Below are 72,089 nucleotides of genomic sequence, written 5' to 3' on the forward strand. Positions count from 1 at the left end.
ATTCTGCTGTTACATCATGTCTTATCCTCCAGTCACCTCCAGAGCTGCAGTCACTAGCCTGCTGTTACATTGCGGCTTATCCTCCAGTCACCTCCAGAGCTGCAGTCACTATTCTGCTGTTACATCATGTCTTATCCTCCAGTCACCTCCAGAGCTGCAGTCACTAGCCTGCTGTTACATTGCGGCTTATCCTCCAGTCACCTCCAGAGCTGCAGTCACTATTCTGCTGTTACATCAGGTCTTATCCTCTAGTCACCTCCAGAGCTGCAGTTATTATTCTGCTGTTACATCATGTCTTATCCTCCAGTCACCTCCAGAGCTGCAGTCACTATTCTGCTGTTACATCATGTCTTATCCTCCAGTTACCTCCAGAGCTGCAGTCACTATTCTGCTTTTACATCATGTCTTATCCTCCAGTCACCTCCAGAGCTACAGTCACTAGCCTGCTGTTACATTGCGGCTTATCCTCCTGTCACCTCCAGAGCTGCAGTCACTATCCTGCTGTTACATTGCGGCTTATCCTCCAGTCACCTCCAGAGCTGCAGTCACTATTCTGCTGTTACATCATGTCTTATCCTCCAGTCACCTCCAGAGCTGCAGTCACTATTCTGCTGTTACATCATGTCTTATCCTCCAGTCACCTCCAGAGCTGCAGTCACTATTCTGCTGTTACATCATGTCTTATCCTCCAGTTACCTCCAGAGCTGCAGTCACTATTCTGCTGTTACATCATGTCTTATCCTCCAGTCACCTCCAGAGCTGCAGTCACTAGCCTGCTGTTACATTGCGGCTTATCCTCCAGTCACCTCCAGAGCTGCAGTCACTATTCTGCTGTTACATCAGGTCTTATCCTCTAGTCACCTCCAGAGCTGCAGTTATTATTCTGCTGTTACATCATGTCTTATCCTCCAGTCACCTCCAGAGCTGCAGTCACTATTCTGCTGTTACATCATGTCTTATCCTCCAGTTACCTCCAGAGCTGCAGTCACTATTCTGCTGTTACATCATGTCTTATCCTCCAGTCACCTCCAGAGCTGCAGTCACTAGCCTGCTGTTACATTGCGGCTTATCCTCCAGTCACCTCCAGAGCTGCAGTCACTATCCTGCTGTTACATTGCGGCTTATCCTCCAGTCACCTCCAGAGCTGCAGTCACTATTCTGCTGTTACATCATGTCTTATCCTCCAGTCACCTCCAGAGCTGCAGTCACTATTCTGCTGTTACATCATGTCTTATCCTCCAGTTACCTCCAGAGCTGCAGTCACTATTCTGCTGTTACATCATGTCTTATCCTCCAGTCACCTCCAGAGCTGCAGTCACTAGCCTGCTGTTACATTGCGGCTTATCCTCCAGTCACCTCCAGAGCTGCAGTCACTATCCTGCTGTTACATTGCGGCTTATCCTCCAGTCACCTCCAGAGCTGCAGTCACTATTCTGCTGTTACATCATGTTTTATCCTCCAGTCACCTCCAAAGCTGCAGTCACTATACTGCTGTTACATTGCGGCTTATCCTTCAGTCACCTCCAGAGCTGCAGTCACTATTATGCTCTTACATTGCGGCTTATCCTCCAGTCACCTCCAGAGCTGCAGTCACTATTCTGCTGTTACATCATGTCTTATCCTCCAGTCACCTCCAGAGCTGCAGTTATTATTCTGCTGTTACATCATGTCTTATCCTCCAGTCACCTCCAGAGCTGCAGTCACTATTCTGCTGTTACATCATGTCTTATCCTCCAGTTACCTCCAGAGCTGCAGTCACTATTCTGCTGTTACATCATGTCTTATCCTCCAGTCACCTCCAGAGCTGCAGTCACTAGCCTGCTGTTACATTGCGGCTTATCCTCCAGTCACCTCCAGAGCTGCAGTCACTATCCTGCTGTTACATTGCGGCTTATCCTCCAGTCACCTCCAGAGCTGCAGTCACTATTCTGCTGTTACATCATGTTTTATCCTCCAGTCACCTCCAGAGCTGCAGTCACTATTCTGCTGTTACATTGCGGCTTATCCTTCAGTCACCTCCAGAGGTGCAGTCACTATTATGCTCTTACATTGCGGCTTATCCTCCAGTCACCTCCAGAGCTGCAGTCACTATTCTGCTGTTACATCATGTCTTATCCTCCAGTCACCTTCAGAGCTGCAGTCACTATTCTGCTGTTACATCATGTCTTATCCTCCAGTCACCTCCAGAGCTGCAGTCACTATTCTGCTGTTACATCAGGTCTTATCCTCTAGTCACCTCCAGAGCTGCAGTTACTATTCTGCTGTTACATCATGTCTTATACTCCAGTCACCTCCAGAGCTGCAGTCACTATTCTGCTGTTACATCATGTCTTATCCTCCAGTCACTTCCAGAGCTGCAGTCACTATCCTGCTGTTACATCATGTTTTATCCTCCAGTCACCTCCAGAGCTGCAGTCACTATTATGCTCTTACATTGTCTTATCCTCCAGTCACCTCCAGAGCTGCAGTCACTATTCTGCTGTTACATCATGTCTTATCCTCCAGTCACTTCCAGAGCTGCAGTCACTATCCTGCTGTTACATCATGTCTTATCGTCCAGTCACCTCCAGAGCTGCAGTCACTATTCTGCTGTTACATCATGTCTTATCCTCCAGTTACCTCCAGAGCTGCAGTCACTATTCTGCTGTTACATCATGTCTTATCCTCCAGTCACCTCCAGAGCTGCAGTCACTAGCCTGCTGTTACATTGCGGCTTATCCTCCAGTCACCTCCAGAGGTGCAGTCACTATTATGCTCTTACATTGCGGCTTATCCTCCAGTCACCTCCAGAGCTGCAGTCACTATTCTGCTGTTACATCATGTCTTATCCTCCAGTCACCTCCAGAGCTGCAGTCACTATTCTGCTGTTACATCATGTCTTATCCTCCAGTCACCTCCAGAGCTGCAGTCACTATTCTGCTGTTACATCAGGTCTTATCCTCTAGTCACCTCCAGAGCTGCAGTTACTATTCTGCTGTTACATCATGTCTTATACTCCAGTCACCTCCAGAGCTGCAGTCACTATTCTGCTGTTACATCATGTCTTATCCTCCAGTCACTTCCAGAGCTGCAGTCACTATCCTGCTGTTACATCATGTTTTATCCTCCAGTCACCTCCAGAGCTGCAGTCACTAGCCTGCTGTTACATTGCGGCTTATCCTCCAGTCACCTCCAGAGCTGCAGTCACTATCCTGCTGTTACATTGCGGCTTATCCTCCAGTCACCTCCAGAGCTGCAGTCACTATTCTGCTGTTACATCATGTCTTATCCTCCAGTCACCTCCAGAGCTGCAGTCACTATTCTGCTGTTACATCATGTCTTATCCTCCAGTCACCTCCAGAGCTGCAGTCACTATTCTGCTGTTACATCAGGTCTTATCCTCTAGTCACCTCCAGAGCTGCAGTTACTATTCTGCTGTTACATCATGTCTTATACTCCAGTCACCTCCAGAGCTGCAGTCACTATTCTGCTGTTACATCATGTCTTATCCTCCAGTCACTTCCAGAGCTGCAGTCACTATCCTGCTGTTACATCATGTTTTATCCTCCAGTCACCTCCAGAGCTGCAGTCACTATTATGCTCTTACATTGTCTTATCCTCCAGTCACCTCCAGAGCTGCAGTCACTATTCTGCTGTTACATCATGTCTTATCCTCCAGTCACTTCCAGAGCTGCAGTCACTATCCTGCTGTTACATCATGTCTTATCGTCCAGTCACCTCCAGAGCTGCAGTCACTATTCTGCTGTTACATCATGTCTTATCCTCCAGTTACCTCCAGAGCTGCAGTCACTATTCTGCTGTTACATCATGTCTTATCCTCCAGTCACCTCCAGAGCTGCAGTCACTAGCCTGCTGTTACATTGCGGCTTATCCTCCAGTCACCTCCAGAGGTGCAGTCACTATTATGCTCTTACATTGCGGCTTATCCTCCAGTCACCTCCAGAGCTGCAGTCACTATTCTGCTGTTACATCATGTCTTATCCTCCAGTCACCTCCAGAGCTGCAGTCACTATTCTGCTGTTACATCATGTCTTATCCTCCAGTCACCTCCAGAGCTGCAGTCACTATTCTGCTGTTACATCAGGTCTTATCCTCTAGTCACCTCCAGAGCTGCAGTTACTATTCTGCTGTTACATCATGTCTTATACTCCAGTCACCTCCAGAGCTGCAGTCACTATTCTGCTGTTACATCATGTCTTATCCTCCAGTCACTTCCAGAGCTGCAGTCACTATCCTGCTGTTACATCATGTTTTATCCTCCAGTCACCTCCAGAGCTGCAGTCACTAGCCTGCTGTTACATTGCGGCTTATCCTCCAGTCACCTCCAGAGCTGCAGTCACTATCCTGCTGTTACATTGCGGCTTATCCTCCAGTCACCTCCAGAGCTGCAGTCACTATTCTGCTGTTACATCATGTTTTATCCTCCAGTCACCTCCAGAGCTGCAGTCACTATTCTGCTGTTACATTGCGGCTTATCCTTCAGTCACCTCCAGAGCTGCAGTCACTATTATGCTCTTACATTGCGGCTTATCCTCCAGTCACCTCCAGAGCTGCAGTCACTATTCTGCTGTTACATCATGTCTTATCCTCCAGTCACCTCCAGAGCTGCAGTCACTATTCTGCTGTTACATCATGTCTTATCCTCCAGTCACCTCCAGAGCTGCAGTCACTATTCTGCTGTTACATCAGGTCTTATCCTCTAGTCACCTCCAGAGCTGCAGTTACTATTCTGCTGTTACATCATGTCTTATACTCCAGTCACCTCCAGAGCTGCAGTCACTATTCTGCTGTTACATCATGTCTTATCCTCCAGTCACTTCCAGAGCTGCAGTCACTATCCTGCTGTTACATCATGTTTTATCCTCCAGTCACCTCCAGAGCTGCAGTCACTATTATGCTCTTACATTGTCTTATCCTCCAGTCACCTCCAGAGCTGCAGTCACTATTCTGCTGTTACATCATGTCTTATCCTCCAGTCACTTCCAGAGCTGCAGTCACTATCCTGCTGTTACATCATGTCTTATCGTCCAGTCACCTCCAGAGCTGCAGTCACTAGCCTGCTGTTACATTGCGGCTTATCCTCCAGTCACCTCCAGAGCTGCAGTCACTATCCTGCTGTTACATTGCGGCTTATCCTCCAGTCACCTCCAGAGCTGCAGTCACTATTCTGCTGTTACATCATGTCTTATCCTCCAGTCACCTCCAGAGCTGCAGTCACTATTCTGCTGTTACATCATGTCTTATCCTCCAGTTACCTCCAGAGCTGCAGTCACTATTCTGCTGTTACATCATGTCTTATCCTCCAGTCACCTCCAGAGCTGCAGTCACTAGCCTGCTGTTACATTGCGGCTTATCCTCCAGTCACCTCCAGAGCTGCAGTCACTATCCTGCTGTTACATTGCGGCTTATCCTCCAGTCACCTCCAGAGCTGCAGTCACTATTCTGCTGTTACATCATGTTTTATCCTCCAGTCACCTCCAAAGCTGCAGTCACTATTCTGCTGTTACATTGCGGCTTATCCTTCAGTCACCTCCAGAGCTGCAGTCACTATTATGCTCTTACATTGCGGCTTATCCTCCAGTCACCTCCAGAGCTGCAGTCACTATTCTGCTGTTACATCATGTCTTATCCTCCAGTCACCTCCAGAGCTGCAGTTATTATTCTGCTGTTACATCATGTCTTATCCTCCAGTCACCTCCAGAGCTGCAGTCACTATTCTGCTGTTACATCATGTCTTATCCTCCAGTTACCTCCAGAGCTGCAGTCACTATTCTGCTGTTACATCATGTCTTATCCTCCAGTCACCTCCAGAGCTGCAGTCACTAGCCTGCTGTTACATTGCGGCTTATCCTCCAGTCACCTCCAGAGCTGCAGTCACTATCCTGCTGTTACATTGCGGCTTATCCTCCAGTCACCTCCAGAGCTGCAGTCACTATTCTGCTGTTACATCATGTTTTATCCTCCAGTCACCTCCAGAGCTGCAGTCACTATTCTGCTGTTACATTGCGGCTTATCCTTCAGTCACCTCCAGAGGTGCAGTCACTATTATGCTCTTACATTGCGGCTTATCCTCCAGTCACCTCCAGAGCTGCAGTCACTATTCTGCTGTTACATCATGTCTTATCCTCCAGTCACCTCCAGAGCTGCAGTCACTATTCTGCTGTTACATCATGTCTTATCCTCCAGTCACCTCCAGAGCTGCAGTCACTATTCTGCTGTTACATCAGGTCTTATCCTCTAGTCACCTCCAGAGCTGCAGTTACTATTCTGCTGTCACATCATGTCTTATACTCCAGTCACCTCCAGAGCTGCAGTCACTATTCTGCTGTTACATCATGTCTTATCCTCCAGTCACTTCCAGAGCTGCAGTCACTATCCTGCTGTTACATCATGTTTTATCCTCCAGTCACCTCCAGAGCTGCAGTCACTATTATGCTCTTACATTGTCTTATCCTCCAGTCACCTCCAGAGCTGCAGTCACTATTCTGCTGTTACATCATGTCTTATCCTCCAGTCACTTCCAGAGCTGCAGTCACTATCCTGCTGTTACATCATGTCTTATCGTCCAGTCACCTCCAGAGCTGCAGTCACTATTCTGCTGTTACATCATGTCTTATCCTCCAGTCACCTCCAGAGCTGCAGTCACTATTCTGCTGTTACATTGCGGCTTATCCTTCAGTCACCTCCAGAGGTGCAGTCACTATTATGCTCTTACATTGCGGCTTATCCTCCAGTCACCTCCAGAGCTGCAGTCACTATTCTGCTGTTACATCATGTCTTATCCTCCAGTCACCTCCAGAGCTGCAGTCACTATTCTGCTGTTACATCAGGTCTTATCCTCTAGTCACCTCCAGAGCTGCAGTTACTATTCTGCTGTTACATCATGTCTTATACTCCAGTCACCTCCAGAGCTGCAGTCACTATTCTGCTGTTACATCATGTCTTATCCTCCAGTCACTTCCAGAGCTGCAGTCACTATCCTGCTGTTACATCATGTTTTATCCTCCAGTCACCTCCAGAGCTGCAGTCACTATTATGCTCTTACATTGTCTTATCCTCCAGTCACCTCCAGAGCTGCAGTCACTATTCTGCTGTTACATCATGTCTTATCCTCCAGTCACTTCCAGAGCTGCAGTCACTATCCTGCTGTTACATCATGTTTTATCCTCCAGTCACCTCCAGAGCTGCAGTCACTATTATGCTCTTACATTGTCTTATCCTCCAGTCACCTCCAGAGCTGCAGTCACTATTCTGCTGTTACATCATGTCTTATCCTCCAGTCACTTCCAGAGCTGCAGTCACTATCCTGCTGTTACATCATGTCTTATCGTCCAGTCACCTCCAGAGCTGCAGTCACTATTCTGCTGTTACATCATGTCTTATCCTCCAGTCACCTCCAGAGCTGCAGTCACTATTCTGCTGTTACATTGCGGCTTATCCTTCAGTCACCTCCAGAGGTGCAGTCACTATTATGCTCTTACATTGCGGCTTATCCTCCAGTCACCTCCAGAGCTGCAGTCACTATTCTGCTGTTACATCAGGTCTTATCCTCTAGTCACCTTCAGAGCTGCAGTTACTATTCTGCTGTTACATCATGTCTTATACTCCAGTCACCTCCAGAGCTGCAGTCACTATTCTGCTGTTACATCATGTCTTATCCTCCAGTCACTTCCAGAGCTGCAGTCACTATCCTGCTGTTACATCATGTTTGATCCTCCAGTCACCTCCAGAGCTGCAGTCACTATTATGCTCTTACATTGTCTTATCCTCCAGTCACCTCCAGAGCTGCAGTCACTATTCTGCTGTTACATCATGTCTTATCCTCCAGTCACTTCCAGAGCTGCAGTCACTATCCTGCTGTTACATCATGTCTTATCGTCCAGTCACCTCCAGAGCTGCAGTCACTATTCTGCTGTTACATCATGTCTTATCCTCCAGTCACCTCCAGAGCTGCAGTCACTAGCCTGCTGTTACATTGCGGCTTATCCTCCAGTCACCTCCAGAGCTGCAGTCACTATCCTGCTGTTACATTGCGGCTTATCCTCCAGTCACCTCCAGAGCTGCAGTCACTATTCTGCTGTTACATCATGTTTTATCCTCCAGTCACCTCCAGAGCTGCAGTCACTATTCTGCTGTTACATTGCGGCTTATCCTTCAGTCACCTCCAGAGCTGCAGTCACTATTATGCTCTTACATTGCGGCTTATCCTCCAGTCACCTCCAGAGCTGCAGTCACTATTCTGCTGTTACATCATGTCTTATCCTCCAGTCACCTCCAGAGCTGCAGTCACTATTCTGCTGTTACATCATGTCTTATCCTCCAGTCACCTCCAGAGCTGCAGTCACTATTCTGCTGTTACATCAGGTCTTATCCTCTAGTCACCTCCAGAGCTGCAGTTACTATTCTGCTGTTACATCATGTCTTATACTCCAGTCACCTCCAGAGCTGCAGTCACTATTCTGCTGTTACATCATGTCTTATCCTCCAGTCACTTCCAGAGCTGCAGTCACTATCCTGCTGTTACATCATGTTTTATCCTCCAGTCACCTCCAGAGCTGCAGTCACTATTATGCTCTTACATTGTCTTATCCTCCAGTCACCTCCAGAGCTGCAGTCACTATTCTGCTGTTACATCATGTCTTATCCTCCAGTCACTTCCAGAGCTGCAGTCACTATCCTGCTGTTACATCATGTCTTATCGTCCAGTCACCTCCAGAGCTGCAGTCACTATTCTGCTGTTACATCATGTCTTATCCTCCAGTCACTTCCAGAGCTGCAGTCACTATTCTGCTGTTACATCATGTCTTATCCTCCAGTCACCTCCAGAGCTGCAGTCACTATTCTGCTGTTACATCAGGTCTTATCCTCTAGTCACCTCCAGAGCTGCAGTTACTATTCTGCTGTTACATCATGTCTTATACTCCAGTCACCTCCAGAGCTGCAGTCACTATTCTGCTGTTACATCATGTCTTATCCTCCAGTCACTTCCAGAGCTGCAGTCACTATCCTGCTGTTACATCATGTTTTATCCTCCAGTCACCTCCAGAGCTGCAGTCACTATTATGCTCTTACATTGTCTTATCCTCCAGTCACCTCCAGAGCTGCAGTCACTATTCTGCTGTTACATCATGTCTTATCCTCCAGTCACTTCCAGAGCTGCAGTCACTATCCTGCTGTTACATCATGTCTTATCGTCCAGTCACCTCCAGAGCTGCAGTCACTATTCTGCTGTTACATCATGTCTTATCCTCCAGTCACTTCCAGAGCTGCAGTCACTATTCTGCTGTTACATCATGTCTTATACTCCAGTCACCTCCAGAGCTGCAGTCACTATTCTGCTGTTACATCAGGTCTTTTCCCTGTATCTATGAATAAAGGATGTTTATTGCGATTGATTTTGGATTGAGTCTATTCTAGTTTTGGGATTTATTACATGGGAAATGTCCCTATTTTCTCCACAAGTGGCTTTGAATAAATCTGTGACCCCCTTTACGAGTCTGTCCAAGAGCTGTAATATGACCATGTGCATAACGGCTGATATGTAATGATCTGAATGTCACATATGGTGCTACGCTCTGCCCCGGTCCATCGCATGCGTGTGTGTGAGTAAGCGTGGACCCACTGGACCACATGAGCAGCCGGGCTACATGGACTAAGTGCCAACCGGTTATACACCAGAGCCTCTGATGGGAAGGGTGGGCTTGGCTGCCATTCCCAGGTCTGTGTCCGGGGCTTGTGGAGCTGGATGACAGCAGGACAGGAATGGAGCCTCAGACCGGACGGGGGCAGACACAGGAGCACAGACGGGGCTGGAGCAGCTCCACTGGAAGAAGGGAACTTGCCACTCATTTATTTCACAGATAAACAGGCACAAACGTTTCGGTCTTTTGGGCCTTCATCATTGTAGCTGTGCTTTATCTTATCACGCTTTTATGTATAAGAGCCCGCTTTTCCAGCGGTGGATGCCATAGTCTGTAATAATAGCGCTCATTCATCCTGAAGCGTGATAAGATAAAGCACAGCGCTCACTGATGAAGGCCTAAAGGACCAAAATGTTTGTGCCTGATTATCTTTGGATTTTGAAATATATACAGTACAGACCAAAAGTTAGGACACACCTCATTCAAAGAGTTTTCTTTATTTTCATGACTCTGAAAATTGTAGATTCACATTGAAGGCATCAAACCTATGAATTAACACATGTGGAATGAAATACTTAAAAAAAGTGTGAAACAACTGAAAATATGTCTTATATTCTAGGTTCTTCAAAGTAGCCACCTTTTGCTTTGATTACTACTTTGCACACTCTTGGCGTTCTCTTGATGAGCTTCAAGAGGTAGTCACCGGAAATGGTCTACCAACAGTCTTGAAGTTCCCAGAGATGCTTAGCACTTGTTGACCCTTTTGCCTTCACTCTGCAGTCCAGCTCACCCCAAACCATCTCGATTGGGTTCAGGTCTGGTGACTATGGAGACCAGGTCATCTGGCGTACTATCCCATCATTCTCCTTCTTAGGCCTAAAACACACTTCCGCAAAAAAACGTCCGTGTGACACGGTCCGTTTTTCGGGTCCGTGTTCCGTTTTTTTGGGGCGTTTCTCCGGTACGTATGGCATCCGTCTGATGGCGTATGCAAGCCGTGTGTACGTGTAAAATGTCCATGTTTGTGTGTAAAATGCCCGTGTATGTGTACGTGGAATGTCTATTTGTGTGTTGCACAATGTCGTTGATACATGTCGGCTGACAGCAGACAGAGTTGCGCGATGAGAATGAACTCGGGTGAACTTCACCCGACTTCATTGTCATGCCGCGGCTCTGTCTGTGTGCCGCGTACTGATTAGCGGTCACCTGTGAAGGATTCACCAGTGACCGCTAATCCCCCGAGTGACTGAAGTGAGCAGCCCTCTCTCATACTTACCGCTCCCCGATCACCAGCGCGGCGAGGAACAGCTGTGCAGAGAATACGCGGCAACAATTACTTTGAATATGCCGGCCGCTCATTAATCAATCTCGTATTCCCTGCTTTCCCCACCCACAGACGCCTGTGATTGGTTGCAGTCATACACGCCCCCCACGCTGAGTGACAGGTGTCTCACTGCACCCAATCACAGCAGCCGGTGGGCGTGTCTATACTGTGCAGTAAAAAAAATAAATAATAATTGAAAAAAACAACGTGCGGTCCCCCCCAATTTTAATACCAGCCAGATAAAGCCATACGGCTGAAGGCTGGTATTCTCAGGATGGGGAGCCCCACGTTATGGGGAGCCCCCCAGCCTAACAATATCAGTCAGCAGCCGCGACAGTTCTGGGACTGTACCCGGCTCTTCCCGATTTGCCCTGGTGCGTTGACAAATTGGGGTAATAAGGAGTTTTTGGCAGCCCATACCTTCCATGATTAATCTGTAAATTACAGTAAATAAACACACACCCGAACAATCCTTTATTAGAAAAAAAAACACTAACAAATTGCCTTGTTCACCAATTTAATAAGCCCGAAAAAACCCTCCATGTCCGGCGTACTCCAGGATGGTCCAGCGTCGCATCCAGCTCTGCTGCATGAAGGTGACCGGAGCTGCAGAAGACACCGCCGCTCCTGTCACCTCCAGCAACTGAGGTGAGTAGCGCGATCAGCTGAGCTGTCACTGAGGTTACTCGCGGCCAGCGCTGAATACAGCTGATCGCGCCATTCCCTTCATTAGCTGCGTGGAGCTGACAGGAGCGGCAGTGTCTTCTGCTCCGGTCACCTTCATGCAGCAGAGCTGGTAGCGACGCTGGACCATCCTGGAGTATGCCGGACATGGAGGGCTTTTTCGGGCTTATTAAATTGGTGAACAAGGCAATTTGTTAGTGTTTTTTTTTCTAATAAAGGATTGTTCGGGTGTGTGTGTTTATTTACTGTAATTTTCAGATTAATCATGGAAGGTATCTCGTGGAGACGCCTGACATGATTAATGTAGGACTTATTGGCAGCTATGGGCTGCCAAAAACTCCTTATTAGGCTATGTCCGCACGTTGCGTTGGAGTACCTGCAGTTTATTCTGCACGTTTTCCTTCCCTTGGTTTTTGACCAAATGGCTTTTGACCATTTTTTAGCGCTAAAAACGCATGCGTATTTACCGCGTTTTTAGTGCGTTTTCAGCGCTTTTTACCTGCGTTTTCACCTGCGTTTCTGCAGATGCGTTTTGTAGATTAAAACACTGAGAAATAAAGTAATAGTCAAAAAGAATGAAAACAGAGAAAAAAAGGATAAAATTAACTTTTAATAAAACTATATGGAAAATTATCAATTTTAATGAAATAATAGTGGTTATGCACATTTTAACAGAAAAATAGGTAAAGTTTAGTGATGAGCGAGTACTTAAAAGCTCGGGTGCTCGAGGCTCGGGCCGAGCATCCCAAGATACTCGTGTACTCGGCCCGAGCACCGAGCCCAATGTTATCCTATGGGAGACCCGAGCATTTTTCTGAAATGACCCCCGGCAGCATGTAGAAACCCTAAAAATGTCACAAAAGTCTCAGAAGAGTGCTCAAATGACATGGCAACAGCATGGGGAAGACCCCTTGAAGCATTTATCACTCAAAAGTCACAGCTGTGAACAATTTTGTCCGCGTTTTACGCCATTTTTACGGACTCACCAGAAAACCTTCCAAAATCACACCAAAATGAATTTTCATGGCGGAAATGTTAAGGGCACATACCCAATAGTGAGATAGAGCTGGTGTATGTTACTTTTTGAGATTAATACATGAAAGATTTTACGTAAAACATTGTGTGGCACTCCGATGTCCAAAACGCACGTTTTGTGCTTTTTACTAGCGATGTCGGTCATTTTTTTTTTCATTCTATCTCCCGTCGGTCGGTCTCGCTCTGTCTGTCTCTCTCTGTCTTGTCTGTCCCCCTCTCACAGTCTGTCGGTCAGTCTCCCCCCTCTCTCTTACTTACCGTTCCCCGATCACTGCCGCGGCACTGCACAGCTGTTCACTAAACTCCGGCGGCTTTTCTTCTTTTGAAAAAGCCGGCCGCTCATTAAACAATCTCGTATTCCCTGCTTTCCTGCGCCTATGATTGGTTGCAGTGAGACACGCCCCCACGCTGAGTGACAGGTGTCTCACTGCACCCAAACACAGCAGCCGGTGGGTGTGTGTATACTGTGCAGTGAAATAAATAATTAAATAATTAAAAAAAACGGCGTGCGGTCCCCCCAATTTTAATACCAGCCAGATAAAGCCATACGGCTGAAGGCTGGTATTCTCAGGATGGGGAGCTCCACGTTATGGGGAGCTCCCCAGCCTAACAATATCAGCCAGCAGCCGCCCAGAATTGCCGCAAACATTATATGCGACAGTTCTGGGACTGTACCCGGCTCTTCCCCATTTACCCTAGTGCGTTGGCAAATCGGGGTAATAAGGAGTTAATGGCAGCCCATAGCTGCCACTAAATCCTAGATTAATCATGTCAGGCGTCTCCCCGAGATTCCTTCCATGAATAATCTGTAAATTACAGTTAAAAAACACACACACACGAAAAATCCTTTAGGCCCCTTTCACACGTCAGTGATTCTGGTACGTTTGTGCTTTTTTTTAATACGTACCAGAATCACTGACATACGCAGACCCATTATAATGAATGGGTCTGCTCACACGTCAGTGATTTTTCACTGCACGTGTCTCCGTGCGGCGTACCCGCGTGTGCGTGATTGCCGCACGGAGACATGTCCATTTTTTTCTGGCATCACTGATGTTCCACGGACCACGCAGTGGTGTGGTCCATGAAACACGTGCCAGAAAAAAACGTGCATTTAAAATAATAAACATTTTAACTCACCCGGCGTCCAGCGATGTCCTCTGCAGCCCGTGCAGCTTGCTGCTTCTAAGCCGGCTGATTACTGTCGCGCATATTCATTATGCGCGACACAGCCGACCCGGAAGCAGCTGCTGCAGGGGTCACTGCCGGCCGGATGCTGCACCGCGGGAGGATTCAGCACCATGGAGAGCGGGAGCGGGCGCAGGTGAGTTGATTTCTAAGTGCAATCACGGGCCACGGAGAACGGAGCCCGGATTGCACTTAGACAACCCACGTGTGCCGTGATTCACGGCACACGCAGGGACATGTGCGTGTTTTACACGCCAGTGAAAAACGTCACTGTTTTTCACTGACGTGTGAAACGGGCCTTATTAGAAATAAAAAACACTAACAAAGTCCCTCATCACCAATTTTTTAACCCCGACAAACCCTCCATGTCCGGCGTACTCCACAGTCCTCCAGCGTCGCATCCAGCTGTGCTGCATGAAGGTGACAGGAGCTGCAGAATACACCGCCGCTCCTGTCAGCTTCACACAGCAACTGAAGACAGCCGCGCGATCAGCTGAGCTGTCACTGAGGTAACCTGGATCCAGCGGTGGATGCAGCGGTGGCCGCGGGTAACCTCAATGACAGCTCAGCTGATCGCGCTACTCACCGCCGCTCCGGTCAGCTCCACGCAGCAAATGAGGTGAGTATAGCGATCAGCTGAGCTGTCACTGAGGTTAATTCGCGGCCACCGCTGATCCAGCGGTGGCCGTGAGTTACCTGACTGACAGCAGCTGATCGCGCTACTCACCTCAGTTCCTGTGTGAAGCTGACCGGAGCGGCGGTGTATTCTGCAGCTCCTGTCACCTGCATGCAGCAGAGCTGGACGCGACGCTGGAGGTCCGTGGATTACGCCGGACATGGAGGGCTTTGTCGGGGTTAATAAATTGGTGATGAGGGACTTTGTTATTGTTTTTTATTTCTAATAAAGGATTTTTCGGGTGTGTGTGTTTTTTAACTGTAATTTACAGATTAATCATGGAAGGTATCTCGGGGAGACGCCTGAATCTAGGATTTAGTGGCAGCTATGGGCTGCCATTAACTCCTTATTACCCCGATTTGCCAACGCACTAGGGTAAATCGGGAAGAGCCGGGTACAGTCCCAGAACTGTCGCATCTAACGTATGCGGCAATTCTGGGTGGCTGCTGACTGATATTGTTAGGCGGGGGGCTCCCCATAACGTGGGGCTCCCCATCCTGAGAATACCAGCCTTCAGCTGTATGGCTTTATCTGGCTGGTATTAAAATTGGGGGGACCGCACACCGGTTTCTTTAATTACTTATTTATTTATTTTACTGCACAGTATAGACACGCCCACCGGCTGCTGTGATTGGGTGCAGTGAGACACCTGTCACTCAGCGTGGGGGCGTGTCTCACTGCAACCAATCATAGGCGCCTGTGGGCGGGGTAAGAAGGGAATATGAGATGGCTGTGTGCAGAGCACAGCGCGCCCGCCGGTATAAAGGCTCGGTCACGCTGTGCAGGCCGGCCAATCACTGCAATTCCACAACTAACAGGGCTGTGGCATTGCAGTGGTCTGCCACCCAATCCCTGCATGAGGGCTGGCTCTCAAAAGAGCGCCAACATGCAGGGATGAAGACCACGAGTACAGCACGAGTATCGCGAAATTACTCGGTACCCACCGAGTAGCCCGAGTACAGTGATACTCGTGCGAGTACCGAGTAGTAACAAGCATACTCGCTCATCACTAGTAAAGTTTATTATTTTTTAGCATTTAAATTTTCGGTTATTGTGTGTGTGTAAAGGAACATTATAACCCTTTAATTTTATGCCAGAAAAGCATGCGTTTTTGACGCCAAAAACGCAGATGAAAAGCAGGTAAAAAGCATGTAAAACGCAGGAAAGTTGATTTTGGTTGCATTTTGCCATTTCTCATTGACTCCAATGTTAAGGAAACGCTGCAGAAATGGCAAAAACAACTGACATGCTGCTTCTTTTCAGCATGGTTTTTGACCCAAAATATGCAAATGAGACGCTGCAGAAAAAAAGCAAAGTGCAGTTGTCGCGGGCGGAGGAGGGGACGCTGCGCTCTCCCTCTGCTCGGGTCCGGCTGCCGCTGCTGCTGCCTCTGCTGCTCGGTGGCTCGAGCGATGTGCCGGATCCCGGGGACTCGAGCGGCGCTCCTCGCCCGTGAGTGAAAAGGGGGGATTGGGTTTAGGGGATTTATTGTCCGTGACGCCACCCACGGTTGTGGTGATTGTGTCGACACCACCGCTGCTCTGTATGGGGATCCCGGGAGTGATGGTATGGAGCAGCTAGATGTTGGCCCTCCCCTCCGTGGGTAGGGGGGTTGGTGGTCCCGGGGCCCGATGATGGAGAGTTAGGATGGCTGACAGGCGGGTTATGGGGCCTGTTACGGTGCAGGGGCGCAGGGGCAGCGCTGTGCCGCACGGCACGGAGGTACTCACTCAGCCCAAGGATGATGACACAGTTCACGGTAAACAAGCGGCTGGTTGGACGGCTCCCTCGGACGGCTGCGGTGTTGATGTTCCCTGCAAGTTAGCGGTGACTGTCTCTTTCCTGCACCTAAATACGGCTGTTGGTAGCGATGGATTCCCACCGGTAACCCGCTCCCCAGCTTGGATATGAGCCGGAGGAGCCCCTCTTTTGCCCGCAGGCGCTGGCCCTGAGAAACTGGTGCCTTGGCAGTGGCGGTGTCTCTCCAATATGGTTGGACGGTTGCCTTCAATCGGGACTTTGGCTGTTGGGAGACCCAGGAGGTCCCCTTCACTGACGGATTTGGTAAATTCACGGCGACTCCTAGCCTTGCCGGGATCCGAAAGGCCCCTGCCAATGGTGCTGGCTTCTCTTCGTATACCGCTCCGGTACTGCCAGGCCACCACCCGTCCACGGTCCTTTCGGCAACCTCCGATCAGCCTCTCCTGCAAACGGTCACCGCCGTCTGCCAACCTTGCTGTCTCAGTCCGGGGCACACACCCGGACCAACTTTAGGTTCTTAACTGTCACTTTCCCTTCCACCTTAACGCCTCTCTCTTGCTCCTCTACCACTTCACTTCCACTCTCAAACTCATCTGCAACTAATCTGCCTGGTTTTCCCGCCTCCAGGGCTGTGAACTCCTCGATGGGCGGAGCCAACCGCCTGGCCCACCCCCTGGTGTGGACATCAGCCCCTGGAGGAAGGCAACAAGGGTTTTGTGTTCTGACCTTGGTGTTCCTGCAGGGAATGTGGGGTGTGTGGTGGTGTCATGACCTGTGACCCCTGGCTTGCCCAGGGTGTCACATTCACCCATAGCAAAACGCAGACCATCCTCAGGCTGCCCGTCCAACACCGGTTTTATTTTTCTGAAAAAGATAAGAAAACAAGACATACAAGTATAGTAACATCATCCCACAGCGGGAGGCACTTTTTCTTAAACGTTACGGTAACATGTTAAACGGTTGCTGCTGCCGCTCTTTCCCACCCAAGTAACCTGGCCCTGATTCTGCCTCTAAGAAACAGGCAGCACCCCTTGACCCCAGTCCTGATCCAAATTACGCGAACGGGATCTGTCCTTCCCCTCCAGAGGGTAGCCACCGGGTCCGGTGGTGGCTGGGCCCCAGCCTGCTCCACTGCGGGCCCTCCCTTCAACCTGCCTCTCCGGAGGCGGTAACGGTAGCTGCAACAAACATATTTTATTTACATGCCACTAACGTTTGTGGTTGCCCTGCAAGTTCTCGGGCCTGTTTATAGGAGTTCCTATGCATAAAATGTGGATGGTCCCCACGGGGACAACGGTGCCGGCAACGGCCGGTTCAATCACGGTGCTGACAATCAGGTTACTGTTCGGTAATCATTTACTTTCATTTTCAACTTGCAAACTTAAAACTTTCAACACACACTCCCCTTTAAAGAACAGTTTCCCTGTACCTAAGTGGGGGTCTACCTAGGTTGGGACGAGTGGACCTCCGGGGCCCGGCGTCAGTGGTGACAGGCAGCGGGGAAGAGAGAACAATCAGTTCCTCTTCTCTGCTAATGTGTGGGGCAGGCGGAGGCATAGGGGAGTTGGGCACAGGTTCATCCCTGGGCACTGGCACTGGTTCTGGCTCACGGTTGACCACTTCCATCACTTCTTCATCCACGGGTTGTGGGAACAGTATCACTGGAAGAATTACCGCGCCGTTCTGTGTAGGCCAGTCCGCTGGGAAGTCACCCATCACAATATGGATTACCTCTTTTGCCTTCTCTGCTGGTGGAGGAACCGGTACTTCAGCCATTGCCCTCAATGCTGGTGGGCACCTTTTCAGATGGTCCCGGGAAACCGTGGCTAAAGTGCCCCCTTGGTCACGACTGATTTGGTAAGCCTTCCCATCTTCCCATCCTGTGGGCTGTATGATGTATGGGGTTTGCTCCCATTGATCATCCAGCTTGTGGGTTCTTCTCTTCCGTTTCAGCACTACATCTCCAGGCTGGAAAGGGCCAGCAGAAGCCTTCTGATTGAAGCGCCGCTCCTGTTGTTCTCGACTCCGACTTAAGTTCTTCTCCACATATTCTTGAATCTGTCGGTACTGAACCCTCCGCCGGGTGTCCCATTCAGCCGTCGAGGGGAGCGTCTCTGGAGCCTCCAGTCCCATTTCCAGATCCACCGGCAGTCGGCCGGGGCGAGCCCTCATCAGATATGCTGGGGTGCACTTCGTTGAGCTGGATGGGATATTGTTGTACATATCGACCAAGTCGGGCAGCTTCTCTGGCCACAGGTTCCGCTCTTCTAGCGGCAACGTCTTGAGGAGGCCAAGGACCAAATGGTTCATCTTCTCACACATACCGTTGGTTTGGGCATGGTAAGGCGTGGTCCGGATCTTCTTGCAGCCGTACAGCTGACAACTCATGGAACACCTCTGCTTCAAAAGCTGGGCCTTGGTCAGTGATCACCCTCTCAGGGTATCCATGTGGTCGACAGAAGTAAGCTTGGAACGCTCTAGCGGCGGTACGGCTGGTTAGGTCCTTGACCGGGACAATCACTATGAATCTTGAATAATGATCCACTATCGTGAGAGCGTAAGTGTACCCACTTCGGCTGGGGGTGAGCTTCACATGGTCCAGGGCGACCAGCTCCAGCGGTTGATGTGTCACGATCGGGTGCAGGGGTGCCTTCTGGCTGGCCTCGTCCTTCCTTCTCAGCGTACACGGGCCACACTCTCGGCACCAGGCCTCCACAGACTCCCGCATCCCACTCCAATAGAACCGCTCCCTCAGCAGCATTTCCAATTTCTTCCATCCAAAGTGTCCGGCACCATCATGGTACGCTTGTAGAATGGTGGACACATTAGCTTGGGGAATCACCAACTGGCGGATTTTCTCATGAGTCTTTGCGTTAACCAGCTCGCGGTACAACTTCCCTTGGTGTAGATACAGCCGGGTCCGCTCTTTCCACAGGCGTTGGGCTTCAGCTGGGGCGGCAGGGTCTATTCCAGCTGCGCCTTGCTCCACCAGAGTCTTGACTAGGCGGACAGCGGGCGCCTGGTTTTGAGCTTCCTGCCACTCCTGGCTAGGCAGTGGATCCAGGCTCACCCGTTGTTGGTGGACATGTACCTTCCCAGTTGGTGGCTGGTGAAATGCAGGCAACTCGATCTATTCAAGGTCGTCATCCTCGCACCCTTGTTCTGACAAGTGGGGCATCCGAGAAAGTGCATCAGCATTAACGTTGGCACAACCAGCCCTATATTTAATTGTGAAGTCGTAGTTGGCTAGCCTGGCCACCCGCCGCTGTTCCAACGCGCCCAGTTTGGCCGTGTCCAGATGGGTCAACGGATTGTTATCCGTGAAAGCGGTGAATTTTGCTACGGCCAAGTAATGGCGGAACCGCTCGGTGATAGCCCACACCAGCGCCAGGAGCTCCAGCTTGAAAGAGCTGTAATTTTCAGGGTTCCTTTCGGTCGGTCGAAGTTTTCGGCTAGCATAGGTAATCACTTTTTCCTTCCCATCCTGGACCTGGGACAAGATTGCCCCCAAGCCCACATTGCTGGCATCGGTGTAGAGGATGAATGGGTGGCTGTAATCAGGATAAGCCAGGATCTCTTCCCCGGTCAAGGCCGCTTTCAGCTGACGGAAAGATTCCTCATGCCTCTCTTCCCACACCAGTGGGGCCCCGAGGGGTCTACCACCTTTGGTCTGTCCCACAAGGAGGTCTTGCATGGGGGCAGCCATCTTCGTGTATCCCTTGATGAAGCGACGGTAGTACCCCACCAGACCCAGGAACTGCCTTACTTCCCTCACTGTGGTTGGCCTCGACCAGTCTTGGATGGCGGTGACCTTCTCGGGGTCGGTGGTGACACCTTCTGCTCCCACCACATGCCCCAGATACTGCACCCTGGGTTTCAGCAGATGACACTTGGAGGTTTTCAACTTCATCCCGTACTTGGCAAGGGACGCGAACACCTCGGCTAGGTGTTCCAGATGGGCTTCATATGTCTGTGAATACACAATTACATCATCCAGATACAACAGGACGGTTTCATAATTCAAGTGCCCCAAACAGCACTCCATCAGCCGTTGGAAGATACCCGGGGCATTGCACAGCCCAAACGGCATACTGTTGAATTTGAGTCCCATAGGGGTGGTAAAGGCAGTTTTCTCCCGGTCTTCAGGCGCCACGGCCACCTGCCAGTACCCACTGGTGAGGTCAATTGTAGAGAAGTAGTTGGCGGTTCTCAGCGCGGACAAGGACTCCTCAATACGAGGCAGAGGGTAGGCATCCTTATGTGTTATCTGGTTAATCTTCCGGTAATCCACGCACATCCGCATGGTGCCGTCTTTCTTCTTAACCAGTACCAACAGGGCGGCCCAGGGACTACAGCTGTCCCTGATAACCCCTGCCTCCCTCATATTCCTCAACATGTCCTTGGCGCACTGGTAGTGTACAGGGGGAATGGGCCTGTACCTCTCCTTGATAGGGGGGTGTTCACCGGTAGGGATATGATGTTGGACCCCTTTAATCTGACCAAAGTCTAGGGGATGTTTGCTAAAAACTTGCTCATACTCCCGTACCACTCTGTATACCCCTTCTGTGTGATGTGTAGGGGTCTCGTCAGTGCCCACGTGTAGCTGTTGGTGCCACCCATCTAACTCCCCTTGGGGCGGGTGAGTGTTGGCCGTGGGTAGTGAGACTGGAGGAGCTGCGTCATGGATGGTGTGGGGATCTAGGGTGAGCAACTTGGCAAGGGTAGCATACCGGCGAAGCCTGACTTCTTCCTCCCCACAGTTCAGCACCCTCACGGGCACTCTCCCTTTTTTTACATCTACCACCCCTCGGGCGGCCATTACTGTGGGCCAGTGTTCAGAGGGCATGGGCTCTATCATGGCAGGGTAGTCATGCCCCTGCGGCCCTACTGCTGCCCTACACCAAATCATCATCTCACTCCTAGGGGGCACAGTCAACGGGGCGGCATCCATCACCCTCACTCCACCAATCTCTCCTCCTGTTGAGTTTACATGCTGGCGGTACATCAGGGCTCGGATCTCACGCTGCACAGCTCTCTGTCGGCTCCCCGCCGCCGTGGCGGCCAGCTGCTGCAGTAGGGCCAATACATCGCTTATACAGTGCTCCATCACATTGGTTCCCAGCACTATCTTTGGGTTATGATCACTGGGTTCATTCATGATCACAATCATACCCTGGTGTTGCAGTTCAGCTTGCCCCACTATCATGGCCACTTGTTTATACCCCACTTGGGTCAATGGGAGTCCATTAGCAGCAATTAGTGTTATACTAGTATCTGGGGGAGCCAGCTCGTCTGTCCCCCAATACCGTTGATACAATGTGTATGGTATGGTGGTTACCTGTGATCCAGTGTCCAAGAGAGCCATCACCGGTACGCCGTCCACAGCCACGGGGATGATGGGCCGGGCCCCGATATACCGGTCCCGCCAGTCTGGGGGGCCACGGGGTTCTACTCCTGAGGATTGGCCCGTGGCCCCAGGGGTTGCTCGTTTAACGGGAACTGTCGGAAGTAATGGCCAGGCTTGCTGCACCGGTAGCAGGTTGGAGATCTGTTCCGCGAGTTATTAGCACCTCTCCGCTGCATCCAGGGAACATCCTCAGGACTGTCGGCGAGCTGTATCTTGGCTGGAGGCTGGGATCTGGTCAGAGGTTGGAGTGCGGCGAGAATTTTGGCGAGGTCTCCATCCATGCGGCGGACCTGGGCAGCCAATTCTTCCATTGTGCTGCTTGGAGCTGTAGGTACTGGAGAGGCTGGTAGGGCAGGGGCCACCACGACGGGGGCCGTCTCAACTGGCCACGGGGCTGGTTCCAAGACTTCCGAAGCTGGGGGTTGCAGAGCTTTAATGGCCCGTTCTTTTAACACAGCAAAGTCCACGTCAGGGTGTTCTAGGGCCCACAGCCAGAGTTGTTTGCGGTCCTCAGAGGATCTCATCCCCTGCACAAATTGCTCTACTAACATTTTGTTGCTGTCTGCCTCGTTGATGGTGTCCACTCGCTTCAGGGTGCGGAGGGCGGTTTGCAGACGTAAAGCATAGTCCCGAATGCTGTCTACGGGCCGTTGCCGGCATTGGTAAAACTGCATCCTCAGCTCAGCTTCGGTACGGGTCTCAAAGGCAGTCTGTAGTTTCTCAAAGATGGTGGCTACAGAGAACCGGTCCCCCTCGGCCCAGGTCTCCACCTCCTGCTCAGCCGCGCAGGTTAGCTGGCCCAGCACTACCGCTGCACGTTGCTTATCAGTCAGGGGGTACAATTCCAGGAGCGGGTTAAGCTTTTTCCGGAAGACCTGTAACGCATCAGGTTTCCCGTCGTACTGCGGTAGCCAGGTAGCTCCGGGCACATAGGGCAAGGAGAACGGCATTACCTGAGCGAGAGCTGGGGCCACGGCTCCCCCCGCCAGCGCAGCCAGAACCTGGGCAGGCCCATTCCCATCCACGGGTGCCCCTGCGGCTGCGACCGCCGCTCCCCCAGCAGCTCCGTCGGGCGCAGGCATCTTGTTTCCGTCCCCCTTAGCCTTTTTCCGGCCCCTCCTCTATCTGGGCGGGGTTTTGGCCTTCGCGCCTCCACTACTCGAGAAGACGCTCGAGCGGGTACTTTTCGCGCCAAAGATGGCTCTTCTCCACTGGTGTTTTTTTTCTCCAAATTCAATCACTTGAAAAAACGGATTGCAATCTGTGTAATGATTTCCTATGAGGCTGTCTCCTTTTACCGTTTTTTTTATGTCTTTACACGGTTCCACCTTCAAATCGCAGCATGCTGCGATTTGATGCGATTCTCAGCTCTCTCACCCCCATGAAATTCTATGGGAGTGAGACAAAAGTCAGAATCCGGGTGGCATACGCATGTCACACGGATCCTGACACTTGCATATGTGTCGCCCTGGGCAAGCCAGGGGACACAGGTCACAACACCACCACACCCCACACTCCAGGTAGGCACATCTGCTAACCAGAAATCCTTGTTGCCTTCCTCCAGGAGTCTGTGATGCACACCAGGGGGTGGGCCAGGCGGTTGGCTCCGCCCACCAAGGAGCTCACAACTCTGGAGGCAGGAAGTAACCAGGCAGATGAGCTCAGCAGTCAGCTCAGGGAAGAGCTTGAGAGAGGAGTTCTGTCAGGGAGAAGGAGTGAAGTGAAGCCCAGGCAGGGCAAGTGTGAGGAGCTGAAGTGAGAAGTAAACAGAGAAGTGAAAGTGGTGAAAGTAGAGAAGTGTAAAGGAGAGAAGCAAGTAAAGTGACAGAAGGAAAGAAAGCCTGAGAGCCCAGCTTTGTGTAGGGCCAGAACAGCAAGGTCAGCGACGGCGGTGACTGTTTGGAGGGGGACCGTTTGGAAGTTCCTGGAAGGACCCCGTTGGCTGTGTGCCCGGTGGTCTGGAGCAGTGTTCCGAAGGACAGTCAGCACCAGGGCAGGGGCCTCTCGGACCCCGGCAAGGCTAGGAGTCGCCAGATTTGGCTGGCAGCAGCGCCATACTGGGACAGGGAGCCGACAAAGCTGGGCCTGGAGATCGCGGAGAGGGAGAGAAGGAAAGCCGAGCTGGTGGCCCGAGCCATTCGGGAAAAAGAAAACCTGCGGCAAGCGACCTTCCGTGTCCGGGGCCCGTTCTACGAGGGGCAGGTGAGGCGATTTGATATCCGCCGGGGCTACGGATTCATATACGAACCGGGCCTGGAGGCCGAGGTGTTTGTGGCCCGGCGGGACCTGAATGCCCATCTGCCCGAGGAGCATCCTGGCCGCAATCTTATACCGGGGACATGGTGCGTTACACCCGGCACTGCGGAGAGAGGGGGTGGTTTGCCCTGGATGTAAAGCTGAAGGGCAGCCCGGAGAGCAAGGAGAGCTCTGCACCCCCTCCCTCGGATGGAGCAGCAAAAGGACCGGAGTAGGGCAGCGGATGCCCGTTGCACCGTCCCCGTTGGGACCATCACTGAAGTTGTTGTTTGAAAAAGTTGTTGAAAAAATGATAAGGAAAATTATACTGAGTTTTTCACCTGATTTGCTTTGTTGATTTGCAACCGGCTGGAGCCGGCACCGTTGTCCCCGTGGGGACCGTTTAAAGTTTAATTGGCATGGGAACTATCCATGGACAAGCCCGTGAACTTGCAGGGCACCACAAACGTTAAGTGGCTTGTAAATATGTTGGGTACCGTTACCGTTTCCGCAATGCCGCCTCTGGAGAGGCAGGTTGGAGGGAGGGCCCTGAGCAGAGCAGGCTAGGGCCCAGCCACCAAAGGAACCGGTGGCCACCCTCTGGAGGGGAAGGACAGATCCCGCTCGGGTGACTTCTGCTGGACTGTGGGTCAAGGGGTGCTGCCTGGGTTTTAGGGGCAGCATCAGGGCCAGGTTGCTTGGGTGGGAGAGAGCGGAAACCGTGACCGTATACCGTTGTAACGTTAAAGTAAATGTGCCTCCCGTCTTTGGAAGAGTTATTAAAAATGTTATTTATGTTTGCTTAACCCTTGTTATCCCCTTTTACAGAAAAATAAAACCGGTGTAGGACGGCAGCCCGCGGACGGTCTGCATTTTGCTAAGGGGGAATGTGTCGCCCTGGGCAAGCCAGGGGACACAGGTCACAACACCACCACACCCCACACTCCAGGTAGGCACATCTGCTAACCAGAAATCCTCGTTGCCTTCCTCCAGGAGTCTGTGATGCACACCAGGGGGTGGGCCAGGCGGTTGGCTCCGCCCACCAAGGAGCTCACAACTCTGGAGGCAGGAAGTAACCAGGCAGATGAGCTCAGCAGTCAGCTCAGGGAAGAGCTTGAGAGAGGAGTTCTGTCAGGGAGAAGGAGTGAAGTGAAGCCCAGGCAGGGCAAGTGTGAGGAGCTGAAGTGAGAAGTAAACAGAGAAGTGAAAGTGGTGAAAGTAGAGAAGTGTAAAGGAGAGAAGCAAGTAAAGTGACAGAAGGAAAGAAAGCCTGAGAGCCCAGCTTTGTGTAGGGCCAGAACAGCAAGGTCAGCGACGGCGGTGACTGTTTGGAGGGGGACCGTTTGGAAGTTCCTGGAAGGACCCTGTTGGCTGTGTGCCCGGTGGTCTGGAGCAGTGTTCCGAAGGACAGTCAGCACCAGGGCAGGGGCCTCTCGGACCCCGGCAAGGCTAGGAGTCGCCAGATTTGCCAAATCCGTCAGTGACGGGGACGCAGCTCCCCCAGCAACCAAGTCCCGAGTGAAGGCAACAGCCCGACCATTACCGGGGAGACACCGCCTTCGCCAGGGCACCAGTTTCCTCAGGGCCAGCGCCTGCGGGCAAAGTGTAGAGCTCCTCCGGCCCAGATTGCAGCCGGGGAGCGGGTAACCGGAGGGAATCCACCGCTACCATCAGACGACATAGGTGCAAGGAAGAGAAACGTCACCGTCACCTACCGGGAGTGCAGGTGCAGCCGTCTGTGGGACCGTCCTACCAGCCGTTGGTTTACCGTACAAACTGTGTCCGTGTGTCAGGCTGAGTGAGTACCATAGTGCCGCAAGGCACAGCGCTGCCCCCGCGACCCTGCGCCCTCCAGGCCCTACACTTCACATCTCATCACCGGGCCCCGGGATCACCAGCCCCTACCCACGGAGGGGCAATACAACACCTGGCTGCTCCGCATCACCATCCCCGGGACCCCCACACTGAGCAGCGGTGGTGCAATCACCACAACCGTGGGTGGCGTCACGAACTATAACAATCCCCACACCCAACAAACACCCCCTTTCACTCACGGGCGAGGAGTGTCGCTCGAGACATCCCGGGATCCGGCCCACCGCTCGAGCCACCACTGAGCAGCTGCCGGACCCGAGCAGAAGGGGTGAGCGCGGTGTGCTGACACCCTCCTCCCCGCCCGCGACACATACCGCGTCAGACTGGCTACCGGAGAAATCTCCTGTAACACCAGTCCTGGCCGTGGTTACATACACTGCACTCCAGAGCTGTCACCAGAGCTCCAGAGTGCAGCCTGAACAGCGAGCGCCGAGTGATTGATTCCCCGGCGACTGCTGTTCAGGTCAGCACAGCTGCAAACAGATCAGGCAGACGCTGGAGCTCAGGTTACAGCTCTGGAGCTCAGTGCAGGTAACCGCGGCCAGGACTGGTTTTACAGGAGATTTCTCCCGTAGCCAGTCCTACGCTGCTTGCCGAAAAACTCACATAGCACACGCATGACGCTCACATGTCATACGGATGCTATGTGAGGAAAAAAAACACACACCATACGCAGACCACACGCAGGACACACGCAGGATACTCAACTCACATTTTGAGCCGAGTATCGCTGTGATTTTTTACACGCCAGTGGAGAAGAGGCCTTAGGCCTCTTCTCCACTAGCGTTTTTGTCCTGCAAATTCCCTCGCATTGAGAAACGGTTTGCAATCTTGCAAATGGTTTCCTATGATGCTGTCTCCATTTCCCCGTTTTTTAAGGACTCTACACAGGCTCTCCATGAAATCGCAGCATGCTGCGATTTGATGCGATTCTCAGCTCTGTCACCCTCATGCAAGTCAGAATCCGGGTGGCATGCGCATGTCACACGGATCCTGACACTTGCATACCGGGTCAGACTGGCTACCGGAGGAATCTCCAGTAAAACCAGTCCTGGCCGCGGTTACCTGCACTGAACCCCGGAGCTGTCCCCTGAGCTCCAGACTGCAGCCTGAACAGCGAGCGCCGAGTGATGGATTCCCCGGCGACTGCTGGTCAGGTCAGCACAGCTGCAGACAGATCAGGCAGACGCTGGAGCTCAGATTACAGCTCTGGAGCTGAGTGCAGGTAACCGCGGCCAGGACTGGTTTTGCCAGAGGCAGACCATGCTGGACTCAGGCAGGACACCGGACTATGGCCCTGTGCGCACGCTGCGGTTTTTGCCACAGTTTTGCTGCATGAATTGCTGCAGAAAATGTTCATACCTTTCTGCAGTCATTCCCCAGCAAAACCTATGTTAAAAATAAAATGCTGTGAGCACACTGCGGTTTTTTCCCCTTCAGGTTTTGCTGCAGAATTTCTGCAGCAAAAAGAATATGCATGTAATTTCTTTTCCACAGGTACCTGCAGTTTTTGCTATAGATAATGGTAAAAAAACGCTGGCAACAATCTGCGGAAAATTTGCAGCAATACCTCGGCCAAACCATGATAAAAGCACATGCGGTTTTCGGCTACGTTTTACTGCAGTTTTTTACCTCAGGTGCTAGGCGTTGGTTCCGGTTCTGGCTTCAGGGTCCAAGTACCCCCTCTGTGCACAGTTTCGGGGTTGGTTCTTCGTTGCCGGTACCGGCGGGCTCCAACCCTGTCCCGGTCCACTTTGGATCTCTGGCAGCCGTCTTCCCGTCTCCTGACAGACATTGACCACCGTCTGCTACCTAGCCAGCACGCCGGGGCTCCAACCCCGACGCCTTTTCTTTCTGTCTCAGCCTTCACTTTCTCCTCCTCAACTACTCCACTCCACTTGAACTACAACTCTCAACTCCTGCTTATCCCGCCCCAGGTTCTCCAGACCCCTAGGTGGGCATTCTCCATCCGCCTGGTCCCGCCCACTGGTGTGCCTTTCCTACCCTGAGGAGGTGACTAGGGTTTCTGGTCAGCTGTGTGTAACCCTGTGTGGGATGGTGTTATGCGGGGGCCTCTACTATGTGACTACCTGGTTTTGCCAGGACATCACACATGCCTGCTCAGGCCCTGGGACCTAGGGACCACAACAGGAGCCAGTGACTGAAACACATGTTGGCATCCACAGAGTAGAGCCAGGGACCTCACTACACATGGGCAGCAATGCAGGAGAGCCAGGGACCAAGAAGACCCTGCAGCACAAGCACGCCCACAAGGATAAGTGGACGGCCAAGGAGATAACTGCGTCAGTGTCCCTGCAGGATGGGGAGGGGGGAAGAAAGCAAGGTCATCGGAAAGGTGGCATAATCAGGAATAGGGATGTCGGCGTTATATATGGATCAGCAAGACGTCATGTGGCTATTGCAGCCATGAAGTAAACACTATTGGGTAAATTCTTTTTTTACAATTTGGATCTTTATACTTCTGCAAGTTGGAGTTTAAAAGTAATCCATGGTTGTCCCCTCAACTATATATTTAATAAAGAGGATTAGTGTTAACGAATGTGTGGCGCCCTGGACAAGCCAGGACGTCACAGGTACTACAACAACACACCCCACACCCCGGCTAGGCACACCGAGGTCAAACACAAATCCTTGTTGCCTCCCTCCAGGGGCTGATGTCCACACCAGGGGGTGGGCCAGGCGGTTGGCCCCGCCCACCGAGGAGTTCACAGTCCTGGAGGCGGGAAAAGGAGTCAGATGAGTTAGGGAAGTGAAGGAGATAGAGTTTGAAGTTTGAGGAGTGAAGTGGTAGGAGAGGAGACTGAAGGCGTCCGGGTGTGTGGCCCGGACGGAACAGCAAGGTTGGCAGACGGTGGTGACCATCTGCAGGAGAGGCTGATTGGAGTAAACCGTAAGGACCGGGGACGGGCGGTGGCCCGACGGTACCGGATCGAAGAGCAAAGAGAAGCCAGCACCATTCGGCAGGGCTTACGGACCCCGACCAGGCTAGGAGTCGCCGTAAAACTGGTCAAATCCGTTAGCGAAGGGAACCTCCGGGGTTTCCCAGCAGTCAAGACCTGATCGAAGGCAACAGCTCACACCGTAAAGGGAAGCACAGTCACCGCCAAGGCTACAGTTCCCAGGGCCAGAGCCTGCGGGCAAAAGGGGCTCCCTCAGCATCCATCCAAGCTGGGGAGCGGGTTACTGGTGGGAAGCCATTGGAATCATAAACACAACACAGGTGCAGGGAAAGGCAGTCACCATCAACCTACAGGCAGAGCTACCGCAGCCGTCTGTGGGACCCGTCCATCCAGCCGTTTGTTTTACCGGAGACTTTGCATTCATCATTGGCTGAGTGAGTACCACCGTGCCGTGCGGCACAGCGCTGCCCGTGCGACCCTGCACCTCACCAGGCCCCGTAACCCGCCTGCCATCCATCCCTACCCCTCACCGGGCCCCAGGACAACCAACCCCACTACCCACGGAGGGGAGAACCAACATCCAAGCTGCTCCCTGTCACCACTCCCGGGATCCCCGTCCAGAGCAGCGGTGGTGTCACAACCTCACCACAACCGTGGGTGGCGTCACGGACAATATCCCTAAACCCAAACCACCCCCTTTCACTCACGGGCGAGGAACGCCGCTCGAGTCCCCGGGATCCGGCCCACCGCTCGAGCCACCACCGAGCAGCAGCAGCCGGACCCGAGCAGTGGGTGAGCGCAACGTTCCCTCCTCCGCCCGCGACAATTTGGCGTCACGAACAGGATCTTACCGTTCTGCCGTCTGATAGAGGTGCGCCTTGTGACCGCCGGAGGTGTCCGGACGAAAATTTGGAGAAGCCGCCATTTTGGGCGCGAAAAGTCCCCGCTCGAGCGTCTTCCCGAGTAGTGGAGGCGCGAAAGCTGAAACCCCGCCCCTGTAGAGGAGGAGCTGGAAAAAGACTAAGGGAGACGGAAACAAGATGTCTGCGCCCGACGGAGCCGCTGGAGGAGCGGCAGTCGCAGCCGCACTGGCACCCGCGGATGGGAATGGGCCCGCCCAGGTCCCGGCCGCACTGGCGGGAGGTGCCGTGGCCCCAACTCTTGCTCAGGTGATGCCGTTCTCCTTGCCCTATATGCCCGGAGTTACCTGGCTGCCGCAGTACGATGGGAAACCTGATGCGTTGCAGGTCTTCCGGAAGAAGCTTAGCCCGCTACTGGAATTGTACCCCCTAACTGATAAGCAACGTGCAGCGGTAGTGCTGGGGCAGCTAACCGGCGCGGCTGAGCAGGAGGCGGAGACCTGGGCCGAGGGGGACCGGTCCTCTGTAGCCACCATCTTTGAGAAGCTACAGACTGCCTTTGAGACCCGTACCGAAGCCGAGCTGCGGATGCAGTTTTACCAATGCCGGCAACGGCCCACGGATAGCATTCAGGACTACGCCTTGTGTCTGCAAACCGCCCTCCGCACACTGAAGCGGGTAGACACCATCAACGATGCGAACAGCAACAAAATGCTAGTGGAGCAGTTTGTACAGGGGATGAGGTCCTCGGAGGACCACAAGCAACTCCGGCTATGGGCCCTAGAACACCCTGATGTGGGCTTTGCCGTGTTAAAGGAACGGGCCATTAAAGCTCTGCAGCCTCCAGCATCGGAAGTCCCTGAGGCAGCCCCATGGCCAGCTGAGACGGCTCCCGTCATGGTGGCCCCTGTCCTCCCAACACCTCCGGTACCTGCAGCCCCAAGCCGAATGATTGAGGAACTGGCTCCCCAGGTCCGCCGCATGGATGGGGAAATCGCCAAGATCCTCGCCGCACTCCAGCCTCCGACCAGGTCCCAGCCCCCGGGGAAGATGCAGCTCGCCGACAGCCCCGAGGTCGTCCCCTGGATGCAGCGGAGAAGGGCCAATGACTCACGGTATGGACCTCCGATTTGTTACAGGTGCAGCAAGCCCGGCCACTACTCCCGACGGTGTCCGTTAAACGAGCAACCCCTGGGGCCACGGGCCAATCCTCAGGAGTAGAACCTAGTGGCCCCCCCGACTGGCGGGACCGGTACATCGGAGCCCGGCCCATCATCCCCGTGTCAGTGGACGGTATCCCGCTGATGGCTCTCCTGGACACTGGATCGCAGGTAACCACAATACCATACACACTGTACCAGTGGTATTGGGGAAAGGACGAACTAGCCCCCCCAGATGCCAGAATGACACTAATTTCTTGCCACTGATGGACTCCCGTTGACCCAAGTGGGGTACAAACAAGTGGCCATGACTGTGGGATGAGCTGAACTGCAACACCAGGGTTTGATTGTGATAATGAATGAACCCAGTGATCATAACCCGAAGGTGGTGCTGGGGACTAATGTGATGGAGCACTGTATGAGTGACGTGCTGACCCTACTGCAGCAGCTGGCCGCCACAGCAGCGGGGAGCCGACAGAGAGCTGTGCAGCGTGAGATCCGGGCCCTGATGTATCGCCAACATGTGAACTCGACAGGAGGAGAGATTGGTGGAGTGAGAGTGATGGATGCGGCCCCTTTGATTGTGCCCCCCAGGAGCGAGATGATGATTTGGTGCAGGGCAGCGGTAGGGCCCCAAGGGCGAGACTACCCCACTACCCCGCCATGATAGAGCCCATGTCCTCCGAACACTGGCCCACAGTAATTGCCGCCCGAGGGGTGGTAGATGTCAAAAAAGGGAGAGTGCCCGTGCGAGTACTGAACTATGGGGAGGAAGAGGTTAGGCTTCCCCGGTACGCTACCCTTGCCAAATTGCTCACTCTAGATCCCCACACCATCCATGAAGCTGTTCCCCCGATCGCACCACCTAATGCCAGTCCCCACCCATCCCTGGGGGAGTTAGACGAATGGTGTCGAGAGCTACACGTTGGCACTGATGATACCCCCACACACCACAAGGAAGGGGTATACCGGGTGGTACAGGAGTATGAGCGAATTTTTAGCAAGCACCCCCTAGATTTTGGGCAGATTAAAGGGGTCCAACACCACATCCCTACCGGTACCCACCCCCCTATCAAGGAGAGATACAGGCCTATTCCCCCTGCACACTACCAATGCGCCAAAGACATGTTGAGGAACATGAAGGAGGCAGGGGTTATTAGGGACAGTTGTAGTCCCTGGGCCGCCCCGTTGGTGCTGGTTAAGAAGAAGGATGGCACCATGCGGATGTGTGTGGATTACCGGAAGATTAACCAGATAACGCATAAGGATGCTTACCCTCTGCCCCGCATTGAAGAGTCCCTGGCTGCGCTGAGAACCGCTAACTACTTCTCCACCCTTGATCTCACCAGCGGGTACTGGCAGGTGGCCGTGGCACCAGAAGACCGAGAGAAGACTGCCTTCGCCACTCCTATGGGACTCTGCGAGTTTAACAGCATGCCGTTCGGGCTGTGCAATGCCCCTGGAACCTTCCAACGGCTGATGGAATGCTGTCTGGGAAACCTAAATTTCGAGACCGTCTTGCTGTACTTGGATGATGTGATTGTGTACTCACAGACATATGAAGCCCACCTGGAGCACCTAGCCGAGGTGTTCACGTCCCTTGCTAAGTATGGGATGAAGTTGAAGCCCTCCAAGTGTCATCTGCTGAAGCCCAGAGTGCAGTACCTTGGACATGTGGTGGGTGCGGAGGGTGTCACCCCCGACCCCGACAAGATTACCGCCATCCAAGACTGGCCGAGACCAACCACGGTGAGGGAAGTGAGGCAGTTCCTGGGCCTGGTGGGGTATTACCGTCGCTTCATCAAGGGGTACACGAAGATGGCTGCCCCCATGCAAGACCTCCTCGTGGGACAGACCAAGGGTGGTAGACCCCTAGGAGCCCCACTGGTGTGGGAAGAAAAGCATGAGGAATCCTTCCGCCAGCTGAGAGCGGCCCTGACCGGAGAGGAAATCCTAGCGTACCCTGACTACAGCCACCCATTCATCGTCTACACTGATGCCAGCAATGTGGGCTTGGGGGCTGTCCTATCCCAGGTCCAAGACGGAAGGGAGAAGGTGATTGCTTATGCTACCGAAAACTCCGACCGACTGAGAGGAACCCTGAGAACTACAGCTCTTTCAAGCTTGAGCTCCTAGCACTGGTGTGGGCTATCACCGAGCGGTTCCGCCATTACCTGGCAGCAGCCAAATTCACCGCTTTCACGGACAATAACCCGCTGACCCACCTGGACACAGCCAAGCTGAGCGCGTTGGAGCAGCGGTGGGTGGCCAGGCTAGCCAACTACGATTTCACCATCAAGTACCGAGCCGGCCGTGCCAACGTTAATGCCGATGCACTCTCTCGGATGCCCCACCTGTCGGAAGAAGAGCCCGGGGATGACGACCTCAAAGAGATTGAGTTGCCTGCGTTTCACCGGCCATCAACTGAGAAGTTGCATGTCCATCAACAACGGGTGAACCTGGTCCCGCTGCCCAGTCAGGAGTGGCAGGAAGCTCAGGACCAGGCACCTGCTGTCCGCCTGGTCAAGACCCTGGTGGAACAGGGCTCTGCTGGGATAGACCCTGCCGCCCCTGCCGAAGCCCAACGCCTGTGGCGAGAATGGACCCGGCTGTACCTACACCAGGGGAAGTTGTAACTTGAGCTGATAAATCCGAAGACCCACAAGCAGATCCGCCAGCTGGTGATTCCCCAGGCTAACGTGCCCACCGTCCTGCAAGCATACCATGATGGTGCTGGGCACTTCGGGTGGAAGAAGCTGGAGATGTTGTTGAGAGAGCGGTTCTATTGGAGTGGAATGCGGGAATCTGTGGAGGCCTGGTGCCGAGAATGTGGCCCCTGCGCATTGAGAAGGAAGTACGAGGCCAGCCAGAAGGCACCCCTACACCTGATCATTACGCATCAACCGCTGGAGCTGGTTGCCCTTGACCATGTAAAGCTCACCCCCAGCCGAAGTGGGTACACCTACGTTCTAACCATTGTAGACCACTATTCAAGGTTCATGGTGGTTGTCCCAGTTAAAGACCTAACCGGCCGTACCGCCGCTAGAGCGTTCCAGGCTTATTTCTGCCGACCACATGGGTACCCTGAGAAGGTGCTTACCAACCAAGGTCCGGCCTTTGAAGCGGAGGTATTCCAAGAATTCTGCCAGTTGTACGGCTGCAAGAAAATCCGGACCACGCCTTACCATGCCCAAGCCAACGGCATGTGTGAAAGGATGAACCACCTGGTCCTGGGCCTCCTTAAGACGTTGCCGCTAGAAGAGCGGAACCTGTGACCGGAGAAGCTACCTGACCTGGTCGATATGTATAACATTATCCCTTCCAGCTCGACGAAATGCACTCCAGCATACCTGATGAGGGCTCGCCCCGGCCGGCTACCAGTGGATTTAGAAATGGGGTTGGAAGCCCCGGAAGCGCTTCCTTCGACAGCTGAATGGGACACTCGGCGGAGGGTGCAGTACCGACAGGTCCAGGAATATGTTGAAAAGAACTTGTGCCGGAGTCGGGGACAACAGGAGCAGTGCTTCAACAAGAAGGCGTCTGCCGGTCCCTTCCAGCCTGGAGAAGTAGTGCTGAAGCGAAAAAGAAGGACCCACAAGCTGGATGTTCAATGAGAACAAACCCCGTATGTAATACAGCCCACAGGATGGGAGAATGGGAAGGCTTACCAGATCAGCCGTGACCAAGGAGGGACCTTGGCCACGGTTTCCCGAGACCATCTAAAAAGGTACCCACCAGCATTGAGGGTAGCGGATGAAGCTCCAGTTTCCAGACCAGCGGAGAAAGAAAAAGAGGTAATCCACACCATGATGGGTGATTTTCCAGCAGACTGGCCTACACAGAATGGCACGGTGATTCTTCCAGTGATGCTGTTCCCACAACCCGTGGATGAGGAAGTGATGGAAGTGGTCAACCACGAGCCAGTGCCCAGGGATGTACCTGTACCCAGCTCCCCTACGCCTCTGCCTGCCCCACACGATAGCAGGGATGAAGAACTGATTGTTCCCTCTGCCCCACTGCCTGTCACCACTGACACCGGACCCCGGAGGTCCACTCGTCCCAACCTAGGTAGACCCCCACTTAGGTATAGGGAAACTACACTTTAAAAGGGGGGGGCTTTATGTATTGAGTGTACAGTTTGAAAGTTTTTAAATGATAAGTGAATCAACCGAAGAAGTAACCTGATTGAGGTTTTGATTGAACCGGCCGTTGTCGGCAACTGTTGTCCCCGTAGGGACTGTCTTTGATCCTTGCGTAAGGAACTGCTTACGGACAAGCCCGAGAACTTGCAGGGCAACCACAAACTTAGTGGAATGTAAATAAAAATGTTGTTGGCTTGATTCCGTTACCGCCTCCGGAGAGGCTGATTTGGGAGGATGGCCCAGGCCCGCCACTACCGTAACCGGTGGCGATCCTCCGGGGGTTCAGGGGTTCCCCATGGACGTGGGTCCCCTGAAAGAGACAGAACTCGCTCGGGCAGCCTGGTGATGGACTGGAGCAAGGGGTGCTGCCCACTTCTTAGGGGCAGCATCAGGGCCAGGTTGTTTGGGTGGGAGAAGAGTGGAAGCCGTTACCGTTTGCAACGTTTAAGTACCGTACCTCCCGTTATGGGAAGATTGATGAAAATGCTTATGTTCCAATGTTTTATATGTTTTACATGTTTTACCCTTTTCTACAGAAACAAAAATAAAACCGGTGATGGACGGGCAGCCTGCGGACGGTCTGGATTTTACTAAGGGGGAATGTGGCTCCCTGGACAAGCCAGGACGTCACAGGTACTACAACAACACACCCGACACCCCGGCTAGGCACACCGAGGTCAAACACAAATCCTTGTTGCCTCCCTCCAGGGGCTGATGTCCACACCAGGGGGTGGGCCAGGCGGTTGGCGCCGCCCACCAAGGAGTTCAAAGTCCTGGAGGCGGGAAAAGGAGTCAGATGAGTTAGGGAAGTGAAGGAGATAGAGTTTGAAGTTTGAGGAGTGAAGTGGTAGGAGAGGAGACTGAAGGCGTCCGGGTGTGTGGCCCGGACGGAACAGCAAGGTTGTACCGACGGTACCGGATCGGGGAGCAAAGAGAAGCCAGCACCATTCGGCAGGGCTTACGGACCCCGACCAGGCTAGGAGTCGCCGTAAAACTGGTCAAATCCGTTAGCGAAGGGAACCTCCGGGGTTTCCCAGCAGTCAAGACCTGATCGAAGGCAACAGCTCACACCGTAAAGGGAAGCACAGTCACCGCCAAGGCTACAGTTCCCAGGGCCAGAGCCTGCGGGCAAAAGGGGCTCCCTCAGCATCCATCCAAGCTGGGGAGCGGGTTACTGGTGGGAAGCCATTGGAACCGTAAACACAACACAGGTGCAGGGAAAGGCAGTCACCATCAACCTACCGGGAGAGCTACCGCAGCCGTCTGTGGGACCCGTCCATCCAGCCGTTTGTTTTACCGGAGACTTTGCATTCATCATTGGCTGAGTGAGTACCACCGTGCCGTGCGGCACAGCGCTGCCCCCGCGACCCTGCACCTCACCAGGCCCCGTAACCCGCCTGCCATCCTTCCCTACCCCTCACCGGGCACCGGGACAACCAACCCCCCTACCCACGGAGGGGAGAACCAACATCCAAGCTGCTCCCTGTCACCGCTCCCGGGATCCCCGTCCAGAGCAGCAGTGGTGTCACAACCTCACCACAACCGTGGGTGGCGTCACGGACAATATCCCTAAACCCAAACCACCCCCTTTCACTCACGGGCGAGGAACGCCGCTCGAGTCCCCGGGATCCGGCCCACCGCTCGAGCCACCACCGAGCAGCAGCAGCCGGACCCGAGCAGTGGGTGAGCGCAGCGTCCCCTCCTCCGCCCGCGACAAATGCAAGGTAAATGAAGGTGATATATTAAATAGTGATGAGCGAGTACTAAAAAGCTCGGGTGCTCGAAGCTCGGGCCGAGCCTCCCAAGATACTCGTGTACTCGGGCCGAGCAACGAGCCCAATGTTATCCTATGGGAGACCCGAGTATTTTTGTGAAATGACCCCCCGGCAGCATGGAGAAACCCTAAAAATGTCACAAAAGTCTCAGAAGAGTGCTCAAATGACATGGCAACAGCATGGGGAAGACCCCTTGAAGCATTTATCACTGAAAAGTCACAGCTGTGAACAATTTTGTCCGCGTTTTACGCCATTTTTACGGACTCACCAGAAAACCTTCCAAAATGACCCCAAAATGATTTTTCATGGCGGAAATGTTAAGGGCACATACCCAATAGTGAGATAGAGCTGGTGTATGTTACTTTTTGAGATTAATACATGAAAGATTTTACGTGAAAACATTGTGCGGCACTCCGATGTCCCTGAGAAGAGACGTACATGAAGGCCTCTTGAGTCTAATGTGCCCATTTTGAGGAAGTGAGTCTTTGTAGTATTTTCCTTTGCCAGGGCAGTCCAAAATTGTGAGGTTCACCAATGCCCCTGCATACAGACGTGCATGAGGGCCTCAAAACATTAAGTGTCCATTGTCAGGAAGTGGGTGTATTATAGTATAGCCCTTAGGCAGGGCAGCCAAAAATTGGGAGGCTCCACATTGTCCCTGGATAGAGACGTGCATGATGGCCTGTAAACCTGAAGTGCCCATTGTAAGGAAGTGGGTCTATTGTAGTATAGCCCTTAGGCAGGGCAGCCAAAAATTGGGAGGCTCCACATTGTCCCTGGATAGAGACGTGCATGATGGCCTGTAAACCTGAAGTGCCCATTGTAAGGAAGTGGGTCTATTTTAGTATAGCCCTTTGCCAGGGCAGCCAAAAATTGGGAGGCTCCACGTTGTCCCTGGATAGAGACGTGCATGATGGCCTGTAAACCTGAAGTGCCCATTGTAAGGAAGTGGGTCTATTGTAGTATAGCCCTTAGGCAGGGCAGCCAAAAATTGGGAGGCTCCACATTGTCCCTGGATAGAGACGTGCATGATGGCCTGTAAACCTGAAGTGCCCATTGTAAGGAAGTGGGTCTATTTTAGTATAGCCCTTTGCCAGGGCAGCCAAAAATTGGGAGGCTCCACGTTGTCCCTGGATAGAGACGTGCATGATGGCCTGTAAACCTGAAGTGCCCATTGTAAGGAAGTGGGTCTATTGTAGTATAGCCCTTAGGCAGGGCAGCCAAAAATTGGGAGGCTCCACATTGTCCCTGGATAGAGACGTGCATGATGGCCTGTAAACCTGAAGTGCCCATTGTAAGGAAGTGGGTCTATTGTAGTATAGCCCTTAGGCAGGGCAGCCAAAAATTGGGAGGCTCCACGTTGTCCCTGGATAGAGACGTGCATGAGGGCCTCAAAACATTAAGTGTCCATTGTCAGGAAGTGGGTGTATTATAGTATAGCCCTTAGGCAGGGCAGCCAAAAATTGGGAGGCTCCACGTTGTCCCTGGGTAGAGACGTGCATGAGGGCCTCAAAACATTGTTCCCATTGCAAAGGAGCGGGTCTCCTGTCGTTGTAATGTCCATTCTGCAAAGAATGGGCGAAAAAATTTACCACTGGGGGTATACCTGAAACAAAGGCCTAAGTATTGCAATTTGTAACGGTCATCATCATGGTGGCGCATGAGGAGAAGGAGGAGCAGTCCAGCGATTATCCAAAGTCCAGAAGTGTGTACCCATGGGTGAGTGGAGGTACATGGCAAACTTTAAATTCCGCTCTCATTTGCTGGTGGTGTGGTGAAGTCTGGCCCAATCCAACCCTTGTTCATCTTGATCAGAGTCAGCCTGTCAGCATTTTCAGTTGACAGGCGGGTGCGTTTATCTGTAATGATTCCACCTGCGGCACTAAAAACACGCTCTGACAAAACGCTAGCAGCAGGGCAGGCCAGGACTTCCAAGGCGTAGAGAGCCAATTCATGCCACGTGTCCAGCTTGGATACCCAATAATTGTAAGGCACAGAGGAATGTCGGAGTACAGTTGTTCGATCTGCAAGGTACTCCTTCAGCATCTGGGCAAACTTAGGATTTCTTGTGGCACTACCCCGCACCTCAGGGGCTGTGGTACGTGAGGGGCTGAGAAAACTGTCCCACATCTTAAAGACTGTTCCCCTACCTCTGGCGGATTGGACTTGTGCCTCTCTCGGCTGTACGCCTCGGTTGTCCACTGATTCCTGACCTATGCCGCTAGCGTTTTGTGAGGGGAATGCTTTGCCTACTTCCGTGACTATGGCCTTCCGGAACTGCTGCATTTTGGTTGACCTCTCCTCCACGGGAATAAGAGACAAAAAGTTCTCCTTGTAGCGTGGGTCTAACAGTGTTACCAACCAGTAATGATTGTCGGCCAAGATGTTCTTAACGCGAGGGTCACGAGACAGGCAGCTTACCATAAAGTCAGCCATGTGCGCCAGACTCTTAACAGCCAGGACTTCAGTAGCCTGACCAACAAGATGACTGAACATGCTGTCCTCCTCCTCCTCCTCCTCCTCCTCATCTACCCTTTCCTCTGGCCAGCCACGCTGAACCGAGGATATGACTGGTGTGCATGTCATATCCTCAATTTGGCCGGAGAGTTGCTCCATGTCTTCATCCTCCTCCTCGTCATAGTCCTCCACTGCACGTTGTGATGAGACGAGGCTGGGCTGTGTGTTATCACCCACACCCACTACTGTTTCTTGCTGCAACTCATCGCGCCCCGCCTGCAATGCATCATGTTTGTTTTTCAGCAGAGACCGTTTTAGAAGGCAGAGTAGCGGTATGGTGACGCTAATAATGGCGTCATCACCACTCACCATCTTGGTGGAGTCCTCAAAGTTTTGGAGGATGGTACATAGGTCTGACATCCATCTCCACTCCTCAGGTGTTATGTGTGGAGTTTGACCCATTTCCCGACGGCTTAGGTGATGCAGGTACTCAACAACTGCCCTCTTCTGCTCACATATCCTGACCAACATGTGCAGAGTTGAATTCCAACGCGTGGGGACATCACACACCAGTCTGTGAGCCGGAAGATGCAAACTGCGCTGAAAGCCGGCAAGGCCGGCTGAAGCAGTAGGTGACTTTCGAAAATGTGCAGACAGGCGGCGAACTTTTACCAGCAGATCAGACAGTTCTGGGTATGACTTTAGAAACCGCTGGACCACGAGGTTGAGCACATGGGCCATGCATGGAACATGTGTCAGCTGGCCTCGCCTCAAAGCCGCCACCAGGTTCCGGCCATTGTCACACACAACCTTTCCTGGCTTTAGGTTCAGAGGTGTGAGCCAGTGATCTGCCTGCTGTTTCAGAGCTGTCCACAGCTCTTCTGCATTGTGGGGTTTGTCACCTATGCAGATTAGCTTCAGCACAGCCTGTTGCCGCTTCGCCGAGGCAGTGCTGCAGTGCTTCCAGCTTGTGACTGGTGTGGAGGGTACAGTGGATGAGGATGCGCAGGAGGAGGAGGAGGCTGAAGAGCATGACATTCCGGAGCTGTAGAGTGTGGGTGAAACACTGACTGAGGTAGGGCCTGCAAACCTTGGTGTGGGAAGGACGTGTTCCGTCCCTCGCTCAGACTGGGTCCCAGCTTCCACAATATTAACCCAGTGTGCCGTCAACGAGATGTAGCGGCCTTGCCCACAAGCACTTGTCCACGTGTCTGTGGTTAGGTGGACCTTGGGTGAAACAGCGTTGTTCAGGGCACGTGTGATGTTTTGTGACACGTGGTTATGCAACGCGGGGACGGCACACCGGGAGAAATAGTGGCGGCTGGGGACCGAGTAACGTGGGACAGCTGCCGCCATCAGGTCACGGAATGCTTCTGTCTCCACCAGCCTAAAAGGCAACATTTCCAGCGCAAGCAGTCGCGAAATGTTAGCATTTAGAACTGTGGCATGTGGGGTGTTGGCAGTGTATTTGCGCCTGCGTTCAAAGGTTTGCTGAATGGATAACTGAACGCTGCGCTGGGACAAGGACGTGCTTGATGATGGTGTTCTTTCTGCGTAGGCAACTGCAGGTGCAGGAGTGGAGGAGGCTTGTTCGCAGGCAGCATGGACAGGGGATTGGCTCGCATGCACAACCAGCGAAGATGTAGCAGTGACATCAGCAAGCACTGCTCCTCGACTCTGTTGTACTTCCCACAAAGTCGGGTGCTTGGCTGACATGTGCCTGATCATGCTGGTGGTGGTCAGGCTGCTAGTTTTGGTACCCCTGCTGATGCTGGCACGGCAGGTGTTGCAAATGGCCTTTTTTGAATCATCTGGATCCAACTTAAAAAACTGCCAGACTCGGGAAGACCTAACATTTGTACAGGCACCTTGTGTCGTCGTGTTGTTCCGGGGAACGGTTGCCTGACTTCTGCCTGGGGCCACCACCCTGCTTCTTACTGCCTGTTGTGATGCTACGCCTCCCTCCCCCTGTGCACTGCTGTCCTCGCTCTGCATATCCTCCTGCCAGGTTGGGTCAGTTACTGGATCATCCACCACGTCGTCTTCCTCTTCCGCACCCTGCTCCTCCTCCTGACTTCCTGACAATTGTGTCTCATCATCGTCCACCACTTGTTGAGACACGTTGCCAACTTCGTGAGAACGTGGCTGCTCAAATATTTGGCCATCTGTACAGACGATCTCCTCATGACCCACTTCAATATGAGCTGGCGAGAGGCCAGAATGTGTGAATGGAAACGTGAACAGCTCTTCCGAGTGTCCAAGTGTGGGATCATTAATGTCCGAGGAGGACGTGTACTCAGCCTGGTGGTAGGAAGGAGGATCAGGTTCAGAAATGTGCGGTGCAGTATCACGGCTACTGACACTTGACCGTGTGGAAGACAGAGTGTTTGTGGTGGTGCCAATCTGACTGGAAGCATTATCTGCTATCCAACTAACAACCTGTTGACACTGGTCTTGGTTCAAGAGCGGTGTACTGCTGCGGTCCCCAAGAATTTGGGACAGGACGTGCGAGCGACTAGATGTGGCCCTTTGTTGTGGCGAAATTAGAGCTTGCCCACGACCTCGGCCTCTGCCTGCACCACCATCACGTCCACTTCCTTGTTCCTTGCCAATGCCCTTGCGCATTTTGCAATGCTGTGCACTGCTGACGTGTATATTCACTACTTGTGCGTTATATCAAAGTTTGTGGAAATTGCACACAAGTGCACCTGTACGCTGCCACCAACAGGCACACACGTGCGGTTTTAAAAACCAAGCACGGACGCAATAAGAACCTAACAGGTTTTTTTGGGGAGCGACAATTACAGACAAGTCAGACACTATCTGGACTGTTTTACACTGTGTACACCAGCCCCAGATATGATGAAGGCTGGTATACGGTCACCACTACCCTGCCTGCCTGCCTGCCTGCCTGCCTGTATACTGGTACAATAGTCCTGACAAGGACTCTTCTGGTCACTAGCCTGTATTCAGACCTGGCTATACCCTGCCTGTATATAGCAACAATAGTCCTGAGAAGGACTCTGCTACTGTACTCCGACCTGGCTATACCCTGCCTGCCTGTATACAACTAGAATAGTCCTGAGAAGGACTTTTGGTCACACTGTTTGCAGCCCTGCAACTGAAAAAGCTATAAAGGGCCGCAAAGCTTTCCCTGAATCAGCGACACTCTCCCTGCACTGACTGTCTGGATAGCTGTGAGCAGAGCACAGCGCGCCGGCCGGTATAAAGGCTCGGTCACGCTGTGCAGGCCGGCCAATCACTGCAATTCCACAACTAACAGGGCTGTGGCATTGCAGTGGTCTGCCAGCCAATCCCTGCATGAGGGCTGGCTCTCAAAAGAGCGCCAACATGCAGAAATGAAGACCACGAGTACAGCACGAGTATCGCGAGATTACTCGGTCCCCGCCGAGCAGCCCGAGTACAGCGATACTCGTGCGAGTACCGAGTAGTTACAAGCATGCTCGCTCATCACTAATATTAAACTTACATGGTTTTGCTCTCTTGCCAGGTGCAATATTTATGGGACTGCTGAGAACCACAACCAAGACCCTCCCATGTCCGATTAACCACTCCGAGACCAAATTAACCAAAATACAAACTTTATTAGGAGAGCTTTATCAAAAATAAACAACTCTCATCTTTTATTGTGGATGGAGGTCGGTCACAGCACAATTAACCATCATTAATCAATACTTTCAAACGAAACTTTGTGCCAGGCCGGACTCCCGGCGCACTTTATCTTTTGTAACCGAACAACTGTTTGGCTCAAAACTGCCACGGAGGAACAGAGGCCCTAGACCAGGGGTGGGGAACTTTTTTGCTGCCGGGGGCCATTTGGAAATTTCTGCCAACTTTCGGGGGCCGCACAAAATTATCAATGTGAAAATGAACCAACTATATTTGGTTAAACAGTTAGTTAACTCACCCCTATTGTGGAGGCCGGAGCTGCTTCTCTTTTGTGTGGCTGTGATGTTCGGCGACACTTATGTTGCCTCTCTCTTTTCCAGGTTTGTCACGGTCTGGAGCGCAGGCAACTCTTTCTGATAATAAGATTGGTAGACTATATACATCACACAACAGACACAGGGACTGGTGTATATAAATCACAGGAGACACATACATCACTGAAGGGGCTGTTGGCATATACATCACATAGGAGACGCTGGGACTGCTGTATATACATCACAAGAGACACCTACATCACAGAAGACACTGGGGGCACATACATCACACGAGGGGCTGGGACATGTATATGCCCTCAGCCCCCTCCTGTGATGTATATGCTTTCAGACTCTCCTTTGATGTATATGCGCCCAGCCCCTCCTGTGAGGTATATGCGCACAGCCTCTCCTGTGAGGTATATGCCCCCAGCCCCTCCTGTGAGGTATATGCCCCCAGCCCCTCCTGTCATATGTACAGCCCCAGCATCTCCAATGTGATGTATATACCCCAGTGTGTGACATATATATCACAGGAGGGGTTGGGGCATACACATCACAGGAGACGCTGGGGCATATCCATGACAGGAGGGGCTGGGAGCATATACATAACAGGATTTGCTGGGAAACACACATTACTAGGTCACAGGGAGGCATGAGCATTGCTGTGGGGCGCAGACGGCACTGGGGTGGCACACACATCACTAGGGTGACACAGAGAGCACTAGGGGGGGCACGGACATCACTAGGTGGGCACAGGCATCACTAAGGGGGGGCACACAGACATCACTAAGGGGGGGCACACAGACATCACTAAGGAGGGGGAACACAGGCATCACTAAGGAGGGGGAACACAGACATCACTAAGGGGGGGCACACAGACATCACTAAGGAGGGGTCACACAGACATAACTAGGAGGAGACTGGGGGCACAGACAGCACTTGCAGAGCACATACTTCACTAGGGGCTACACTGCACTTGGGTGGTAAGGAGCACTGGAGAGAACTCAACAGTGGGGGTGATCCACATCGCTGGGGAGTCTGCACACAGCACTGCAGGGGGCATGCTGCACCGGAGAAGGGGCAGGGAGCGGGCGCCACACAGCGCTGGGGAGCTGCAGCACACAGCACGTGGAGCTGCACGCTGCACCGGAGAAGGGGCAGAGAGCGGGTGGCACACAGCGCCGGGGAGCGGCAGCACACAGCACGTGGAGCTGCACGCTGCACCGGAGAAGGGGCAGAGAGCGGGCAGCCCACAGCGTCGGGGAGTGGCAGCACACAGCAATGATTGAGGCATGCTGCACGGGAGAAGGGGTGGAGAGCAGGCGGCACAATGCAGGAAACGGTGAAGCTGCTGTGGGACGGAAGCGCAGAGCGCTAAACTCGCCCACAAAGTCAGTCCTGAGCATGCTGGCACCTGCTTATTGGACTATGAAAAACTTAGTAATTTCCAGCCAACCTCATAGTTTGAAATGGAAAGCAAGTCCCGACAGCTGGTCCCGTGCTACCACGCAGGAAAAACCTTTATTGTACAGATGAAACAGGTACTGGCAGGTAACATCCAATCTGGCAGAATCAGAGGTAGAAACCGGGTAATTTGCTGCAAAAACTAACCATTCCGCTCATGCCTTACCGTAAGCAAGCCAAGTCCTCGGGGCCACTGAAGACGTCACCAACGGCATCAGCTGCATTCCAACAGATCCCATATGCTGTGTGGGCACGATATTCCCTGTGTTTGGGCACAAGGACAGAGCTGACGGAACTTCTGAAACTGAAAACGGGAAAGTGAGTCTGCGATAGTGTTGTACCTGCCAGGCACATGGCGAGCCCTGAACCAAATATTGAGCTCAAGGCATTGAAGCACAAAAAATCTAAGTAATTTTATAACTGGCAAAGAGGATGAAGTCAGATGATTTATCGCGTGCACCACGCTGAAGTTGTCAGTCCAGAATAAAAATCCGTTTATTTTTGAAGGACGAGCCCCAGATCGCAACCGCTGTCACAATGGGGAATAACTCGAGGAGAGTTAGATTGGACATGAGACCATTGGCGTGCCAAGATTGGGGCCAATGCTCAGCACACCATTGATCACCGAAAATAACGCCAAAACCCAACGATCCAGATGCGTCGGAAAAGAGTGATAGCTCTTCATTGGAGACAAAGTTATCCTGGAAACAAGTTTGCCCGTTGTACCTGAGTAGAAAATCGTTCCAAATGAACAAATCAGCCCTTAGGCGGGAGGTAATCCTGATACGGTGATAAGGAAGCCAAACACCTTTTGTAGCCAGTGATAACCTCCGGGAAAAAACTCGACCCATTGGCATGACGCGACAGGCGAATACTAGAAGGCCCAACAAAGATTGCATCTGACGGAGGGTCATACTACGAACCAAACAAAACCCCATGATCAGTGAGCGCAGCTTCAATACCTTGTCATCTGGGAGACGGAAAACAATCGCGTTGGAATCTATCTCAATACCAAGAAAAGAAAGGACCGACAAAGGACCGACTGTTTTGTCCTTTCACAATGGGACACCGAATCTGGACATCAAACTACAAAACGTATCTAATAGAAATTGGCAGTGAGTGGAATCTAGGGGGCCTACAAAAAAGAAGTCATCAAGATAATGAATAACAGATTGTGAACCGGATACAACTTTTACAACCCATTCCAAAAAAGAACTAAATAGCTCAAAATAGGAACAAGAGATTGAGCATCCCATAGGAAGTCACATATCGTAGTAATAAGAACCGTCTACGAAACATCCCAACAAATGGTAGCAATCAGGGTGGACCGGGAGGAGGCGAAAAGCCGACTCAATATCTGACTTGGCCATCAGCGCCCCCGGTCCCGCTTGCTGAACTAACAGCACGGCTTTGTCAAAAGAGACATACGTGACTGACGCGTCCGATTCAAGTATACCATCGTTGACGGGCAAACCTTTCGGGTGAGACAGGTGGTGAATAAGACGGAATTTTCCCAGTTCCTTCTTAGGTATGACCCTAAGCGGAGACACCCGTAAGTTGAAAAAAGGTATCGAATTAAAGGGTCCTTTAAACCTGCCTTTATCTAACTCACTGTTTAGTTTATCCAGCAAAACCTCATGGAGTTCTGACGCCGACTTTAGATTCCCATTAAAAAAGGGTTGTCTGTAAAGGTTAAAAGGGTTGAAGAAACCGAAAGTGAAGCCGAATCGCAGCTGCGCCGCCGCCTCTTTATTGGGGTACCGGTCAAGCCACGGCCCCATCTCGGGTACGCTCACTGGGGTCTCGATTTTCGGGTGGATTTGCCGACTTTGTTGGCAATTTTGCCGAAGGGCGGGAGCATTTGGCCGCTGCATGGGAGTCTCCACAGGTAGAGCACTCGTGTTTATATCTGCAGAGACCGAAGAATCGGCAGTGCCCTTCGTTAAGTTGCCAACATGTACCGGGTCTACACACGGCCACTGAACTTGAACCGGCAGCGTTGCCAGGGGCCATGGCGTGAAAGGGGACTTTAGGAGTCATCATGAAGCGCAACCAGGAATCCGTAGCTTTGACCCCCCCACCCTAATTGGGGTTGGAGGGCCAAACGACACCTGAAATCTTCATCGTAACGCTACCACGCAGACCCGCCGTGCGCCTTGTACGCGTTATATATGGAATCAACATATATGAAAAGTTCAGAACACCGTTCGGGGTGTTTCTGTCCCATGACACACACCAATACAAAAAAGGCTTGCAGCCAATTATTAATAGTTTTGGCGACCCAAGGTTTTTTATCAAAAGGCCGTTCAGCGGAACGCCTTTCCTTGTCGACCGTAAATTGATCAGTGGAAACAAGCGACCAAATGTCTATATAATCATTAGCCCATATTTTGTTAACGGTCTCTGGATCGAGGTGAGAGCCCAAGGGGGAAGTACCACAAAAGAATATATCCTTATTTATATCGGCCCTAGGAGGGGACTCATATCTCTTTTCAGGTTGGTTTCCGAGTAATAAGGGGTTAACCAGTATTTTATTACCCGGGGTATTTAAATGGCCTAACAGGGCTTTTAATGACAAAGCTGTAGCATCGGCGCCTACCCAAGCACCAGAATAATTATACTCACCGACCGCTGGGGCATTCATGGGATTCACCGATATATGTTGAGCCGCTAACGATTCAGCAGCATGTGGTTGAACCACATAGGGTTCGGCATCTCTCTGGCGGCATGATCTGCGAGTAGAGCGCCTGCTGGATGTCCTGGAGTCGTCAGATGAATCAACCGTGGTTGATGGCGAACGCCATCTTGATGACTGAGAACGACGGCTCCTGCGAGAGGATCTGGACCGACGCTCAGAATAGGCAGAGCGGCGATCGCGTTCCCTACTGTATCGCCTGCATCTATATGGGCTGCAAGAATGTGAGGAAGAGTCGGACGCAGCGGAGCGGTTTCCATGCCCGCGGCATCGCCTACTGTGGGCCGTGCTTCCAGCACCCGCTGCAACCTGAACAGGAATGACCCGGAGTAGGTTCTACAGCGCAGGGGGCAAGGCCATCGCTGATTGTGCTATCGGAGGCAACGCCATTACCTGCGTAGCCATAGGAGGCAAAGCCATCCCCGCAGGAGCTGCAGGAGGCAAAGCCATCACTCCAGGAGCTGCAGGAGGCAAAGCCATGACCGCCGGAGCTGCAGGAGGCAAAGCCATCACCCCTGCTGCAGCATGGTGATGGCTTTGGGTCCATGGCCTGGTGAGCAAATTGTGGAGATATAACATTAGAGGGGGCAGCAGCCCCCACCCTGCATACTTCTGAAGTAATGCAGTGTGTCAGGGGAGTTAATGGATTAGCTAATGGGGGCTGCAGACTACTAGCAGACTCCTCGGCTGAGGAGGATCTGCAGCTATTTTTTCCTCCCATTCCAAATGGTCTCCGGAGACTGTGGCATGATGAAAAGGGTGGTCCGGGGCTATTTACAAGACCCAATAGTTTATGGGTTGGCCTGCAAGTTCTCAGCCGTGTCTCTTTTTGTGTAAACAAACGGGAACATCAAAGGGTGCCAACGGGGAACTGAACTGTTGGTAGCCGGGAACCACTACCTCTTTAATACTCTGAGTATTCGGGACTGGAGGGAGGCGGAGAGGGATGGCTGCACTGCGGGGCACCTCTGGCTACCCTTCTCCGGACATCCAGGGCAAACCACCCCCTCTCTCCGCCGTGCCGGGTGTATGTCACCAGCTCTCCGGGCTCCAGGTCCCGGTCGGGATGGCCGATGGCCAGGTGTGGGTACACATCCCTTCGGGAGACGAATATTTCGGCCTCCATGCCCGGCTCAAAGATGAAACCCCATCCTCTTTGGGGTTCAAAGTGTCAGACTTGGCCTTCATAGGTCGGGCCCCTCACCCGGAAGGTGGAGTTACGGAGGTTATCCTTCTCCGTGTAGGTCCGGGACAGGACCTCCGCCTTCCTCTTCTCCCAGGCGGAGATCTCCTTTCCCAACCGACACTGCTGACGCTCCCAATATGGAGCATCTGCTGCCTGCTCCGGGGTGACCTGCGCGGGGGCCGAGCCCAGCCGGAGCACCTCCGTGCCGGCTACGACCGGCAGCTTCTGCAGTGGAGGGCCCCGCTGTGACGTGGCTCATATGGCTGCCCCGCAGGCACATTTCCGCTGCTGCTCAGCCGAGGCCATGAGTCTGGGAGCGGCCAGCGGTTCTTGTCGTGGTGACTTCCGGTCGGGGACCGCCTCTGCCTTGGCCGAGCGGACTGCCGGGGCCGTTGTTGTCTCTGGCGCTGCATCCTCCAAGCCCGGGATGGGTGTCGGGTTCTGGCATGGTACGGGTGCCGGTGCCTGGGCAATGACATGCTTGCTGCTGGCGGCTTTCTCGGGCTGGTCCTCACGGGCCGGTGGGGCGGGTTCCGCGGCCGGTGTTAGTGGCAGTGGACCGAGTGGGGCATCAGCGGCAACCGTTACGAGCGGCGAGGGAGGCAGTATGGCGGGCAGGGGCAGACCGGGTCCCTCAGCCTGATCGGCCGGTCCCTGTGGGACATAGGGGCGTGGGTCGCTTACCTGCTCCTCCAAGGTTGCCTCCACTTCACGAGCCCGCACGGCTGCAGCTAGCTGCTCCATCTCGGCCACCCACTGCTCTAAGATAAAGTGCGCCTGCGCCTGGATCCGGCCGCACATCTGCTGCGTCTGGGCTTCTACCCAGGCCGCTGTTACGGGCACGAGCTCCTGCACTACGGGCTTGCCAGACGGGTCGGCCATGTTGCTCTTTCGGGGTCCAGGAACAAGGAGGGTGGCAGGGTCCTGGAGTCCTGCCCTTTTATCTGCTCGGTCACATGTCGCAGAATATTCACCCACCCCCCCTTGGTCTTTTGCAGCCATTCTTCTTTTAGGTCTGTAAGTTTCGTTTTGCGACTTCCGGCCTTGCTTTCCGGCCGTGTTCCCAGGGGGCGGGGCTTCGGCTTTTGCGCCCTTTTCTCGGGGAAGGAGACCCTGGGTGGGAATCTTCGCACCCAAAAATGGCGGCAAGATGGCGGTTTCTGGAAATTTTGCAACGGATCACCGCTGACTTCAATACAAGGCGGACTTCCACAAGATAAGTGGATGGGTATCTATCCTGTTCGTGACGCCAGGTTTCGAGGTGTGCTGCCCCCGTGCCAGCAGCCTGCCGCTGCTCGGACCTTCCAGTGGGTGGCTCGAGGGTCTCCGGACCCGGGGGGTCCTGCGGACACTCTGAATGAAAAGTGGTTGGGATGGTGGATGTAGGACGTATATGTACAGGCTGAGCCGTATTAAGTTCGTGACGCCACCCACGGTGTGTGGTGAGGTTGGACACCACCACTGCAGTTACGGGGGCACCCGGGGGAGATATTGTGCAGCAAGTTGTTAACCCCTCCATGGGAAGGGATGGTGGCCCCGGGACCCGTTGGGTTTTGGTGCAGGGAGATGGGCGACCGCAGGGTGCTGGTGTACTCACTATGAAGTAAATACATGAGTCTCTGGTAAACCAAGGTGATGGTGGTCAGTGCTCGCAGCCGGCTGCATTCTGGTCCCCCACCCGGCTGGTGGTCTCTGTCTTTCTGCTGCACCTTTTTAGAATGGTGGACTGCCTGTGCTTGCAACTTCAAGAGTCCGTTCCCGGCTGGATGTGGCCTAAGGAGCCCTTGCCCGCAGATGCTGGCCCGTGGGATCTCTGAGCCTTGGCGGTGGCCTTTTATCCCCCCCGGTGGGCTGTTGTCTTCTAATAGGGACTTTGGGTGGGACAGGACCTCTAGTCCTGGCCTCAATCGGTGAATTAACCAGTTCCAGTAGCTTCTGGACTTGGCTTCAGGGTCCGAGTACCCTCCTGTGTGCTCCGGTTTCCGAGTCGGTTCCCCGGGTCGGTACCGGCGGGCTACAACCCTGTCCCGGTCCACCTCGGTTCCACCGAGCCGTCTTCCCGGCTCCTGCAGACGGAGACCGCCGTCTGCCTCCTAGCCAATGGCACCAGGGCTCCTACCCTGGCACCGTTCAATTTGGGGTATTCGCCTCTGCTGGAGCTGCACACAGCTCCAGCCCACACTCCTCTCCAACTTGAACTCTACTCCTTAACTGTTTGTTTTCCCACCCCGGGCTGTCTAGACTCCTTGGTGGGCGGCTTCCAACCACCTGGTTCCGCCCCCTGGTGTGTCTATCTAGCCCTGAGGGGGGTGACTAGGTTTTCGAAGGTTGGCTGCTGTTACCTGTGTGGGAAGGTGTTGTGCAGGGGCCTATTTGTGACTACCTGGCCCGGCCAGAGCGTCACACATCCATCTTTCTGGTGCAGATCTCACTCTCCCTTGGGAAGTTTCTCAGGCCTCTCACACTCACGTGAAAATCACGCACGTGCCGCAAGACACGTATTTTCCTTGCGTGTTGCGTTTGGTAGGTACGTATCTCCGTTACATGCGGGCCACGTGTGTTCTACGTGTGCTATCCGCGATAACGCACGGACAACCGGTAATTTGAGTACTAACATGGTCCTTTCTGCTTTCCAGGGTACTGATCTTCGGCTCCAGCCCTGCCCACTCCCCACTGATGCTGCTTCCGGCCAAGCGGAGGGGCGGAGATCAGCGGCCGTGACATCACGCCCACCTCCTTAACACGCTCATAATATGCGGCGGACGGCAGCAACTGTTTGCAGCGGAAGATTCTGCAGGGCTAGTGGAGGTGAGTATGTGTTTTTTTTATTTTAAAATAATGACACGTGTTTCTCCGGCGCGTGTCACACGGGACCGCATCCATACTACATCCGTGTGGTACGGGTGCGGGCCGTGTGACACCCATGATGCTGGAGGAAACGTGGACATGTCGGCCATTTTTTTACACGCACAAACGTACAATCCACACGGACACACGTTCCGTGTGGATTTACGTTAATGTGCCTGTTACCATAGGGTAACATTGGTGTACGTGTGTACGTGTCTCCAGTACGTGAGAAAACTGCCAAACATGTACCCGAGGCACGTACAACTCCCCTACCCGTGGAGGGAATCCCACCTTGCTGCCCCACTCCATCAGTCCTGGGCACGGTCCTCAGAGGCAGCGGCGGTGCCACCATCTCATCACCGCAATCCACGGGTGGCGTCACAGACAATTTCCCTTGTAAATAAACCCTTTTCACTTGTGGGCGGCGGACCGCTGCTCGAGCCCGGGTTCGGTCCCCACTCGAGCCACAGTAAAGCCCCGGATCCGAGCAGCCCCTTAGCTACGGTCTGTACCCCCTTCCCCGCGCAACAAGTATCATGGTAAAAAAATAAATAAAACAATTAGCATAGGATCCCCCATATAATCATACCCAGCACAGATAAAGCCCATGGCTACAAGCACCAGCCCTGCGCTTATCCTGGCTGTGCATCAAAATAAGAGGAACCACAAGCAGGCTTTTTTTTTTTAATTATTTAAATAATTTAAAAAACTGGCATGTGGTCCCCTTCAATTTTAATACCCATCTATTTTACAGCCTGACACCTGGGGGCTGGTATTCTCAGACTAGGGAGACCTATGGTAATTAGGCCGCCCCCCCAGCCTAAAAATAGCAACCTTCATTCGCCCGAGATTGTCCCATCCATTCGATAAGACAAGCTCGGCGCTTTACCTGGCTCTTCCCGATTTCACTGGTGCAGTGACAATCGGAGTAATGAAGGGTTAATAACAGCGCACAACTGTCATCAAGCCCAAACTTAGTGATGGGTTATTCATAGAGTGTAACGGCCAGTCACCAGATTGTAAGGTTATTCATAGACCCTAGTTATGTTCTGATACAGAGCTCCAAACCCCCTGCAGAGTGTAGGGACCAGTCACCAGATTGTAGGGTTATTCATAGACCCTAGTTATGTCTTGATACAGAGCTCCAAAACGTCTGCAGAGTAAAAGGCCTAGGCACCAGATTGTAGGGTTATTCATAGACCCTAATTATGTCCTGATACAGAGCTCCAAAACGTCTGCAGAGAACAAGCACTAGTCACCAGACTGGAAGGTTATTCTTAGATGCTCGTTATGTCCTGATACAGAGCTCCAAACCTTCTGCAGAGCATAAAGACCAGACAACGGATTGTAAGATTATTCAAAGATTCTAGTTATGTCCTGATACAGAGTTCCAAACCCTCTGCAGCGTATAAAGGACCAGACACCAGATTGTAGGGTTATCCGTAGATCGTAGTTATGTCCTGATACAGAGCTCCAAACCGTCTGCAGAGTATAAGGGACCAGTCACCGGATTGTAAGGTTATTCATAGACCCTAGTTATGTTCTGATACAGAGCTCCAAACCCCCTGTAGAGTGTAAGGACCAGTCACCAGATTATAAGGTTATTCATAGACTCTAGTTATATCCTGATACAGAGCTCCAAAACGTCTGCAGAGTAAAAGGCCTAGACACCAGATTGTAGGGTTAGTCATAGACCCCAATTATGTCCTGATACAGCGCTCCAAAACGTCTGCAGAGAATAAGCACCAGTCACCAGACTGGAAGGTTATTCATACATGCTCGTTATGTCCTGATACAGAGCTCCAAACCTTCTGCAGAGTATAAGGACCAGTCACCGGATTGTAAGGTTATTCAAAGATCCTAGTTATGTCCTGATACAGAGTTCCAAACCCTCTGCAGCGTATAAAGGACCAGACACCAGATTGTAGGGTTATTCAAAGATCCTAGTTATGTCATGATACAGCTTTCCAAACCCTTTGCAGCGGATAAAGAACCAGTCACCGGATTGTAAGGTTATTCATAGACCCTAGTTATGTCCTGATACAGAGCTCCAAACCCCCTGCAGAGTGTAAGGACCAGTCACCAGATTGTAGGGTTATTTATAGACCCTAGTTATGCCCTTATACAGAGCTCCAAACCCTCTGCAGAGTATAAGGAACCAGTCACCAGATTGTAGGGTTTTTCATAGATCCTAGTTATGTCCTGATACAGAGCTCCAAACTCTCTGCAGAGTATAAGGACCAGTCACCAGTTTCTAAGTTTATTTATAGACCCTAGTAATGTCCTGATACAGAGCTCCAAACCCTCTGCAGACTATAAGGACCAGTCACCAGATTGTAGGGTTATTCATAGACCCTAGTTATGTCCTGATACAGAGCTCCAAACCTCCTGCAGAGTGTAGGGACCAGTTACCAGATTGTAGGGTTATTTATAGACTCTAGTTATGTCCTGATACAGAGCTCCAAAACGTCTGCAGAGAACAAGCACCAGTCACCAGACTGGAAGGTTATTCATAGATGCTCGTTATGTCCTGATACAGAGCTCCAAACCTTCTGCAGAGTAAAAGGCCCAGACAACGGATTGTAAGGTTATTCAAAGATCCTAGTTATATCCTGATACAGAGTTCCAAACCCTCTGCAGCGTATAAAGGACCAGACACCAGATTGTAGGGTTATTCATAGACCCTAATTATGTCCTTACACTCTGCAAGGGGTTTGGAGCTCTGTATAAGGACATAACTAGGATCTATGAATAACCCTACAATCTGGTGACTGGTCCTTTATACGCTGCAGAGGGTTTGGAGCTCTGTATCAGGACATAAATAGAGTCTATGAATAACCTTACAATCTGGTGACTGGTCCTTACACTCTGCAGGGGGTTTGGAGCTCTGTATCAGGACATAACTAGGGTCTATAAATAACCTTACAATCTGGTGACTGGTCCTTATAGTCTGCAGAGGGTTTGGAACTCTGTATCAGGACATAACTAGGATCTTTGAATAACCTTACAATCCGGTGACTGGTCCTTATACTCTGCAGAGGGTTTGGAGCTCTGTATCAGGACATAACTAGGATCTATGAATAACCCTACAATCTGGCGACTGGTCCTTTATACGCTGCAGAGGGTTTGGAGCTCTGTATCAGGACATAACTAGGGTCTATGACTAACCTTACAATCCGGTGACTGGTCCTTTATCCGCTGCAGAGGGTTTGGAACTCTGTATCAGGACATAACTAGGATCTTTGAATAACCTTACAATCCGGTGACTGGTCCTTATACTCTGCAGAAGGTTTGGAGCTCTGTATCAGGACATAACGAGCATGTATGAATAACCTTCCAGTCTGGTGACTGGTGCTTATTCTCTGCAGACGTTTTGGAGCTCTGTATCAGGACATAATTGGGGTCTATGAATAACCCTACAATCTGGTGTCTAGGCCTTTTACTCTGCAGACGTTTTGGAGCTCTGTATCAGGACATAACTAGAGTCTATAAATAACCCTACAATCTGGTAACTGGTCCTTACACTCTGCAGGGGGTTTGGAGCTCTGTATAAGGACCAGTCACCAGATTGTAGGGTTATTTATAGACTCTAGTTATGTCCTGATACAGAGCTCCAAAACGTCTGCAGAGTAAAAGGCCTAGACACCAGATTGTAGGGTAAAGCGGGCTTTACACACTGCGATATCGCCCGAGTTTTGTCGTTGGGGTCACTGTTTTGGTGACGCACTTCCGCAATCGTTAGCGATATAGCTTTGTGTAACAGCGTTCAGCGATGTAAAATCGTCGCAAAAGCGTGATTTATCGCTAATCGGCTACACGGGTCCTAATTCCCAAAAATCGTTGTTATTTCTTTGTAACTATCGTTGCTCGTTCCTTTCAACATACTTTACGTTACGTGTGACACTACTAAAGCGACTTTAAAAATTGTTGCCTCTTGCGTCATCATCGATACGGGCGTGTATGGTGGTTTAAATGTTCAATACGCCTACTTGTTTCCTATTTGCTAACGCATCTGCTCCATGATTGGACCATAATATATGTAATACGCTAACATCCTTTTAGCGTTTATCCATTTGGTGGGTTCATTTCCTAGGTTCATTTCGTAGGTTGTGGACGTGTCCTGCTGCCTCCGTGTCCGGCGTATAGTTTGGCGTCATTCGTCCGTGAGATAAACTTCGCATGTGAGGTTTTTTTTTTATCTTTTTTTTTTTATTTTTTTTGTTTTCAATAATTGTTGTTTAATTTTGTTTATTTTTATAGATTTATGTCTTCCTTTGTATTATAACATTTACATATGTTTGTAGTATTAAATTGGGTTTATCCTAATTTAGTAAATAGCCTAGATCATGACTGTATTTGTGTTTATTTAATACATTACAGTTAGATATATGATATTATCCATTATTGTATGTTATTCAAGATTGCAGGCATCCAAACTTTAAAGTTTAAAAGACGTAAAACATTACTGTGACCAATAAGAATAAGAATCATATTTGTTAAATGTTTATATTGTGAGACACAAAAAAAATGGTTTAATATTTTAAAAATTAAAAAAAAAAAAAAAACCAAAAAATTTACTAAATCATTCTCTGTTATGCAGGCTAAATATGCGTAGTGAGCCTGAAAATGCCGTCATAGCTGCCATGCTTGTAGCCGGAGGAGCCCTTGCACTTGCCGAGGATCATGACATGCGATGCAGAACTAGAAAAAGACGAATTTGGGCACGCAAATGGCTACTAGAGAGACAACGCTATACACACATGCACCTTGTAAGAGACCTACAAGAGCATAACCCACATGACTTTCGAAACTACTTACGCATGTCGGAAAGCTCGTTCTCATACCTTTTAGAGAAAGTCCGCCCTTATATCCAGCGCAATAATACAGTAATGCGTCAGGCAGTACCTGTAGACGAGCGTTTGGGGGTGACTCTTCGATTCTTGGCTACAGGACGCAGTTTGACTGACCTTCAGTATTCATCAGCAGTGTCCCGCTCTCTACTTAGCTCATTAATTCCAGAGACATGTTTGGCAATAGCACATGCTTTACATGACTACATGCATTTGCCAAATAGTCCTAGTGATTGGGACAAAATTGCAAATACATTCAACCTATTATGGCAATTCCCTAATTGTGGTGGCGCAATTGACGGCAAACACATAAGGATAATGCAGCCACATAATTCTGGCTCATATTATTACAACTACAAGGGCTACCACAGCATTATCCTTATGGCGGTTGTCAACGCCACTTATGATTTTCTGTACATTGATATCGGCATGAATGGGCGAGTTTCGGATGGTGGGGTATTTGAACATACGGAGTTTGCATTACGGCTAAAACAAAATCAACTCCAATTACCCAATAACCAAAATACCATTGGAAATTTAAATTTTGTATTTTTGGCGGACGAGGCCTTTCCATTACAACGTAATTTGTTACGGCCATATCCACTTACAGGCTTGAATGTAGAAAGACGCATTTTTAATTATCGTCTATGCAGAGCTAGAAGAGTTGTTGAGAATGCTTTTGGCATCTTAAGCAGTAGATTTCGTATATTTTCCATGCCAATCAACTTAAAACTGGAATCCATTGACAATGTTGTGCTTGCATGCTGTTATTTGCATAATTTTCTCAGAAAAAGAGATGGCCTTGAATATGTTCCACCTGGCTTTGTTGATGTAGAAAATCAAAGTAATGGTGTTGTTGAGCTTGGGGCATGGCGTCAGCAAGTTAACCCACTGGATAATCTTTTGCCACAGCCACCCCTGACACGTAGTATGATGGATGCAATGGAAAACAGAACTAATTATTGTAATTTTTTTAATGGCCCAGGGGCTGTGTCATGGCAGCATGTTTATAATTAATTAATGAGTTTAGGTGCTCATTAAAAATGAGATTGCATGGTTGTGTTAAAATAATGTAAGTAATATTTGTGATTATGTTTTTTTTTTATTGTGAAAACATTTGTAATCATCACAAATTAATGTATGATTGTAAACAAAATATTTATGTAGGAAAACATATTAATTTAAAAATTATCAAAAAACAATAAAAAACGATTTAAGCATTACAAGCATTCTGTCAATCATTTATCTCGTATGATAATTTCAATTTAATAATATGTTGGTTATTTACATGACATAAAACATTATTATTAAAAAAATATAAGGCACATTTCCTTAAGTAAAATATAAATCACATAACATTTTAGTTTCAAAATAAACAACCAAGTGAAAAAAAAACAAAAATAAAAAAATCCCATTTGCGCGTACAAAAATGAGCACATAAGTATTATTATTGTACATTACGGCGACATACAATGTTCAGTTTGTTAACATATAAATAAAGAAACGTCATGACGTCCAAACGTCTAAAGGACCATGTGACACGCCACACTGTGTACCTGCTGATCAAAAGCGAAACTGAAAGAGAAAATGTCAACCAACAAACGTGCAAAGGTCTGAGGCCAAGGGGAGGTCCAATACTTGGTGAAAAGGATGGATGCACTGGACTATATATGTGCAAAGACATATCAACGTCCTATGGGACATAAAAGAAGTGTTATTAAAAAAATATGCAGGGGCCTGTACCGTAAATTTCATATCAGACGCACATCAACGCAGGTACTGAAGAAATGGGCTGATTTAAAGTACAGGGATAAGGAGAGAATAGAAGAAATTCGAAGTAACCTGGTAGTGATAGCTGGTAAGATAATTTGTTCATCCATACATAATATATATTGTTTATCTATAATATAAAAAAATAACAGTTGTTGTTTTTAAAATCATTAAAGGTGTGCTGTGATTTTTTATAACAAAAAATCACATTAAAATTGTTTAAATTTTATTTAAATGAAATTTGATTTTATTTAATGTTAACAGATGTAAATTCATTGAATAATGAGTCAAGCCAGGCCACTAACAATAATGAAGAAAATGTTGTACAGCAGCTGGCTCCAAGCATGGATTCCAACAGTGAAAATATCCTACCCATTTTAAATGAGGGAGCAGACAGCCTTCATTATGATGTTCTTTCACCATCATCAGGACATGCTGATGCTGATGTTATGTCTGAAGAGAATATGGAGGACAATGGTACTGATGTGTTTTGGCAAAGTTAGTTCAGTGGTAAATATTTTGCTAGATGGATTAAATTTTAAAAAAATTCACTTATGTTGAAATTAGGTGGGAGAGGATCAGGTTGAGACATGAGCGCATCATCCGGAGATGAACGTGAAGTACAAGTAGTCAGTAATGGTAAGTTTCATGATTCTACAACATAAAGGTCCATGTTTTTGTTTGTTTTTTTTTTTTTTTTTTTTAAAACAAACGTTAAAATATATACCAAATACTGACATTTGTTTTTGTTTGTTTTCAGAAATAGTAACACTATATGATATTTATGTGTCTGCGAACCGACTAAAAGAAGCCTCTGCGGCGCATGATGCCCTAATCCATAAATATATAAATCAACGTCATAAATAAATGATGTTTGTTTTGGATTTTTCTATGTTTAACATGTATGTATAAAGGTTTTTAAAAGAATATTTAAACGTCAAAATATTTTAAAAATAATTTAAAATTTCTACAAGTTCATAAATGAATCTAAATTTCAATAAAAAATGTTGATAATTTAAAACAAAAAATGCGTAATTTAATCGAATAACACATTATTTGATATGGCAGGTTTATTCTCTGTGGAATAGTTACACATTTGTTTTTTTCACAAATATGCAATAAATATCATGCAACAGAAGGAATACAATACAAAATATAAAAAAAAATAACTCAAAAAAAAAAAAAAAAAAAACATAAAAAAAAAAATTACTTCTTTTTGCGTTTGTTAACCAAACTCATGCGTGACCTACGGCCACGCACACCACCCTTTCGAAGTGGTTGTCTTGATGGCTCTGCTGCAGCTTGAGGATTTTCAGGGGCATCAACAGGATCAACAGGATCAACAGGATCAACAGGATCAACAGGATCAACAGGATGAGACACCTCGCCAATGGCAACATAAGATGAGTCTGTTAGTTTTTTAGCTCTTGCCAAACGTAAGACATCCTGGATTAAACATTGGGCAATGTATTTTTGGTCTGGGGTAAGTTCACGCATTTCATCATCCACGAACATAGCAATACCAGAAAGGGGTGGTCTGTTGTGCTGGTCTAGGATGTTTTGTGCAACTCCCATCAGTTTGGTTACAGCTGTAGTAGTGTTTGCAGGGATGGTTTTTTTTTTCCTTTGCCAACTTTGTGTGTATAACACATTGGATGGGCCTGCCTCAACCAAATCAACATTGGTTAATTGGCTAGCAGGAGTTTCCATTAGGTGTTCAGATGATGATTGTTGACTTGTTGTTGGCTCCTGCAATACACAAATAACAATAATAAATAAAATTGTCATTTAACATTATTTTTTGAAAAAAATATTTGAATACTTTTACATATATATATAGAAAAGTATACAAATATTCTTTTCATCATAATTTAAAAAAACACACATTGTTTATGACAAATTAGGACAATAATAAAAATTATACCTCAGATATAGTCACTTCATTGTTAGCATCTGGGGGAATATCACCACCAATATTGAGGCTACTGGTTGATGGCCTGTGAAGCTCCTGGTCCCTTGTGAAATTCAATAAATCAAAATACCAGAGCGTTGGGACGTAGACATCACCAGTGCCAGCACCAGAACGTTTGGATTCCTCTATTTTGTTCAGTTCTTTCTTATAAACTGTGCGTATTGCCTGTATTTTTCTTTTCACGATATCCTCGGTACCTTTTTGATTAGGATGGTATTTTTCATATATTACAATCATTTTAAGGTACGCATCCTTTTTAAGTTGCCTATTGCTGTACTCGGGGGATTTTATTTTCCATAAGGGTGTTTGCGTCTGGTACACCTCTATGAATTCACGTAGGAATTCCTCCTTATTAGTACACATCTGGAAAACATTAAATAAGAGATAAATCAGTATAAACACTGATTTAACTAATAATAAATAAAAAAAAAAAAAAAAAAGAAAATTTAAAAAAAGAAACATATTGACTAAATAATAAAACACATACACATCTGGAAAACATTAAATTGGAGATAAATCAGTAGAAACACTGATTAAACAATTTAAAAAACAAAATAAAAAAAAAAAAAAAACATATTGAGTAAATACTATAACACATACCTTGCTGCAAATATTCGCTAGTCCAGATGACAGTTGTTTTCAAAAATCACTTGTGCGAGGACAAACGCAAATGGGTAGACAACAGCTGCAAGAATGAACACGCATCTGCGCACATTTATACTACCAACATCCAATGAAAATCAATAGCGCTGATTACACAAATGAGTCGAGGCAAGAAGGGGTGTAGCGAGTTTACAATTCAACTACATCAAGATGCAGTTTGTGTGGGGAACCAACGCCCATATCGCCATGACACTTGGAAATCCATGCGGTGAGACCGCTACACAACGATGCTAATGTTCCTCATCACATCGGGAAACGAGATAGCTTGGAAGGTGACTATAAAAGAGATTGTGACATGTGACCGTAAGCACACGACTAAAACATGGACACACAGCGATGAACACACATCGCACTAACGAACTGGGCGTGCCGCACATACGACGACATCGCGCCCGATATCGCAGTGTGTAAAGTAGCCTTTATTCATAGACCCCAATTATGTCCTGATACAGAGCTCCAAAACGTCTGCAGAGAATAAGCACCAGTCACCAGACTGGAAGGTTATTCATACATGCTCGTTATGTCCTGATACAGAGCTCCAAACCTTCTGCAGAGTATAAGGACCAGTCACCGGATTGTAAGGTTATTCAAAGATCCTAGTTATGTCCTGATACAGAGTTCCAAACCCTCTGCAGCGGATAAAGGACCAGTCACCGGATTGTAAGGTTAGTCATAGACCCTAGTTATGTCCTGATACAGAGCTCCAAACCCTCTGCAGCGTATAAAGGACCAGTCGCCAGATTGTAGGGTTATTCATAGATCCTAGTTATGTCCTGATACAGAGCTCCAAACCCTCTGCAGAGTATAAAGTACAAGTCACCAGATTGTAGGGTTATTCATAGACCCTAGTTATGTCCTGATACAGAGCTCCAAACCTTTTGCAGAGTATAAGGACCAGTCACCGGATTGTAAGGTTATTCAAAGATCCTAGTTATGTCCTGATACAGAGTTCCAAACCCTCTGCAGACTATAAGGACCAGTCACCAGATTGTAAGGTTATTTATAGACCCTAGTTATGTCCTGATACAGAGCTCCAAACCCCCTGCAGAGTGTAAGGACCAGTCACCAGATTGTAAGGTTATTCATAGACTCTATTTATGTCCTGATACAGAGCTCCAAACCCTCTGCAGCGTATAAAGGACCAGTCACCAGATTGTAGGGTTATTCATAGATCCTAGTTATGTCCTGATACAGAGCTCCAAACCGTCTGCAGCGTATAAAGGACCAGTCACCAGATTGTAGGGTTATTCATAGATCCTAGTTATGTCCTGATACAGAGCTCTGAACCCTCTGCAGAGAATAAAAGATCAATCATCAGATTGTAATGTTATTCATAGACCCTAGTTATGTCCTGAGACAGAGCTCCAAATCCTCTGCAGAGTATAAAGCACCAGTCACCAGATTGTAGGGTTAATTATAGACCCTAATTATGTCCTGATACAGAGCTCCAAAACGTCTGCAGAGAACACCATGTGTCAACATACACAGGCGCTGTTTGATATTTTTGATCTTCGCTACCTACCTGGATGGCTAAATCTTGCCTTAATACACCTTACAGCAGACACAGCTTGTCATTTTGTGACTTCCTTCAACCTTGGCCTGAAATTCTTGTCCATAGTGACTTGTATCTAGATGCGCTTACATCATATTGTCTACCTATGGTGCGGCCATATGATTAAGACCAACTACTGTACGTCGAAACGTCAGAAATTGTCGCCCATGACACACACACACTGTTTTTTCCACATCTGTGTTGCCAATCACTGTAAGGCTGGTTTCAGATGTCCGTGTTTCAGGTACGTGTGACATCCGTTTTTAACACGGATGCCACACGTACCCATGTTATTCTAAGCTGTACTCATATGGCCGTATTTTCACATGGACCGTGTTACCCCTCGTGGCCCCTCACGCAGACATGTCCCTTTTTTCTCCAGCAGCACAGGTGTCACACAGATCGCACGTGTCTTTTAAATAAAAAGATGTTCTATATTTACCTGTATCCAGCGGTGCTGTCTTCGGCTCTGCTGTCACCCGCTCCTGAGCCCCGCTCAATATATTCACTGAATATTCACTGCACTGAGGAGCTGGAAGCAGGAGCAGCGCTGGGGACTTCAGTGCCAGGGACCGCATCACTGGGGACAGGTGAGTATCCAGGTGTGTGTGTGTGTGTGTGTTCAGTGTATACATGCATGTGCGCTATGTGTGTGTATGTGCTCGGTGTATCCATGTGTGTCTGCTATGTGTGTATACATATGTGTGTATATGTGCTCACGTGTGTGTGTGCGTGTGCAGTGAGAACCTGGAAGCTGGATCATGGAGGGGACAGCATCGGGGAGTCATCAAAGTTCCCAATGAACTCTAATGAACCCATGAAGTCACCATCCTGACACTTGCTATAGCGCGAGTGTCATGAGGGTGTCATCAGGATGTCATCAGAGTTCATTGGGAAATCCAATGACCTCCTGGACGTCACTGCACACACACTGCTAGCTGTATATGTGGCACCCCTGAGGCTTCAGGCGCCACAGGGTATTGCACCTATTTTAGGGGGTAATATCTATCCCAGGTTAGGAGGGGGTTAACTGTCGGTACCTTCACAAAACACACATACAACAATAAGGTACTTTCCCACAGGAGGTTGGACTAGGGCAAACAGGGTAGTGAGCTATCACGAAGCATGGGACTTTATGGTCGCTGGGACAACCACTGGGGATGGGCACCACTTGGGGTAAGAAGTATGCGCAACCATCTCACTAGGGAAGACTTTCCCCGGCAAAGCATGGAGCTAGGAGGATAGTGTTTCCCTTCCTTCGTGGACCCGTGGCTTGGAGCAGGAGGCTCAGCCTGGGTTGAATATCAACCAAGGGACACTTCACTAGAAAGACTTTCAAGGGCACCAGCGGTGACCGCCAACTATCCAGGATTGGCTGGAGCCCATCATGGCAGAGACCGGTACTCTGGGGCAGCGCTTGAACTGACAGCGAGCTAAAGACCTGGAAACGCAGCCCCTGCCCCTGCCTCTCATTTGCTGGCGCCTAGCGCTGCGGCGCCAACGGGTACTACCATTACCCCCATCTTTAGCCTCCATCTTCCTCCCGGGGCAATCCTGCTCCGTTATGGGGAGTGACAAGATCCCGGCTGCGACCTTCACTATCAGCCCCGGAGAGCAGCACCCGCAGCAGTGGCCCATACCTGGTCGCGTACCACAGGTGGCGTCACAATCATCTATAGACTGTCCTCCCCGTCACCCCATTCTCCACTCCCAACTACTACCACCATCCTTCCTACCACCCTCCTTTCTGTATGCCTCGGGGCAACGGAACTGGTCCAGGCCACCCCGTGACATTGCAGAGGATCTATGTCCCCGGCCCGGCAACGAGTAGGTTAAAACACCTGCCCCGTGGGGCGCTATGTGGCGCCCTGGACTAGCCAGGTCGTCACAGGTAACATACAAACACCCCCACCCCCATTAGACAGTAACATTAGCCAAACACAAAACCCTTGCTGCCTCCCTCCAGGGTCTGATGTCCACACCAGGTGGGACTGAGCCAAGCGGTTGGCCCCACCCACCGAGGAGTTCACAGGCCTGGAGGTGGGAAAAGTGACAGTTTAGTTCAGGAGTTCAGTGGAGGAGGTTGAAGTGGAGAGTGTCTGGGTTTGTGGCCCAGGCACTGACAACAAGGTTGGCAGACGGTGGTGGGCGTCTGCAGGAGTGGTGAATCGACGCGGAACCGTAGGACTGGGATCAGGTGTTGGGCCGCCGGTACCGACCTGGGAGCGAAGTGAAGCCAGCACACACAGGCAGGGCCATCAGACCCCGACTAGGCTTGGAGTCGCCGTCAACAGTCAAATCCGAGTGTGACAGGAACCCCAGGGGTTTCCTAACAGCCAAAGACCCGTTAGAAGGCAACCGCCCACACCGTGAGGGTATACAGCTACCGCCTAAGGCTAGAGACCCAAGGGCCAGCGCCTGCGGGCAAACGGGCTCCTCCGGCATCCATACACCGGGGAGCGGACTACCATTGGGGATCCATCGTAGTCAAACAAGTACACAAAGGTGCAGGGAAAGACAGCCGCCATCACCTGTCCGGGGAGAGACACTGCAGCCGGCTGCGGGACCCGTCCATCCAGCCGTTTGGTTTACCGAGGACTTTGTGCATCTCTTGCTGAGTGAGTACGCCCGTGCCATCCGGCACCGTGCCGCACTGCCCCTGCAACCCTGCACCTCACCAACCCTGCCTCCCTGTCACACCACCGGGCCCCGGGACCACCGACCCCTACCCACGGAGGGGGAAAACAACATCCCAGCTGCTCCCTACCATCGCTCCCGGGATCCCCGTCACCAACAGCGGTGGTACCCATCTTCACCACAACCCGTGGGTGGCGTCATGGACTAAATCCCCCAAACCAACCACCCCTTTTCATTCACGGGCGAGGAGCCCACCGCTCAAGCCACCAAGCAGCAGCCGCAGCAGCGCCGGACCCGAGTGTTAGTGAGAGCGCAGCAGCGGCGTACCCCTCCGCCTGCGGCACGCTACATATACTCACCTGTCTCCGTGTTGCTGTCCTCAGCGGTGCTGTCTCCAGAGCTGTCACCACAACGCTCCAGCTTCCAGATCCTTGGGCAGTGAATAATCAATGAATATAATGAGCGGGGGTCAGGAGCGGGAGGCAGCAGAGCCAAAGATAGCATCGCTTGATACAGGTGAATATAGAAAATCTTTTTATTTCACAGACACGTGTTTTCTCCGGTACGTGTCACACGTATGCAAACACAGATGTCACACGTGTGACATATGCGTGACACCGTTATGACACACGAATGACCATAACCATGTGTGTGACTTGTACCTGATTAAACACGGATGTCTGAAACCAGCCTAAATTAACTTTTTTGTCTGCATCCGCAATACAAGTGTGCTGCAATCTTTTTGGACTTTAGTATTTTAATAGCCTAATAAGAACCCTCTTTGCTAGCACCTTATTTTTTTCTAATTTCCGTGTGCTCAACATCTTTCTACTATCAGTAAAAAATGTCACGCTGGCAAGTGTGGACCCACTGGGTTTACCCTGAAGGGGCGTGACTAAGTGTTTAGAGGGTCTTCACCAGGGCCTCTGAGGGTGAGGTTAGACTGAGCTGCTGGTAGACACCAGGTACCACTTCAGTCTCTGATACTGCAGCAGCTGACCAGAGGGTCAGGTACGTGGGTATGGGAGATAAGTCAGCAGGAAGTTATAACAGCAAGCAGGAGCAGGTACTGGAGGCTAGCAAGACTGAGTTGGAGAAGGTTTAATATGGTACTGGAGAGTAGCAGAAGACTAGTATACTAGCGGAAGCTAGACACACAAGGAACCTAATTAACAAAACAGGCACCTGCGCAATGATGAAGGAGCCTCTAATACATAGTGATTTAGAGCCATAGGCTAGGGATACTTTAGGGTGCTCGCGCTGTCCCTTTAAAAGGTGAGGAGCATGATCATGTTTCCTAATAATACTGCTGGGAGACTCGCATGATGTGCACAGGCCATAGGCCCCACAGGCTATTGAACCTATTTTAAGAGGTAATATCTATCCCGGGTTAGGAGGGTGTCAACTATTGGTGCCTTCACAAAACACACACATACAACAATAAGGTACTTTCCCACAGGGGGGTTGGACTTGGGCACACAGGTGAGCCATATGGAGACAATGGCCAGAGGAAGCTCCCCAGATGGAGCAAGGGGAAAGAGAAAGAGCCTCTAATACATAGTGACTTAGAGCCATAGGTAGGGGATACTTTAGGGTGCTCGTGTAGCGCCCCATGGGGCATGTGTTTTAACCTACTCGTTGCCGGGCCGGGGTGCAGATCCTTCTGCGTCATCACGGGTGGCCTGGCCTGGTTCCGTTGCCCTGAGGCGTACAGGAAGGAGCATTGAAGGGTGCCAGGGAGGATGGAGGTAGTAGTCGGGGGTTTTAGGAAAGTGTATTAGGATTGTGATGCCACCTGTGGTACATGGCCAGGGATGGGGGTCGCCGCTGCAGGGTCTCTTACCGGGGCAGATGTTAAATGCAGTCGGGATGGTGTCGCTCCCCACAGGTGGAGGGGGATTACCCTGGGAGGATGGCGGGGGTTGGTGGTAGTCCCTGTTGGTGCCGCAGCACTGGATGTCGGTGCAGGTTAATGGAGAGGCAGAGGCAGGGACTGCGGTTCCAAGTGTTTTTGCTCACAAGTCCTTCAAGCGCTGCCCGAGGTACTGCTCTTTGCCATGATGGGCTCCAGCCGATCCTGGATAGTCGGCGGTCACTGCCGGTGCCCATGAAAGTTTGTTAGTGAAGTGTCCCTCAGTTGCTGTGCGGAACTCGGGCCGAGCCTCCTGCTCCAAGCCACGGGCCCATGAATAGAGAAGAACACTAACTCCAGTTGTCAGTGCTGGGTGTTATCCTAAGCTGTGCCCAGGAAGGTTCTGTCCAGGCCGTATATAGCACAATGCAGACTCAGATAGCATTAGGCACCTTCATGTAGTATACAGCCCGTATAGAGCACAGTGTAGACCCAGAGAGCATTAGGCACCTTTATTTAGTATACAGCCCGTATATATTACAATGCATACCCAGATAGCATTAGGCACCTTCACGTAGTATACAGCCCGTAAAGAGCACAGTGCAGACCCATATAGCATTAGGAACCCTCATGTAGTATACAGCCCACATATAGCACAATACAGACCTATATAGCATTAGGTATTTTCATGTAGTATACAGCTCGTATATAGCACAGTGCAGACTCAGATAGCATTAGGCACCTTCATGTAGTATACAGCCCATATATAGCACAGTGCAGTCCCAGATAGCATTAGGCACCTTCATGTAGTATACAGCTTGTATATAGCACAGTGCAGACATAGATAGCATTAGTCACCTTCATGTAGTATACAGCCCCCATCATTTAATGCACCCCCATAGTCATCTGGCCACTGTGACTGAATACATATTCACTTTTCCTCGTTCCCCCGCTGCTCCGGTCTCCTCAGCGTGTCCACTGCTGACGCTCTAACCTATCAGCACTCATTGCAGGCGCACAGTGTTGACGTCACCGCGCTCCTGCTGAGCTGTCAAAGAGCTGACAGAGTCAGACACAGCGGGGAGAATGATGAAAGAGGCAGCGCGCTGCTCCATCTCATCTTTGCTTTCAATTGTATCGGCAACTGCGATGCCGATACAATTGATAGTGCGATGCGATCTTTGGCAGGGGGGGGAGGCCAGTGACAGCGCGGGCACCGGGCCCCCCTGAGTAGCGATGACGTATCCTGCCACTGCGAGTGGGTCCCCTCCCCGGCAGCCCAGGGCCCCGGCATTTAACCGGGTTTGCCAGGTGCTGACGCCGGCCCTGGTTCTGTCTAAAGTGTGTTAGTTGCTCCTACTTCTACCCTATTGTGATGCCCGCCCCCAGTGGTTTTCTTAGCGACTGGAAAGTCCCATACTTCATGAATGCTGGCTCCCCTGTCTACCCTAGTCCCACCCCCGGTGAGTAAAATAAAAAAAAAAAATCTTTATTTTTATATAGCGCTAACATATTCCGCAGCGCTTTACATACATCAAGAACACTGTCCCCATTGCGGCTCACAATCTAAATTCCCTATCTGTATGTCTTTGGAGTGTGGGAGGAAACTCATACAAACACAGGGAGAACATACAAACTCCTTGCAGATGTTGTCCTTGGTGGGATTTGAACCCAGGACCACAGTGCTGCAAGACTGCAGTGCTAACCACTTAGCCACCGTCCCGCACCGTGAGTAAGCACCTGCTGTTGTTTGTGTGTGTTTTGTGAAGGCACCGACAGGTTAACCTCCTCCTGACCCGGGTAGATATTACCCCATAAAAGTGGTGCAATACCCTGTGGCGCCTGAAGCTCAAGGGTGCCACACTCGTGCTGTCCCTTTAAAAGCCAGGAAGCATGAGCATGTTTCCTAATAATACTGCTGGGAGACTTGCATGATGTGCACAGGCCATAGGCCCCAGCACATGGAGACAATGACCAGAGGAAGCTCCCCAGATGGAGCAGGAGGAAGGAGCAGAGAGGATACTGATAGCAGGCTGAGGAGGTGAGCACATTGGTGTCCCTCCCGTGAGGAAGCAGCAGAGCAGTGCAGGAATGCTGGTGTGATGCCCTGGCCGGGCCAGGTAGCCACAAATAGGCCCCTACACAACACCTTTCCCTCACAGGTGACACCAGTCAACCTCAAAACCCTAGTCACCCCCCTCAGGGCCTGATAGTGTCAAGGTCAAAATGACGATGATGATGAGACTCAAAGGATCTCTCGATATCCGGCTGCTGCTTCTAATTAAAAATGTCATGAGTGCACTTAGAGATTAAATAACTAGACAGCAAGTCAGTTACATCTATCTCCATGACTGGCTCTTAACCAAGTGTGTTTTTTATTGTTTGAAAGAAACTCTAGACCGAGCAGTAAGGGGGTGTAAACAAAAGTTTTAGTCCAATCAAGTATCGCAGGGCAGGGCTTCATGACGTAGAGAGATCTACACATCCTTCTTGGATTGGTCAGTCCAGACTCCAGGAATTTCCTTTGTCCATCTGTCTTGGGTGTAGAACAGGAAATAGCAGCCATCTTCAAGCTATATATATATATATATATATATATCCTAGTATATACTGAGTCTAAGGAAAATACACTGAATATGCAATATACATATATACATGTTAGTAAGAAACAAAAGCATTCACAAATATGTGTGTTAGTTCACATCTACTGAACTATATAACTGAGTCTATGAAATGGCTGAATTAAGTATTTTTGGATACTCAATTCTTTATCCTCAACAGTCCCCCCTAAAGACTTACTTCTGCCATTTCTAAATTCTAAGGGTACTGTGTTCCCTTAGGAAGAGAGGTAGAAAGATCTGTTGAAAAACCTGCCTAACTGAACGTTGAAACATGGGCGGAAAGGGGAAAGGGGTTTTCTTCACCGGTTTGAGACCAAGGACTCCAAGGCGAGTCCTCACCCTTTGTAGTTGGACTTTCCCATGTCTCAAGGTTCTCTAAGTCCTCTCTTCTAACTGTTCTGGCAATGCTGGTCTAAGACTGTACAGGGTTTTCTGAAAAGGATAAGTATGAGCAGAACGCTCAGTGCAGCTCTGGTTGATTAACCCTTCTACAATGCGAGGTGTGGATCCATAGATGTTTCTGTGGTTGGATCAGCTCCTCTAGTGTTGACTCATAGCTCTTTCTCGCTTGTCCTTTAGGATCAATCAGTCTCCTGACTGGAGACCATATGCTAATAGCTCTGATTTAAAATCTGGAATTGGAGAATACACCTCATTATCACACTATTCAGTCAATTATATAAAAATATACATGTCTATGCTAAACCAAAAAACATCTTACATAAAGACCTGCTTATTGCAAAAAGAAAACCATATACATTTTATACACGATTTACTAGTTTCCACTTTTCTATAAAATATACACTTTTTGTAAACACATTTTTCTTTACATACCACCTTCATGTGCTGCTCAACAATAATATCGTTTTCTGCACTGGAATGCCTCTGACCAAACCTGGAGAGAAATTTACACAACACGCACAGACTTGCATACAACGTGCTCATGATATACATCTATAAACAGTTTGCAGTCTCTAAGAATGGGTAGAGCAGGTGCAGGGTGTTTCTACGGACTCTTTACAGTTTTTTCTCACTTCGTTCTAGGCACATGTCTTACAAGACTGGGTGAATCTGCCCACCTGGGTACTGAACCCTGGCGTCACCAAAGCACACACTGACAATTGTCTTTCGCAGATATTACCTGGGCCATCATTAAGAATAGCTCTCATGGCAGAGAAAGCTTACCACCCTTTGTCCACAGACCTTCCTCAGTCAGCTGGCTCCCTGCATGTCACAGTCCATTCCTTGTTGTATCGCTTGTTCCTGTAGGGATTTAAGAACACAAGGAGTGACAGAAATCACTAACGTGACCGGTGTCACCAAGGCATGGTCGGTATTGGTGAAAGACTCTCAACTTTAGGCACGTTCACTGCTTCTTGGTCAGCTGCACCTGTGCGAGGATCTCCATCCGAATCCATCAGCTCAGATCTAGACTTTCTTTTCGGCATACCTAATTCATTTGACAACAGGAAAAAATCTACAACCTACATACACCTCTAAAGACTCTTACCCACTCCTGTTCTACCCATCAAGAGAGGCATTAATGCATCACTGTCTCCTGTATCAATAGGATTGGAGGGAGTGGTCGAATTTAGACTACCTCATGTGGTGTAAACAGCAGCATATCCAGTGCAGAATCGACCACCATCTGGTTTCATCTATAAAAACAAAAACTAAAAAAATATACATTAGATCATTCTTATAACTTCATCTCTGATCATAATACAGTTAGTGGTCATCTATACTTCACATGACTGAGAATACTAAATAAATAAACAAACAAATAAACAAATAAACATATAAGACAAGACTTTCCTATTTCAGTTAACAGATATACCTCATAGTAATCTAATAAACATAGCCTGTGGGAAAAAGGTCAGCTTCAAAACCTATCTAATATGCCTGCTGCACCCTCGAAGAAACTGGAGAATATAATTAATACCTTATTTCCCCCTTGTTTAATTGTTTATTTACCAATATGGCAAAATTCAGCGTTTTTATACTGGTATTCCCTAAAAGAAAAAAGATAAAACAGCAGGTAATAAATTAGCCACATACTAAAACCTAAAATGAACAAACGCTGAAAACAACGTATATCTCACAACAATATACATTACTGGGAAATTTTAAAACCTAACGATAAACAACACTGTATCCATAAAGAAAAGAAAAACCGTTCATAGTAGAAATAACTGAGACATGATTAAATGACAGCTGTGACTGGGCGACTAACCTGCAAAAATATATAAATTGTTTAGAAATAATCATAAAAACAGAGAAGGTGATAGTCACAAAATAAAAATATATTGTTCAAATAAATCGCCATTAAAAACAAAACAACACAAATTATATCGCACATCCCATGAAATCTAATATTCCCTATTCCGGTATAAGCAGTAAACTAAAAATGGGAAATCCTGAACTCTAAGGGTTAAACCAAACTTACGTCACTATTGGGGAAAGACACATTCCATTCTTATCTCTGACTATTCATCAATTCAGTAAAAATTTTCACTTACTTATCTTTGACTTGCATGTATGGGATAGCTGAGTAAACAAATATACAATTTATACTTATTCAAATGTGTTAGTCATTTATACCACAGAACACCTCCCACCGGGGATGGGTGGAGAGTCTTAGACAAAGAGCCATTGCGAGGGGTGTGGCTTATGAGGTGTACTGCCATCAGTGGGTGTAGCAAGACGGCTGCCACAGGAAGTTCCAGGCACCTGACTTCCGGGTGTAGCATCCATGTTGTGGCTCCCTGGGTGTATTGGGAGTGGCTGGAACTACGTAGTAAACCAGGGATACTTTTAGTGCCTGTAAATTTGCATTCCAGCATACAAAGGAGAGATTTGATTAGCACCAGATATAATGACTTCTAGAGAAGAACAATG

The sequence above is a fragment of the Anomaloglossus baeobatrachus genome, chromosome 4 (genome assembly GCF_048569485.1).
Source record: "Anomaloglossus baeobatrachus isolate aAnoBae1 chromosome 4, aAnoBae1.hap1, whole genome shotgun sequence".
In the NCBI taxonomy this organism is placed as follows: Eukaryota; Metazoa; Chordata; class Amphibia; order Anura; family Aromobatidae; genus Anomaloglossus; species Anomaloglossus baeobatrachus.